The sequence below is a fragment of the Vulpes lagopus genome, chromosome 12, assembly GCF_018345385.1.
Source record: "Vulpes lagopus strain Blue_001 chromosome 12, ASM1834538v1, whole genome shotgun sequence".
Classification (NCBI taxonomy): domain Eukaryota; kingdom Metazoa; phylum Chordata; class Mammalia; order Carnivora; family Canidae; genus Vulpes; species Vulpes lagopus.
This window is the reverse complement of record NC_054835.1, coordinates 4,765,208-4,824,374: the sequence shown is the minus strand read 5'-3', so window position 1 is coordinate 4,824,374 and position 59,167 is coordinate 4,765,208. Positions and strand designations below refer to the sequence as shown.

Genomic DNA, 59,167 nt, shown 5'->3' with positions numbered 1-59,167 from the left:
AGCATTCTTGAGAGCTATGTCTCTCAAGATGTAGCCCTGTTATAACTCACAGGCACATGTCTTACTAAAGTCAGTAAAGTGGAGACATCTGCAAAGATCTAGCCTGTTTTAAAAGGTGACTTTGTGCTCTCAGTGTTATAAACCAGGCATAAACCCGCTGGGCATGCCTTGGATTTCAATGAACGAAGCAAACCGCACGTGAAGAGCCTTCATGCCGCCACATTAGTGTTTAATGTAAAGCCAACATCCTGTCCATCAAACTCGAGACTAGAAACATTGCTCACCGTCGCTCAGAAGTCAGAGGGCTTTGCAGGATGACTTTGATGAGCAAGACTCTTTAAAAAGATACCCGAGGAGGCAGAACCTTTCCTCCCTAAGTAAATTTCCCTAGAGCAAATAGTTCCCTTGACCTTAGACAGGGCTTCAGGGCTTTCCTGAGTTGAGAGCTATTTAAAAATAAAAGTCATGGCATCTGATTGTTTGAAGGCCTCACTAACAATTTCAAATATGAGGATCTGGAGAGGGGGGTGTTTCTTTCATCTCTCTATTTTTTCCTTCTGCTAGTCCTTTAGTCCTTTCCTCCTTATAACAGAATCAGAATGAAGGGGAGCCCTTTGGGCACAGAATCCCCAGACTGAGGTCTGCGGGATGGTCCCAGGCATTGTGGAGGGAGGACAGCCCATCTTTCTTTTTCTTTTAATCAACTTTAATGAGGTATGATGATTATTGGCCAATGTAGACATCCATTAACTGCCACCCTTACCTTTGCTTTTTTTGGGTTTTTGCTGAGCATGAGCAAGGTGCTAAGCACCTGGGTTTTGATACTGCCTTCTAGAAACCCCATGCATCCTGCTTTGCTTGTGCAAGCTGCAGAAACCAGTAGCTGAGGGAGTCCCAACAGGAGAGGTGAGATCATCATGCTCGAAGCAGATCTGCTGGGCATTGGAGGCACACAATGCCTGAAAGACCCTGGCATGATATCACTGTTGCTTATTTACTCACTCAACAAATATTTATTGAGTGCTGAGTACCAAACATTGCCCTCGTTGGGCCATCCCACAAACCTTAGTCTGGGGATTCTGTGCCCAAAGGGCTCCCCTTCATTCTGATTCTATTGTAAGGAGGAAAGGACTAAAGGACTAAGGGGGATATCGCAGTGGACAGAGGTAAGGAATCCCCACCTTTTGGGAATCCCCAGGGAAAGAGGGCATAAACTAACAAAGTGTGTTAGACAGGGAGAAAGATTATGGAAAAAACGAATAGGGGAGGGAAAGGGGGAGAAGACCATACATCACCCAGAGAGAGTATTTGGTACTAGTTTGAAATTCTCACCCTCTATGTCAAACAAGAGGAGGCTCCCAACTGCAGGGTGAACAGGGGCCGATGGCACCTTCACCTGCCTTCCTGAACTTAATCTTCTTCCTCCCTGCTGACATTAAGCCAGGGTTTGCCTGAACCCTGTGCACCTGCCATGTTCTGCTCTGTCCTCTTCTGCTGCACTACTCTAGGATCTGGTCCTCACTAGCTCCTTTGTTCCTTCTGTCCCCTGCTCTCAGCTCTGTCCATCCCTGTCCACCCCCCAAACTGGGCTTTGTTTTCAGACTCAGGGCTTCTTTCACCACATTTCCAAGATCTGTCCCATGGACCTGAGCAAGGATAATCAGACTCCCTGAACCTTGGTTTTCTCAAGGTGATAGTACCTGCTCCAGACAGCTATGAGAACCTCATGAGAAAAGAAGGAAAGTGGTTCTGATAGCCTCCTACTTGGTGGGTGCTGAATCAGTATGAACTGTTAACATATGAGGGACTGAACGAATGGCAGCAATACAAGGGGCAACACAGTATGGAGGTGCACCCTGGCTTTGTCTCCCCCACCCCTTCTCCATATCTCCCCTCTCTTCCCCTCGTTGGACACTGTCATTTTCGGCTCCCCTTTCATCATGGAGCTTAGCTCCTGGAATCTTTGCCTCTGGCCATTAAAGAGAAAAACTCTTCAACTCATCTGTCTCCTCCGCTCCTCCCACTCTCATCCTCTGAAGAACAGTCTCTGTTCAGAGGGGATGATGCCTTTCTTGTCAGTCAAGACTCAAGAAAATGGTGGTATCTTGGCCCTTTCTTTATTCCTAATGACCTGGTTTGTAAGACGTCTTTCTCCTTTCTAAAAAGAAGTAGTCTTTCAGAACACCCAGCAACCTTGGTATTCATTGCCGAACTCATCAGTGGGTTCAATTTGTCCAGGGTATTCCTTCACCAGGGAGATTCTCACTATCTGTGCTTTGATCCCTTCTCCTGGCTCAGCCAAGGCACCTGGGCTATTTTCCAATGTGGAAGGTGGGCTTAGCTGACAATTTATACTACAACACTTGTTTTGTTTTTGTTTTTTTTTTTTAACCTACCCTCGGTACTCACATGACATTCAAATAAATGAGTAACCTCTGCTCATTCTCTTCTTCCTTTAAGCTTCTCCTCATTTTTTCCTTGGGCTCCCAGAGTTTCAACAAAGTTGGACATGCTCATATGCTTTGGATTCTTAGGCAGGCCTTGTAGAGGTGGCTCAATTTCTGGTCAAGCAATAAATTAGGGACACAGTGTCTGTGGTTAAGACTCATTGAACGAAGGGAAGATGTGCAACCTCTCTGAACCTGCCTCCTCATCTGTAAAAGGGAGAGAACAAGTGCTCTGACCCCAAAGGCTTCTTGGCAGTAGAACAATGAGATCATGATTGTAGAGCCCTTACAAAGTGCTTTGTGTATGATAAACACGCAAAACCCAGTGGCTAATGTCCATATTGGGGTTTGTTAGGATGAACCTTATTTTCTGCTGAGGCTTCTCTCTACGTCCAAGTACCTGGGAGCTATCATACTGAGCCCTGAGCGTCTGCTGCCTCCTGTGTGGGGCATAAGCAGCTTCATGGCGGAGACCTTTCTTGCTCTCTTGCAATTCTTAGAAGTTACCAGCATTTCCTGTTATCAGGGGCTTCCTGTGACTTGAGAGCAGGGACCGTGTCTTGCTTCTCACTGTAGTCCCTGAGCCCAGCACCAAGCTGGGGACAAGGCAAGTGCTCAATAAATGTTTTAAAACAAGGAGTAAAGGAAGGACCAAAAGAGGTTGGGCTCCAGCTGGCTCCCACTAGGGTGAGATGGCTCTGAACCAGGAAGCACAGATTTGCAGAGCCCTCCTGAGTGGGCAGTGGTCCAGCGCCCTGCCTCGAGGCAGACCACTCCCTGCTGTGCCAACCCTCCTGAGTCCTTACTCCAACCACCTCGAACCACCGTGCCTTTCCACAGTAAGTTGAAAAACAGGCAGCTTACCTCTGAGAAGTGAGCAACAGCAATGTTCAAGGTGCTAAGAGTGGTGTATAACGAACTCTCAGTGGGAGAGTGTCTGGTCCCCTAAAACAACCAATGATGTATTCTAGTAACCCACCCATAGGACGGCCATTCATTTCAATACATTGTGTGGAGCTTTTAAGTTTTGCTGCTGCTTCAGCCTCTAGGTCCCTCTCCCAGTTAAACTTTCTCAGCAGAAAGACCCTCTTGAATTCTCGGCCACACTCCAAAGACAGCTTGACCGTGGCCCTCTATATCAGGAGACCCAGAAACTCAGGAGGAAGAGTTGGAGGTAAAAGAGCAAGCAAATCTTCTTCACTTGAAGAAGAGTGAAGAGTTCAAGCCATATTGTTGACTCAGGAATCTCTCCAAATACCCATCATCTCCCTCATCTGCGTCACATTCCTGTAATTGGGAATGCTGTTTCTAGCAGATGAGGGTTATGTATGACAGTCTCACTCATAGCTGAAACGGTCTGCTGCTCTGATGGGAATCTGAGCTGCAATTTTAAGAGCAAATGAATTGAAAATGAATATGGAGAATTATAATCACACACAAGCACATGGATAAAGCTCAGAAACAAAACATAAGCCACTAGAATATGGAGTGTACGATCCCATTTATATCAAGCTCAAAAATAGGCAAAACTAATGGTGCTATTGCTAGTCAGGATAGGTTACTCCTGGAAAGAGGAATGAAGAGAATTTTGAGCCTCAGGTGTTTTGATCAGGTTACTGGCAACACGGGTACATTGATTTTGTGAAAATTCATTGAGCTGTGAATTATGATTTGTGCTTTATGCTTGATCATACTTAGTTACACAAAAAAAGCACATGTGGCCGGCAGGAAATCCTGAGGTCCAGGGCTGAATCACACAATGATAATGCAAATATGTGTGTAAATTTTTGTTAAGTTTAAACTAATTCACAGAACCATGAAAAGACTAGCGTGCCCAACCCAGCTTGTCAATCTTCTGATGCTCCTTTCCTAGCCCAGGAGAGGAACTCATCCAGAGTCTCTTCCTTGATCACTGTCTGCATAAGTTCTATATCATGACCTGGGAGGGGGGGCAGGGGTCAGTAGCTGCTAGAAAAGCACAGCTATTGACTGGAGAAAACATGTCACAGTTTTGCCTGGAGCTGATGCAGCCATATCTGGGGAGGGGCTCTCAAGCAGAGAATGAGACTGCCCAGGCACGGTGCAGAATCCCCCTAAGTGCCACTCTGATCACAGGACAAGCTGCCTCCCAGGCAAGTCAATAGCAAGAATAGCAAGTCAACTTTCATCCTGCTCAAGGTAGGGGGTGGAGTTGTGGGGGGGGGGGTTCTTTGGGGTTGACTTCTGAAAGCACCAGTTTGTGACTCCGATAAGATTACTCAAAGAACAAGGAAGAAACTATGTTCTTAAAGTTAGCCAAGCTAGTCATTTTTCTAAGTTCAAAAAGCAAATATAGCTGAATTATTGTCAGCCTCCATTTGCAGGGGGCAGAGATGGGGAGGCACAGAAGGAGCTCGGCTGTGGGTGTGACTTTTGTACTTGACCTGGTTTGAGACCGGCACTTGGTTTCTGATTCCACGCACCAGGCTGTGACAGCTGCTCAGGGGCTGGTGGAGGTGCAGTAGGGTCCTCTCAGCGAGTCAGTACATTTTAGTCCTGATGATGGGAGCGACATGAAAGTGACAAAGCCGACCTTCAACACCCAGTCACTTCTTGGCCTGGGGTAGCTGGTTATAAAAAAAATCTGCATTTGCTGGGTGATTGGGTTTACAAGAGCGAATACAACCAGTAATGGTACAGTGAGCGTCACACATTTTCAACTCTCACCAGAACAAGAATATGTCTTTTCTTTTTTTTTTTTTTTTTATTTTAAATTTTTTTTTTTTAATTTTATTCATCCATGATAGGCACACAGTGAGAGAGAGAGAGAAGCAGAGACACAGGCAGAGGGAGAAGCGGGCTCCACGCACCGGGAGCCCGACGTGGGATTCGATCCCGGGTCTCCAGGATCGCGCCCCGGGCCAAAGGCAGGCGCCAAACCGCTGCGCCACCCAGGGATCCCAAGAATATGTCTTTTCATCTCAGTGAGTATTTGGTCTCCCATCTCTTACCTTGCTACGGTCCTACTTGAACCTTCCCAAAGATATAGGAGACAGTTCTGGCTCCACCTACACAAACTTTTGGGTGCCAGGGCCTATGCTGTAAGGAACACAGAAATGGAATGGACACAGACACGAGGTGTTTATACCCGCTGGTCCTTGCAGAGCTTAGTATCAGGTGTACGAATGACACCTGTGTGAGTGACACAACTGGGCCCAGACCAAACCAGACAGGATAGTGAAAACTTCTCAGAGGAGGCAGTATTAGCAATGGGTCTTATTCTGGGCAGGAGGAGAGGGAGCATAGTAATGCTCGTGGTTACAGGGAAATTGAAGGCAAGTTCAAGGAAAATGGGATTTGGCTGGAAAGTAGAATAGGTAGGGCAGAGAAATAGTGGAAACAAACCAAAGGGAGTCTAAGCCTACAGTTTGGAGAGTTGGGGCCAACACTGGTGGGAGTTGGGGGTTTTGGAACAGGTTGGGGACAAGATGGAAGAGTAAGGTTGACAGGTATGTGTAGGATGAAGTGAAATGGGGAGACCAGGCTGGTGCAACAACCTAGGTGAGGGACAATGATGACAAAGATGGTGATGGCTATCTTCCAGTCATTAAAGAGTTGGATGTAATTGAATGTGTGCGGGGATAGGGTTCTTGAGATTCCCCTCATAACCTTCGTGGAGAGAAGAGGCTGAGTGCTGCCCATTCTTGAGGACACTTCTCAATTACATTAAAGGAATTTGGCTGGTATGTGTGACTGGAGGGTACATGACCAGCAACGGAAGCAAAAAACCTGTGGAACAAAACCAAGTTCAGAAGGAAGCTCCATAGTAGTTGTTCTGATGGCCCTATCTAGGTTAACAAGAGCCCCCACTAGGCCACAGGTACAGCTTGCCCTATTCCATTACTGACACCGAACTTGGCCTACCTGAGCTTTTGGTGGCACCTCCCTCCAGGCATCTGTTCCACACCCAGAAGACCATATTGGCAAACCTATTATCGCTCAGCCTATGTAGGGAATGCAGCACAAACATGTCCTAGGTCATTTCTCATTCCATTGGGTTGATATTCCTGACATCTCTCATCATTGCCTATGAAATCAAATCCACACTCCTCAGCCTGGGATCTGGGCTGAGACACCAACATGGTGTAATTGCCCCGATCTTGGGCTCCAGAGTCAGAAGACCTACTTCAAAATTCTGGCTCTGCTGCTTGCTGAAGCACTGTGAGCTTCAGGGGATCCCTGGGTGGCGCAGTGGTTTGGCGCCTGCCTTTGGCCCAGGGCGCGATCCTGGAGACCTGGGATCGAGTCCCACGTCGGGCTCCCAGTGCATGGAGCCTGCTTCTCCCTCTGCCTGTGTCTCTGCCCCTCTCTCTCTCTCTCTCTCTGACTATCATAAATAAAAAAAAAAAAAAAAAAAAAAAAGCACTGTGAGCTTCAGACCTTGAAAGCTAGGTTATAGGGCAGCCCAGGTGGCTCAGCAGTTTAGCGCCGCCTTCAGCCCAGGGTATGATCCTGGAGACCTGGGATGGAGTCCTATGTCAGGCTACCTGCATGGAGCCTGCTTCTCCCTCTGCCTCTCTCTCTTTCTGTGTCTCTCGTGAATAAATAAATAAAATCTTAAAAATAAAAAGCTAGGTTATAATAAAGATCTAAGGAGATATTACATGTAAAAAATGTAGCACAGAGCCTGGCATACAGTCCATGCCATGTGCAGTAGTTACCACAGCAACAACTTGGCTGCCCAAGCCACACTTTCTCACCTCTGTGTCCTTCTTCATACTTTTCCCTCTGGGGTGGTTGGCATCTTCCTCACTCCAATCCACAGTTCAGTGGATCAGAGTTCTACCCACCTCTGCTCAGGGGCTGATAGCACTAGGGAGGCTTCCTGCATGCCCCTAGCTACTCTGTCCACATGTGAGTCTGTTAGCAAGGTACCAGTCATATCTGCCTCCAGAATGGGAACTCCAAGAGAACAGGGATTCTTGTTTTATTTATTGCTATATCCCCAGCACCTAGAACAGCACATAGAAGTAGTCTTACTTTTTTTTTTTTTTTTTTTTTGGAAAGCATGACACTGTCTGCTAGATAGTGTACTCTTGTAGGATCTGTTACTGGTTTATGCTATAGCTTCTATGTTGTCCTTGTGAATTCAGTGTGATGAACTACGGTAAACAAATTATGAGAAAAGGATTCTGCTTTAAAAAGACAGAATGGGAAAATCCTGGGAGGCAGAAATAGGAGTCAATGGGGAAGTTTTACTCCCTTTCTCCCTTGAGATGACAGTGAGGAGTTAACTAGAAACCCAGAAAAGCAGGTGAGATTGAGGGTAGCTATATAGCTATTACAGGAAATGGTTTTAACTTGGGTTTTGGCCTGCAGATAAATTAAGTTCAGTGGCTCACACCATATCCAAAGCTAAGAGTGACCCAGTTACCATCCACAGTTAGGTTTCTTTGATAAGTGTTCTCCTGAATTGATAGTTAAATCTTATTTACAGGTCTGGATTCAAAGTTTAGTCAATTATGTGACATAAGACAGCAAAGGACCTATCCTGAAATGTCCATTTCTTTGTCTCCTGTAGTGCTTTTCACAACCTCTGAAGACAAGAAAATCAGCTTCTAAAGGCTCAGGCCAGGGCCAAAGGTGGTGGTCCATAAATATTTGGTAAATAAATGAGTGAATGAACCAAAGAATAGCCCTTGGAAGGATATAAAGCTCCTTTTGAGATCTCCCACATTTTTGCACTGATACCTTTCAACTATGCTTTTTAAAGAATAAATATGGGGCACCTGGGTGACTCAGTTAGTTAGGCATCTGACTCTTGATTTCGGCTCAGGTCAAGATCCCAGGGTCCTGAGATGGAACCCCATATCGGGTTCCACCCTCAGTGGGGTCTTCTTGTCCCTCTCCCTCTGCACCGCACTGCCACCCTCCCGACCCCCCCGCTCTATCTCTAAAAAAAATAAAATCTTAAAAAAAAATTCTCTCTCCCTCCCTCTGCCACTCCCCACCTCCCTTTCTAAATATAAATAAATAAAGAATAAATGTAAATGCATTTAAGTAATACTGAAGTCATATTAGTGTTCTGAGATTTTGCATTTTTCTTGACCAACTATTATTGTGTGTTGGGGGGAAGGGGTTCTGCAAAATTTTCTAATATTCAGATATGAACCTTCTACTTGAAAAGATTAGAGAGAGACATTTGGCCTATGATGTTTCTGAAACCACTTCCAGCAGAACTCTTTGACACCTTCTTGGCAGAGCTCCTTGTGAGAGTCACAAGCTCACTGCTGCCCTTTCTATTTTCTGATGGCAGAAAAGTCTCACGCCATGCTCCCTTGGAATCGATTCACACGAAACAAACTGTCTTTATTGCATATAATCCCCCAGTTGTCTAGCCCAGATTCTGTGTTTCCTGACTGTAACATTGTACTATTACTTACAGCTCCAATCAACACAATCACAATTTGAATGTTGTCCAAAAGCAACTTTTGCTCCATAATCAATTGCCACAAATTTTAGTATTAGATGAAGCAGTAAATAACATGTAACCATCTGTTTTCGATTGTGCCAAAATCTCACTGAAAATATACCCTCTTCTAGAACAAGCTTCTCAGCAGAAATTAACAACAAAAAAAATTAGTCACTTTTTCTTCACTATAGGGCTGGTATATTTAACAAGGAGTGTGATGATTCAGTTTATTCTGCTTCCAAAGCAAGTTGTCAACTGTAAGCTACTCTACTGACATTTTGGTTTGAGCCAGACACTGACTTCTCTCTACCAGAAATCATTCTTTGATAAAGCCCCAATGTCCTCTTCTGCCTGACTTTACTGAAATAAACCGGTGTCCAGTATTATATTTTATATCGGAGTGCCTGCTCAGATATAAAATCTTTCCTTTGGGTTAGAAAAGAGGACTTGCACTTATCTCAGAATTCTCAGCTACCAGGCAATTTCAGCTAGTTAGGTGGCTGCCATTTGTTGGAAGAGGGCACTACAGGATTGCTGGGTGACTGTACCTCCTAAGAAAGGTCTCTGATGAAACACAAAGTCCATGGCTATAACTGGTGGGTAAAGACTGACCAATGAATCTGCACTGATTATTTTTAAGTTCAGCAGTATCTCTTGACTGTGCCAGGAACAGCCACTCAGAGACCATCAAGACATAGTTCGTTTCTGAGGAGCTCATTGTCTAGCAGGGGACACAAGTGCGTGTAAAAGATGGATAGTACATATGAAACCACAATACAGTGACAAACGCTGCAGCAGAATCAAGTTCAAAATGAAATGGAATCACTGAGTGGTGTGATCAATTTCCAGGGATGCTCAGGGAAGGCGCCACAGAAATTATTTTTGCAGAGCCTGGAGCAATAAAAAGTTTTCCAGGAGGACAAAGGTTAGGGAGTTGTGGATGGAAAAGAGAATTAGGAGTATTCAAGGCAGAGAAAATCACGCATGCAAGGGCAAAGAAAAGCCTAAGGAGAGGGCGTCAGAGCCCAAGTGTTGATCAGAAGACATGAACAGACAAGTAGGCAACTGTCAGACCAGGGCCTTGGGTACCAAGCTGAGTGAAGATCCCATCAGGTGGATCATGGCAGGTGACAGGATTAGGTCTGCTTAGGAAGGAGGAGGGCTTGGGGCCGTCAAGTGACAGGAGAATATGTTAGGAGTGGACACTGTTGTGAAGGAGTAGCTGTCCCAGAGGCTGGTAAGAACAGGGTGGGCCAACTTGGGGCCCACCAACCCAGAGATAAGTAGGTGCTACTGGCGCCGAAACCCAGCATCTCCTGGAGATGAACACCAGAGCAGTGGTCAGGTAGCCCAGATAAGCCCTTGGCCTTTGGAACCTGTCTCTCAACTATTTACGTTCAAATTTAACACCTGGGACACCAGCCAGCAGAGTGGGATTTCCTCTGGGTGATCTAACATAAACCCTTAGGCAGGCAGTCACTGGACAGCAATAAAGCACATATAAGCTTAGTGGAGCCCAGGACTTAAGCTGCCTGGGTTTGCATACTGCTAGACAGAGTTGGCAATAGCACCTACCTTGCAGGGTTGGTGTCAGAATGAAGAGTCAATCCATGGAAAGAGCTTAGAACAGGAGTGTGCAGTTCGTTAACTATACCACATGAAATGAAAGTTGCCCTTGTCAGAGCGGGTGGTGGTGGGGTCATGCTTCTTTTTCCTGCCCATTCCTTGCACTAAACCTTGATAGAACTTTTCTACCAGCTGGAAAGTATTGGACTCTCCCCTGGGTTTAATTTCTACCTGTAATTCCCAAGCCCAAGATGTTCAAGTAGGGTTACCTGCTGATGCCAGAACTGGAACAGTCTCTGCATAGAGTCTCTATTTCTCTAAAGACAGTACCTGCAAAAGCCTGAGGGGTACTGGGTGAGTCATCCACTACCTAAAAGCACTGGAAGGATAAGCCAGCCCAGGTAAGTGTTCCCCAGCAATAGAAGCCATGCTCAGTGTCCTGAAGGTGGAGAGGGACAACTCTCTTGAGATTCTCTGAATCTTACCCTCGGACACAGCTTGCTGTCCCAGGAGTAGGGTGTAGAAAGAGGTTTCCCTGAGGGGAAAAAAACCTACCTGTCCAATAGAATAGGAAGCTGTCATCCTTTCCTGCTACATGAAGTGGCCTGGAATAAAATTCTACCTCAATGGGACTGTTAGGAGGAATAAATGAGCTCATGCAAGTTAAGTACTTAGCACATATTAAGCATGCAATGAACCTTCACTTAGAGCTGTTATTTTTAGGCTGTAATCCCAATTCTTCTTACACTCATTAAAGTAGGTATGATGTTCAGTGGGTTGAATGGATGTTCAGAGCCCAATAAATATACAGACCTGCAATAAAAAAAATTCACCCCAAGAAAATTCTCTGGATCTTCACATTTTGAGTAGACCAATGATATTTTCTACATTATGACACACTACATAAATTACATAAAAATCAATCCTTTCTATTTAGGTTCAAGGTCACTGCTTTCATTTTAAAGCCTACAATTTCCACTTAGCCAGACCCTGCAGAATTCTAGCAGTGTTTGCTGAGTTGGCATCTAGCCATCACTGAGTGGAGTGTCATGAAGGTGGGGATCTTTTCAGAGAACCCTAACAAGTTAGATTTTATCACAGCACTACTGACCCGCAAATTAACAAGATGGGGGCAGTTCTAAAAGCACTCCGTGGCTTCCATTAATACAGGTTAGCTGTTGCATTAGGCAGACCAGTATACTCTGGGGAGTAACTAGTATCTTATTAAGTTATAAATACAACATTTAATGGCTTCAGTACTGGTTTATTTTGGAATACGAGGAAGAAAAAAATAGAACTCATAATCATTAGAGTCTAAATATAATGCCACTTTTTTTTAATAACATGTATTTACCTACAATACTGCTTATGAATTACCTTGTTTTTCTAGAGCCCACATACTCCCTTCAAAGGACACTGTGACTCTCCCGTAATTGTAACAGGCCACAAGAAAGTGGTAGGTTATAAAACCACATTACTTCGTTTTGATTCAAACTAGTCACACCAGTTCAAAGTAAGACTGAGACTTCCTGGGATCCCTGGGTGGCGCAGCGGTTTGGCGTCTGCCTTTGGCCCAGGGCGCGATCCTGGAGACCCGGGATCGAATCCCACGTCGGGCTCCCGGTGCATGGAGCCTGCTTCTCCCTCTGCCTGTGTCTCTGCCTCTCTCTCTCTCTCTGTGACTATCATAAATAAATAAAGATTAAAAAAAATGTTTAAAAAAAAAAAAAAAAGACTGAGACTTCCTTCCCCACTCAGTCCCCTTCTAGTTTCTCATTAGGGGGGAAAAATGCTGTGTTCCATTCACTGAACTCTGAACAGAGTCCTGACCAAGTTTTCTTCTAAAGACAAGACAGAGTTGGAAGGGCACAGAGTTCTCATCTTTCACTTTCTGCACGGAGATAAAGATCATATTTAAAATCATTTACCAAATAATAAATGACTATTACATCAAGCTCAAGCTTACCTCATTTCCTGCTGACCTGCTAGCTGGTCCATTGACTGTGGGCAAATTCTAGAGCTGTGTACCCTCCAAGATGCCTGGGCATGGAGACTGTCTCAAGAAATACTCTGGTGGTTTGGTGGGAAGCAGTTCCTGAATTGACTATGAGGAAATCTAAATAAACTGCACAGGTGTTATATGCTCCATCTGGGTTACACCCCTCACATCCCACCCCCCTTCTGTTCCCAAATACAAACGAGCCACTTCCATCTTTTGCTTTCTCCTGATAAGGAACACAGTGCTTCTCATATTCACACCCCAGAGGTCTCCGCCCCTCCGGGAGCTGTGTGGGGAAGCCTGCTCCTCAGGTGGGCTGGACTGCTGGTAACCAGGGGTCTCAGTGGGGGTCAGGGGGGTCACCATGCTGCAGGGCCTGAGCAGTTTGTCTTGGTCAACGAGGACAGGCCCCATCTCAAAGAGGGCTAGAAATGGTTCTTCTGGACTTCTTCCCACACAGAGAATGGCTAAGCTAGCTGAGGCAATCTGTAGTTGGCTTTAAAATCAGCAATGGGGAGGGGAAAAGAAACCTCACAACAAACAGTGGTAACAGAAGGTTTGTGTGGGAAGACGGTTAAGTTTGGTCTAAAACAAGCAGTGTCTCTGGTAATGAGCTGTTGTTAGGAAATACGTGGGCCCCCTCAGTGCCTGCAGCACTTTTAAAGAGCACGGTTGCTGTTTCTTGAGGGTTTTTTCAGGGGGCAATGAGTGGGGGAAGGCACAGTGCAGTGAGGGAGAGACCCAATAAAGAGCATGGGGACATTACAGAGCAGTGGAAAGAAGCATCTCCGAGTGTTGCAGCCATGAATCCCAGCTCCACTCTGCAGCTACTGTTCAACATTGGGTAACAGGTCTACCTTATCTCAGGCACAGCAGGCTCATGCGTGAAAGGAGTGTACCTAAGGCATCAGCCAGGGTCTCAGTGTGAAACAGAGGGCACGCTTAGCTGCGATGCCTGAGTTTTATAAAAGGACTATTTATCAAGGGTGTGGGCAGGGCTAGGGAACTTCTGTGAAGACAGTGAAGCTCTTGAGGGCTGGCAAAATGGAGAGTCAGGACCAATCCTCAGCTGGCAAGGACAAGGAGAGGGTGTGGTCACCAAACCCTGAAGCTGTCTGACAGGAGCTGTGGCCTTAGGCAGAGGAGCCCAGCCACTGTCAACCCATACTGGGCAGGAAGGAGCCAGCGCAGTGAATTCTCTCTCCTCTAACCTGCCAAGCTCCATCCAAAGTTATCTCTGGCGTACCCTGACCAGAAGACAGCATAGGTCTGCAAAGGCAGGCCTCCAGAGAGAAGCACAGAGTAAGGAGGGGTCTGAAGAAGCTAACAGAATGTCTAGCACACCTAAATACCTGATGGAGCTGGTGGGCAGTTAAAATGAGATAAATTATCATAAATACTTGGCACAGCAAATGCTCACTCACTACCCATTTGGTCAGACTACACATTTGGCATTTACTTATGAAAAGGCCACAATATAACTTTTATTCTCAAGGGGCAAAAGCCAAGATGAAAACAAAGACATGTGGTCATATAACCAGAGTGAAAAACAAAACTTTTACAAAGTTGACGGATAACATTTATTAAAACATGTCATACAAAAGGGCATGGTCTCTTCTATAAGAAGAAAATCTTAAACAGTAACATTCAATAAAGTAAAACCATGCTGTACACTGAAGACAGCAATATATAAAGACAAAACTATTCAACTTTTGCAACACAGGCATAACATTTCACAAAATATCAATAAGATATGCACCTAATGATAATCTGTTTATCATCAAATGGTTTTGTGGTCTAAGAGTCACTTGACTTGCATAAGTAAAGTAATCTTCTGGAAGAAACATTAGGAACCTCATAAAAGGAAAGAAGGCAGCAGCAACTGACATTATGACACAGGCTTCAAGCAACACTAAAAAAAAAAAAAAAAAAAAAGTCACATTTGCAAAATGTGTTCCAGCATCTTCCCATTGGGCACTATCAGTAGAGATCTGAAATAAGAAACATGTACCTTAAAAAAAAAAATGTACCTTTAAATGTGTAAGTAGCAAAGAAAAAAACCAACCAAACAAACCCTGGTTTTACTAAACAAAGTTAGTCACCCATGAAAGCAATTAGAACACAAAATTAGTGTGGCACAGGTGGGGGTTGGGGAAGGGGATAAATATGTTGCTTAGTTTCCAACATTACTAAATTATCAGAGATCTTTACAAGGACAAAAACGTGGATCTGGTGTGATGGAGTCCTCTCCACCCTCACCCAAGTGGGGGGCTGCAGCAAATCCCCCTCCCCAGGACAAACACAACTGAGCTGCTTCTGCTCTGCCCCCATGTCACTTCAACAGCAGCTTGGGAGAGCGCATGCCTCCACAGGAAGGGGTCACTGAGACCAAGCAGCTCTTCCCAACAGCTGGAAGCCAGTGCTGGGTCAGTTTAGTTCAGCAAATGGCCACCAGAATCAAGACCCTCTGGGCAGACTCTTTGAAAGTCGTGGCCTACAGAAGGGATTAGAGGAAGGTGAGATCTACAAATGAGAATTAACAGGCTGGGGCCCAGAAGCGCCTGAGGATAGACCTCAATACTCAAGGAAAGGCTACTGTATTCCTTCCTTAGATGATCCCTACTTGACCAAGTAGATTGTTGTGATGTATAGATAAAAAATAAAAGGCATGGTATAAATACTAATATTAAATACCACTGGTGGTGCCTTGAAGCCCTTTCCCACTGGGACTGGAGAAGAACCACAGTTAAGACTCAAAGTAGGGGACAAATACCTAGGTTGTAGGCCATTAACGCGATCCCTGAAAGACTGTTTGGAAAATGTTACCCACAACTATCCAAACTCATTTGGAAGGATAAAGATTTTCTAAAGCTGTACTGAGGCTAAGGAAAGAGACTATCCAACCCGAAGTGGGCAGGAGAAAAAAGGTAGTAATCCAGTATGATTTCCTAATCCTAAAAAGCAAAGTGTAAAAAAATTCACTTTCACTATCCAAACTAAGGCAATCTCTTTCCCCCACCTCTCTGAACATGGCCAGCATTTCAGATGCCCAACCATCTCACAGGGTCTGGCTGACCCGATTAGCAACCCAAATTTTAAAGGAAACCCCAACTACCATAAACAACTTAAAACAGCAGATGTGAGGAACTTACATTTTAAATTCTATACTTAGCTGATGTACATCTAAGGATTTCAATAAAAGACACCTTTCTTCACAACACATGAAATAAGTCCCAGCACAAGTGACTACTTCCCAAACTGCCACCCAAGGGCTGCCCACCACTCCTGGTTAAACAAGAGTTCTTCATCATTACTCATAACAAAGGTGCTGTGCTAATTGCAGCATAACTGAAGAACCATTTTTTTCCCTAGAATTTTTTATTTATTCTAGAATACTTTCTAGAATATTTTTATTTTACCTCCCAGACTCTTCTCCCATAATGTCCCAATGCTCAACTGAATAACAATCTTAGTGGGAAACAGCACATCAAACCTTCCAAACAGGCAGAAAATGATTTGCTAATACCATGGGAGAAGGTGATCAGTTTTGGCAGAAAATGGCTTCACTGCCTTAGTACTGAAATTAGTAGGAATAAAAAAACAATTTCTCCTCACACATAATGGCTAGGATCATTCCTAAAATCCATTGGCTTCTAACATGGAAAAAAAAAAAAAAAGAGAGAGGAGCAATTGAACTTTGCTTGCACAGTCACCTCTATACACATCTGTCAGGTATGCAGAGAAAGGACTGTTAACTGGTGAAATTTCGACACAAAGAGAATATTAATGTGGCAAACAACCAAGAGGTAATATCTAGTTTCTAGGTTAAAAAAATCAATATATATATATCTATAATAAAGTTTTAAATACAAAGTGCTTTTTATATATCGAGAATGATACAGTGTTAATGAATAGATAGATCCCTGTTCTGTAATGTTGATTACAAGAGTTAACTGGTAAATAAGTACTTTCTTTCTCCCTTCCAGACAAGGTTCAACCAGTAAATGCCTTTGTGGTTGGAGCTTGAGGACTCAAGGCAATTGCCAGCAATGTCTATCACATTAGAGCAAAGCCAAACTTTTAAAACAAAATTTCGACGGGATGAGCACTGGGTGTTTTTCTGTATGTTGGCAAATTGAACACCAATAAAAATTAATTTATAAAAAAAAAATTTACCTCAAATCCAGGAAAAGTTTTTATTTTCAGGAAAAAAGTTTCCACTTGGAAGTAAAAGACCAGTAATTTGTGGAAAAGTTGACATAATAGTAGCACCCTGTCCTACCCTAGTGAGAACTTCAGGTATATGACACAGCTTGAAAGCATCCTGAATATATGCTTCCTTTTTAACCTAAAACATCTGACAGAGCTGCAGAAAAGGTCGCAAGAACAGCTGCTTTTCTTGCTGGTTTCTGGTAAGTACAGCTATGTGGACTTGTAAATTTATGCAGCTTTACCTAGAATTTGGGAGCATGAATCTGTAGACTACTTTCTAAAGTTAGGATTCCTTTTTCCCCCCTTGAAAACACATCCCAGCACTCCTAAAGAACTGGCAGCATTAGCTCAGTGTGCCCCTCTAAAACTACATCCTTTACCAGTGTATTTTCAAGATTCCTCTTGCTTGGGCAGTTGTTTTTCTCCTGCCGCTCAAAACTCTGCTACTTAGCAACTCTCACTGACAGTTGGAGTGTCACTATAGCCCCCTATAAACTCCTTATGCTTGCAGGTAACTCTCAACCATGACTTCTGGCTCATTCCCACTAACTGTGGTCACTGAATGACCTCTTCAGGAAGCATCATAATCTGAGAGAGAAATGGCTGCAGCAGTCAATGGTACCATGGTAGAGTCAAAGCAGGCTAGACGCCTACTAGCCACAGTGCAGATCCCACTGTGTGGATGCTATAATTAAACAGGATTTGGGACAGCAAACCAATTAGAAATACCTATCTCTGGCACCCTAGAGAATTACAATTAGATACAATTGTCCAAACTAAATGTTAGTACTAAAATACAAAATTTTGCCTTATCAAGAATCTGAAACACATCGTGACAGTGGCATCTCACAGAAATTGAAGCTTGTACCGTTAAGTTATTTGTTTCATACTTAGAACGTTGCCCTCTTAGCATCGCCATAGTTTTTAGTTAAAATACCCTTTAGAGAAAATAAAACCAGAGAAAAGAGCTCTGTTAATCAATTTAGCATCCTAGGAATCACATTATTTGTAGCTTTTACATTAAGTAGCATTTCATTCAGTGAGGCAGCTACCAAAACAAATCCACATTACCTAAGTATCTATGGGGAAAGCTAAATAAAATTCCAACATGACCTTTATGTCATGAGTGATGAGTGATCAAAATTTGCTGCCACCTGAAACAGAACTGGTAGGTTGGAGTCCAGTTCCAAGCGCAGGTGTCTCTATCACCAAGTCCACCTGCCTCAATCTCAACAATGGGCCTGAAGGTTTACCTTGCCAGTTGGGAGGTGGGTTAACTTCTCCCCATTACCCACTCCAGGCCTGGACAGGAACATACAAATTTGAGGAATTAGATTTTTAAATTGGCCTACTTAGAGCTGGTCTTTCAGAAATATCTTCCATTTTTTTTAAGCTTCTCTCATAATAGCAAGTAGCACGCATCATCTGTGCCCAGATTTGCATAATTACCATAGTTTATTTTTGTGCCTGCCACTCAAGGGCCAGATCCTATTTTTAGTTAGCCTCAGTCGTATTCTGCTCAGCCTTTGCAGCTTCGTAGGACTTGGTACAAGAAGTCACATGCCTGTGGAAACTGTCCCTCCACATAAATCTCTTTGCACAGATATTACACTCATACGGCTTTATGCCTGTATGAATTTTCATGTGGCCCACGAGATGATGCTTCATTTTGAATTTCTTACCACAGACACCACAGCCATAAGGCCGAAGACCGAGGTGCATGCTCATGTGTCGATCTCTCTGACTCTTGTGAGTGAAACTTTTCCCACACTGACAAGGATACAGCTTGTCGGTGGCGGAGAATCCTAAATGGGAAGCTTCTTCTTTAATCCCTGTAACCATTTCAATATTCTCACTGTAGCCTGATGCTAGGGCAGCCTCCTGTCTATGCCCAATTAGATTCCCATCTGACCTCTCTCCAGAAAACTCCTCCATAGAAGAGCCATAGAAATCCACCTGCTCATCATAATTGCTTTCATCAGCCTGTTCATCAAACTCTGCTTCCACTTTTTTTTCCCCGATATGAAAGTCTTCCTCTACTCCTGAAGGTTGGATGGAGTGCTCTGTCTGAATGGTATTGATGGATTCAGTGACCTGGTGCTCATCATAGGGTGCGTGCACATCCATGCCCTCACATGCCTGTTCAAAGCGCTCAGGCTTCACGTGGATCCAGCGTTTGTGAGCCATTATGCTGGGTTTGCTGTACATGGGCCGGGTGTAGTGGAATTCGGCACTGTCACTAGCCCCCTCCTCTCCATCCTGGCTCGCCATTTCTGTGCTCAGCCGGTCATGCTCTGTGGACGAGTTGCTGGGAAGGTATTCATGCTCAGTGAGCTGAGATGACAGCTCGTCTTTGGTGCTCTCCTCTTCATTCTCTCCATCCCTTAGTTCTTGGGCTTTGGGGAAATCAGCATGGCCCCCTGAGCCTAGCTCAAAGCTCTCTACTAGGCCATTATAACTACTGCTGCTTGGAGACTGGTGGTCACTGCCATGATTTAACTTCTGACAAAGGACTGTAGGATTTCCCTCTAAAACCTCAGTGCATTTGTCTACCACATGCCACATCTGGAGGAAGCTTGCTGCTGTTAAGTAACTAACAATTTCTAGAGCAGGCATTACTAGACGTCCCGTATAACTAGACAGGAGAATGTTCTCAAACACCCTTGGGTTCATCACATCAGGTAAAACAATCCTCCTGCTGTTTTTCAGGAGTACCTGGTCACAAAAGTAGGGTGAGCTGGCAGCAAGAACGGCTTTGTGTGCCCGGAAAATGTGGCCTTGGACAACAATGGAGACATCACATAATTGTCCTTGCTGGCGCTGCTGGTTCAGTTTCTGCAGAATGGTACTGGAAAAATCAGGAAATTCTACTCGAAAAGAGTTTGTTCCAGGCTCCATTTCATCACAAATCTTGTTCAGTGCTACAAGAGAAAAAAAAATTAGTACTAATTCTGGCCCATACAGAAACTTGTTCACTAAGAAAACAAAGACAAGTTCGACAGTTCCATAAAGTCCCCTTGCCTGTGCGTACTGGTAGGTGGAACATTCATCCCCCAGAGCAAGTCTTGCAGGTGTGAGTATGCCCCAAACAGGAACCACCCACCACTCTTCAGTATTAACTCCTGATTTTGCCTATGTCTGTGAATGAAAGAATAGAAACCACAAAGATGTGATCTGTAAGCTATACAAATCTCCTAAATCAAGCCAAGTAAATATTTCTAGTCAAAACAAACATCCTATCCAAAAGGCCAAAAATTTTAAGAGACCTCAGATTCGATCCATATTTGCCAAGTTGGGGTGAGGAAGTGAGGATGGAATTGTGGGAAGAAGGAAAAACTATGTAAAGGTTCTGAGACAAGAATGAACTCAGCAACTGTAAGGAACTACAAGGAAACCATTAGGCTAGATGCCAGTGCAGGAGTGAGGGAAAAAAGGGTTGAAGTGTCCAGAACAATCTTGCCTTCGGTCCCTCAGCACCACAGGGGCAATCTCACTGAAGCCCAAATTATGTGAGTTTCTCTGGTGGCCATCAGAATTCTAGCTCTTTATGAGCTTCTGATGTGAAGCAGAATGAAGCAGGATGGCAAGGTATTCCTTCTATCTGGTGGTCTCCAAGTTGTTTATAGACCAAAGAGCATAGTAAATATTGTCCCTGTTACTGAGTGAACTCAATCTGAAGATAAAGTTGTAACAAAGAATAAAGGACTGTGTTGTAGTGACGACATTTACAGTAGTAAATATATTTTGTGGGGCAGTCAAGCATTAGAGAAAATTTCTAATCCAGCAACAAGCAACAAGATAAACACTGTTTGAAATCCTGCTCATGCCCCATAATTCCATAGTAAATGAAAATAAACTAGTAAACCCAAGAGATTTATTGGTGCTATCCATCACCTAGCTCTAATACTATATCCAATGTTAAATACCAGATTTTATAAGTATGAGATTAAACACAAAACAAAACAAACTCCCAAAGACTGAAAGTCATCTTTCAGAGACAGGGAGAAAGATCAAGAAAATAAACTAATGTTTCTTAAGTAATTACTATATAGCAGAGACTGTACACCTTTTTATCACTTAATCTTTATAATGACTCTGCAAATGTGGAGACTGATATTCTCAAGTTCAGCTATTTCAAGTAACTTTCCCAAAGTTAAAATAAGAACTAATTTGTATTAAATTGGGATAGGATTCTAGGTCTGACTTCAAAGTCTATGCTATTTTTCCTATAACATCGCCAGCCTCTTCTGGGAAGATGCCAAAATACCAGGTTAGTCATTAATAATTAACAAGTAAAGACAGTATTTTTATTTTGTTTATTTTTATTTATGTAAATTCAATCAGCGAATGTATAATACATTATTAGTTTCAGATGGAGAGATCAGTACTTTATCAGTTGCAAATAACACCCAGTGCTTATCACATCACGTGTCCTCCTTAATGCCTGTCTACAAAGAAGTATTAATTTATGGCTATACCTCTTAAAACATTTTGTGATAACTTAAAACAAACAAAAGTACACCAGGAAACAAACTATTCAGGTATTTGCAATTTCAAAAGAAGAAGTTAATTAGTACATAAGCATAAGACTTAGAAGCATGGAAATTCTGAGAACGATATCTAGGTAAACATTCTCTGCTGGGCCACAAAGATCACCTTAGACTTTTGAAAAAATGGTGGGGTGGGGGGAATACACACACGTAAAAGCATTTACAGAAAATTGCTTAAAAAAACAAAACTCGGGGGGATCCCTGGGTGGCTCAGCGGTTTAGCGCCTGCCTTTGGCCCAGGGCGTGATCCTGGAGTCCTGGGATCGTGTCCTGCGTCAGGCTCCCAGCATGGAGACTGCTTCTCCCTCTGCCTGTGTCTCTGCCTCTCTCTCTGTGTCTCTCATGAATAAATAAATAAAACCTTAAAAAAAAAAAAAAGTAAAAAAAAACCCCACAAAATTCGGGATGCCTGGGTGGTTCAGCGGTTGAGTGTCTGCCTTCGGTTCAGAACATGATCCCAGGGTCCTGGGATCAAGTCCCACTTCGGGCTCCCCCGGAGAAGCCTGTTTCTCCCTCTGCCTAGGTCTCTGCCTCTTTGTGTCTCTTATGAATAAATAAATAAAATCTAAAACAAACAAACAAAACAAAAAACTCTTCACTATTTATTCCTACTATTTCCCAAAGAAAATCACCATTAAAAATTCATATATTTGGGATCCCTGGGTGGCTCAGCAGTTTAGAGCCTGCCTTTGGCCCAGGGCATGATCCTGGAGTCCCGGGATCAAGTCCCATGTCGGGCTCCCTGCATGGAGCCTGCTTCTCCCTCTGCCTGTGTCTCTGCCTCTCTCTGTGTCCTTGTGAATAAATAAATAAAATCTTAAAAAAAATATATATATATTTCTAGAAACTTCTTTGTGCATATGTCAGAATAAATCATTTATATCCTTTAAAAATCCCTACCCAAATGGGTTCATTATGTACATTTTACATTTTTTTCTCACTTAATAGAGCTTGCAGATCTTCTGACATGGTATAGACTGATTGTGTCCCCCAAAATTAATGTTGAAACCTATTCCCCTAAGGTGATAGCATTTGGAGGAGGGCCTTTAGGTGATGAGACCACGAGGGCAGAGCCTTCATGAATAAAATTAGTGCCCTTATAAGAGAGATACCAGGGGTGCCTGGCTGGCTCAGTCAGTAGAGTATGTGATTCAATCGTGAGGTTGTGAGTTTGAGCCCCACACTGAGTGTAGAGTTTACTTAATAAAAAAATTTAAAAATTAAGAGACACAGAGACTACTTTGCCCCTTTGGCCATGTGAAGACACATGGAAAAGGCAAACCATCTATGAACCAGGGAGTGGATCCTCCCTAGAATCTGTAAGTGCTTTGACTTTAGACTTTGGAGCCTCCAGAACTCTGAGAAATAAATTTCTGTTGTTTATAAGCTACCCAGTCTTTGGCATTTTGTTATAGTAGCCCAAATGGACTAATGTATCACATTAGTACAGAAAGAGCTAATGCAGTTCTGTTTAATGACTATATAACTCCTACTATATGGACATATCCTAATTTAAGCAGCTCTCTTCTTATAGAATTTCAGTTGTCTGGGCTTTAGAAATTATGAGCAATGCTATTATAATATACACAATATAATTATATATCTCTGCATAACTATCTCAGCATATCTTTGGAAACATTTAAAGGTAATCTCTACCAGTGGGACTGCTTTGACATTTTTTTAAAGATTTTATTTATTCATGAGAGACACACAGAGAAAGAGAGAGAGAGATCGAGAGAGAGAGAGGCAGAGACACAGGTAGAGGAAGAAGCAGGCTCCATGCAGGAAGCCTGACATGGGACTTGATCCCGGGTCTCCAGGATCAGGCCCTGGGCTGAAGGCAGCGCTAAACCGCTGAGCCACCTGGGCTGCCCTGCTTTGACATTTTTTTTTTTTTTTGACATTTTGATGTATATTACCAAGCTACTGTCCAGAAGGGTTGCACCAAGTCATACTCTTACCAACAGTAAACAACAGTGTCTACTCCTCCACAGTCTTAACACTAGACATCATCAAACCAGAAAAAAAAAGTTTGCAAATCTAAGTGAATATCCATGATTCATTGTCATTTTGATCAACATTTCTTTAATTATGAATGAGAAAGATATTCTTTATTCATGTTTACTGGTCATTTGTTTTTACTATAAATTATCATATTCTTTGCTCAAATAAATTGGGTAATTCATCTCATTGATTTGTAGTTTTTTATAAACGAAGGAAATTAACTTTGAAATGTATATAAATTACCCAACCTTCGCTTTTATGGCTCCAGGGTTTTGTATTAGACATAGAAAGGCATTCCCACTCCAAGGTTATTTTTAAAAAGTAAAAAGAGGGATCCCTGGGTGGCGCAGCGGTTTGGCGCCTGCCTTTGGCCCAGGGCGCAATCCTGGAGACCCGGGATCGAATCCCACATCGGGCTTCCGGTGCATGGAGCCTGCTTCTCCCTCTGCCTATGTCTCTGCCTCTCTCTCTCTCTCTCTGTGTGTGACTATCCTAAATAAAGAAAAATTAAAAAAAAATTAAAAATAAAAAAATAAAAAGTAAAAAGAATTACTTAGTTTTCCCCCAGTACCATTTTTTTTAAAAAAGTATTTAAATGTTTACTACACAAAGAGTTTGTTTTGGCATAAGGAATAAGGTTGGGATCCAGCCCTTTTCCCTCCAAAGTATCTAGCCTATTTTCCCAACACTATTACTAACTACTAATCTTTTCATCTCTCTCTTTTTTTAAAAAAAGATTTTATTTATTTATTCACAAGAGACACACAGAGAGAGAGAGGCAGAGACACAGGCAGAGGGAGAAGCAGGCTCCATACGGGGAACCCAATGTGGGACTTGATCCCAGGACTCCAGGATCACGCCCTGGGCCGAAGGCAGGCGCTAAACTGCTGAGCCACCCAGGAATCCCCTCTTTTCATCTCGATGAAAGTGTCTTTTGTGGTATCTTAAAAGACTGAGAACAATACTTTTAAAAACAATTCTTCAAAAATCAATGTCATAAGTGATTAATAGAGAAAATGGTGGAGTAGGAAGTTCTAGGGATTAGTCCCTCTACCAAAACAACCAGTAAACTGCTGAATGATCAGAATCAACTATTTCAGAATTCTGGAATCTGATCAGACACTTGTAGCAACCAAGACAATGCTCACTGAAGGGAGAGGCTGCTGAACCTCACTAAAAGACCTGTATGTTGTGCATGCACAAACCAACTATAATCCCCTGCCCCAGCCTGTGGGACAGCGGCCCACATTCCTAGAGTGGCTGGCTCACACCAGGGAGGACAACAAGGATTAAGTCCTTCAAAAGCTGTAGGGTTTGCATTCTGGCCAGTATGGTGGATCCATACAGTTTTGTTTTGGCCCCCTTAGGCTGCAGTGGCTTCCCCAGCAGCATTGATTATAATTTTGTTTCTCCCAATCATAAGATTTTAAAATAACAAACCCCCCCCCCCCCACCCCCCAATTCCTCAGGACCTGGGTCAATGTATTTAAAGAAGTCTGTCAGGTCACAGGCCAGCCACATAGATACAGCAACAGAAACTTCAGTGACTACGTGCAACAAGGGGTACAGACTGCAAAATCATTTGGAAAAACTGTCATGCAAACAGACAATTACAGCCCTCAACAAGTAACAAAAGAAATCCCATAGGATGTGAAGAATCTGATTTCAAGAGTTACCATACTAGAATACTTAAATGTTTAGCTCTCACCAAAAACTACAAAGTATACCAAGAAAAAGGAAAATAGGTTCATTCACAAGAAAAAGAATATTAGAAACTATCCCTGATGATTCCAGACATTGGAATTACTAGTCAAAGTTGTTAATTATTTGCCTGGCATATGCTCAAATTGCTTAAAACAAAAACCTCACTATGGACAAAGAACTAAAGGAAATCAGGAGAAAAATGCCAGTAAGGAGCTATAAATTATAAAAAGGAACCAAATAGAAATTCTGCAGCCACGAAGAATAATAGCCATATCGTGGGCTGTACTATATCCCCCCCAAATTCATATGTTGAAACCCTGACTCCCCAAGTACCCTGGAAGGTGACTATTTGGGGAGGTAACTTTTATTTTTTATTATTTTTTAAAAAGATTTTATTTATTTATTAGAGAGAGAGAGAGAGAGAGAGAGGCAGAAACAGAGGCAGGGAGAGAAGAAGCAAGCTCCCTGCAGGGAGCCTGATGTGGGACTTGATCCCAAGACCCTGGGATCATGCCCTGAGCCAAAGGCAGATGCTCAACCACTGAACTCAGGTGCCTGGGAGTTAAGTCCTTTATTTTTTATTTTTTTTGAGGTAAGTCCTTTAAAGAGGTAATTAAAATAGGGTTGTTAAGGTGGGCCCTAATCCAAACTGACTAGTATTCTTGTAAGAAATAAAATTTGGGACACACAGAGAAGCATGTGGAGTGTGCACAATGTGAAGAAACAGTGAATAGGTGGCCATCTGCAAGCCGAAAAGAAAGTTCTCAGGAAAAATCAAATATACCAACACCATGGTCTTGGTCTTCTAGCCTCCAGGATTGTGAAAAAACAAATTCCTGTTGTTTAAGCTACCTAGTCTGTGGTGTTTTGTTTGAAAGACATAAGAAACAAATACAAGTTGAAATTTAAAAAAATCCATGAGTTTAATGGCAAATTTAAGTAGGCAGAAGAAAAAAAAACACAAAGGACAAAGCAATTGCAATTATCCAGTCAGAGGACAGAAAGAAAAGTGAAGAGAAATGAGCACAGTCTCATTTCATGGTATCTGTGGGATACCATCAAATGTACCAACATGCATACCATGGTGGTCTCCAAAGAAAGAACAGAAACAGTTTTAAAAGAAATATTGGTAGAAAACTTCCCAAATTTGATAAAAGACAAACCCATACATCGAAGAAGCTCAAAAACTCCAAGCAGGGTAAAATTAAAGAGATCCACATTAGACACACTATAAGTTAAATAGCAGAAAGTCAAAGACAAGGGAAATGAAAGCAGCAAGAAAGAAGTGCCTCATCACATAAAAAGGGAGCTTTAATAAGATTCACAGCTAATTTCTCATCAAAAAACGTGGAGGCCAGAAGGCAGTGGTATGATATACTTAAAGTGCTAGAAGAGGGCAACCCTGGTGGCTTAGTGGTTTAGCGCCACCTGTAGCCCGGGGTGTGATCCTGGAGACCCGGGATTGACTCCCATGTGGGCTCCTTGCGTGGAGCCTGTTTCTCCCTCTGCCTGTGTCTCTGCCTCTCTCTCTCTCTGTGTCTCTATGAATAAATAAAATCTTAAAAAAAAAAAAGTGCTAGAAGAAAAAACTGTCAACTAATAATTCTCTATCTGGCAAAACTATCCTTTGAGAAACTAAGACATTCCCAGATAAAAGTTAAGGGTATTCATTACCATTCCTCTACAAGAAATGATTAAAATGGTGTCCTTCACGGCAGCCCTGATGGCTCAGTGGTTTGGCACCTGCCTTTGGCCCAAAGTGTGATCCTGGAGACCTGGGATCGAGTCCCACGTTGGGCTCCCTGCCTGGAGCCTGCTTCTCTCTCTCTCTGCCTCTCTCTGCCTGTGTCTCTGCCTCTCTATATATATATCTCTCATGAATAAATAAAATCGTAAAAAAAAAAAAAAGTGTCCTTTAGGCTGAGATAAAAGAATACTACGTAATAATTCCAAGGCCTATGAAGATGTTATCCATGACAATAACATGAAGGGGGTGGGATAGAGATGTGAGGAGCACAGTGTTTGTATACTATTGAAATTAAGTTTGGGGGCATCTTGGTGGCTCGTTGGTTAAGTGTCCATCTTTGATTTAGGCTCAGGTCATGATCTCAGAGTAATGAGATGGAGCCCCAGGTGGGGTATGCTTTAAATTCTCTCTCCCGGGATCCCTGGGTGGCGCAGTGGTTTGGCGCCTGCCTTTGGCCCAGGGCGCGATCCTGGAGACCCGGGATCGAATCCCACGTCAGGCTCCCGGTGCATGGAGCCTGCTTCTCCCTCTGCCTGTGTCTCTGCCTCTCTCTCTCTCTCACTGTGTGCCTATCATAAATAAATAAAAATTAAAAAAAAAAATTTAAAAAAAAAAAATAAATAAATTCTCTCTCCCCACCTCTCCCTCTGCCATTCCTCCCCCCCCCGTCCCCCCCCCACTGCTCACACACATGTGTGCACTCTCACTTTCTTTCAAAAAAAGAAACTAGGTTTGAATTAGTCAAACTTGGTTGCTAAATTTAAGATATTGATTGTAAACCTCAATATAACTAAGAAAATAATATACAAGAAAAGGAGAGAAGAGAATCAAAATGGCATACCAAAAAAAGAGTTAATAAATGTTTTTATCCTATTTTTGTAAGTAACTGTTTTTAAAAAGTAGTAATGGAAGAACTATGGAAAAAAAACATACAAGATATACAGAAAACAGCTAAATGGTAGAAGTAAACCCTTCCTTATCAGTATTTAAATGTAAATGGATTAAACTCCAATTAATAGGTGGAGATGGGCAGACCAGATTAAAAAACATAGGATTTATTTATATCTTGTCCATAAAAGACAAATAAAATGATAGAAAAGATATTCCATGCAAGAGTAACAAAAAAGAGCTGGAGTGGCTGTATTATTATCAGACAAAATAGACTTTAAGTCAAAAAGGTTATAAGAACAAAGGACATTATATATTGATAAAAGGTTCAATCTATCAAGATAATGTAACAACCATAAATATGTATGCACCTAACAAGAGAAACATATATGGAACAAGATATTATGAGGCAAAAATGGACAAAATTGAAGATCCGATTCTGATTCCTTACTTTCAGTAATAGAAAAAAACAGACTTAGAATCTATAAGGAAATAGAGAATTTGAACAACATTACAACAAATCAATGACACCTAAGACATAACACAGATCACAAAAGTAAAGAAGCTCTGATACATGCTATAATATAAACATGCTAAGCATGCTAAATCATGCTAAACATTAAAGAAACCAGACACAAAAGGACACATGATGTACAATTCCACTTATGTGAAATATCTAGAATAGGCAAATTCAGAGACAAAAAATAGATTAGAGGTTATCATGGGAATTACGAATGGGAGTTATTAATGGGTAGAGTTCTCCTTGGTGTGATGAAAAAAATTAGGGGGTAGGAAAGTGGTCCTGTTTGTATAACATTATGAGTATAATTAATGCCACTTGAAAATGGTTAAAACAGCAAATTGAGTGATATATATTTTTAACACACATTTTTAAAAAACCTGGGAGAAAAAAAGCAACATAACTTTATTTTCAACTATGTCAAGGTGTTAATGGTCCTTATAATTTAAAAGTATCTGACCCTCTGGGGGGGCCTGGCTGGCTAAGTTGAAGTATGTGAATGTGACTCCTGATCTTAGGATTGTGAGTTTGATGGGATCCCTGGGTGGCGCAGCGGTTTGGCGCCTGTCTTTGGCCGAGGGCGCGATCCTGGAGACCCGGGACTGAATCCCACGTCGGGCTCCCGGTGCATGGAGCCTGCTTCTCCCTCTGCCTGTGTCTCTGCCTCTCTCTCTCTCTCTCTGTAACTATCATAAAAAAAAAAAAAAAAAAAAAAAAAAAGGATTGTGAGTTTGAGCCCCATGCTGGGTATAAAGGTTACTTAAAAATAAAATACTTTAGAAAAATAAAAATAAAATGCAAGTATCTGACCTCTGCCCTTATCTTTGAGTGAGTGTGGTATTTCTATACATTCCCTGTTCTTACTAACATGCAAAGCCTGAACCTCTCCTTCAGGTTTTCCTGTTACATAAGCCATATTTGCAAACCCATACGCAGTTGTGATCTATATTAATAGGATAGCTGCTGTTTCAATTTTTAAAAAGACTTTCACAGAAGTAATTAACTCACTAAAATAATACATAAACAAGTAAACCAACATAAAGTACTATATGCAAAGTACTCTGGGGGAATTTCTATGATGGTCAAGAAATCTCACTGTCCAGAGTTTATAATATGGCAAAGGAGATTAAAACAAACAAACAAACAAACATGCATACAACCCTATTATTCAAGGCAAAGCATGATAAAAGCACCACAAGAGAACTATAAACCCAAAAGAAATTCAGGGGAGGGGACCTGGTATATCCTACAGTCATATATCCTTTCACAATAAATTTTAGGATCACCAGAGTAGAGGAAAGATTTGAAAGCAGTATATAATCCTCCTCATCTACCATATCCTAACCAAAATAATCAAGGAAAAATGAAAAAATTGGATTTAGTCTTGCAAACCAGGGACCAGAGTAATCTGGTTAAACTTTAATTAAGCATAGAGTGGATATGGGGCCAGACTGAGAGACATTACCCCTGCAACTCCACCTACGACCCCTCAAAATCCTGATAAGAGTAGCAGCGATCCTGAGATAAGAACACTAACGCCTGTTCATTTGGAAGGTACATCCATGGCTAAAACCCCAGGATGGATGGACTATGGGATAGGTCCTGCAGATTGGCAATGTTCAGAGCTTGCTGCATTGGAATACCAAAGGTTTCATAAGCCTCAGCAGAAATTTTTAGAAACTTGACATGAGAGTGTGGGGCTGAGTAGTAGCCCCAGGAAGGAAACAAAGGCACAGCCCATCATTTGTCAGCTGGGCCAAAGAGACTAAAGTAGATGGGTCTCTGGTACTAGAATTTCACCAACACAGAAGAAAGTACACAGAGCTCAAGCTCTCCTAGGAGTATCTAAGACCTAGCATCTGGTCCCAGACATTCAATTCAGGCTAACCCCTGGTGTCAGGATAATTCAGCTCGTCCTCCAGCTAAAGAGCTGAGAGTTGATTCTAACAACGTTTGGGTATACGGTAAAAGACCTCAAAGAGGGAAAATTTTCAGACCCAGCAGGATGTTTTCCTCTAAAGAATAAAAAACCTGGTTGGTTTTATTCTAAGTACACACAGTCTGTATATACATTCTACAGTAACAAAAAAGAAGAAAATAGTAAGGGATAAACAAAGAGCACAGTTGTTTTGTTTAAAGTAAGCTCTATGCCCAATGTGGGGCTTGAACTTAAGACCCTGAGATCAAGAGCCACATGCCTTGCTTGACTGAGCCAGCCAGGTGTCCCTAAAGAGCACAGCTTAGACAGCATTTTAATTTTTATTTATTTTAATTTTTAGTAGGCTCCATGCCTAGGGTGGAGCATGAACTCACAATCCCAAGATCAATACCTGAGCTGAGACCAAGAGTCAAACACTTAACCAAATGAGCCACCCAGATGCCCCTCTAATATAGTATTTTTAAAATGACGTTTCCAGGGGCACCTGGGTGGCTCAGGCAGTTAAGCATCTTCCTTCAGCCTAGGTCATGATCTTGGGGTTCTGGGATTGAGACCTGCATCAGGCTCTCTGCTCAGTGGAGAGTTTGCTTCTTCCTCTCCCTCTGCCCTCCACTGTGTTGTCTCCATCTCTCTCAAATAAATAAGTAAAATATTAAAAAAAGTTTCTACAAACTTATGAAAACATGGTCTTTATGAAAAAAAGAGCTGATAACTTAAAGATACAGAGAAACTAATAACAGAGTAGAACTGCAACAGTAGAAAATGGAATCAGTGATGTGGAAAGCACTCTGGGGGAACTTCTATCAGACTACAGAAGGATGCAATTAGCAATTATGAAAACAGCAAGATAAGAGAATAGAATATGAAGACAGAGAATAGAGATTCAATGTATGGCTAATTAGTGTCCTTGAGACAAAGAACTGAATAAAGTAGAAGAACTAATCAAATATTTGATAGAAGTTGGGATGCCTGGGTGGCTCAGTGGTTGAGGATTTGCTTTGGGTCCTGGGACTGAACACCGCATAGGGTTCCCTGCATGGAAACTGCTTCTCCCTCTGCCTGTGTCTCCACCTCTCTCTCTCTCTCTCTCATGAATAAAATCTTCTTAAAAAAACCAAAAAACACAAATATTTCATTGAAGAAAATTTCTGAATGAAAAATCTTGAGTATTTAGAAGTCTTACATCAGTAGTGGGGACAAATTAGCCCCAAACAAAATGCAGGCGGCCTGGGCCCTGCCCCCCAGCGCTCGGGTCGCGGCCTCCCCCGCCGCACCCCCACCGCCACTGCCCAGCCAGCCGGTGCATTAAAGATTTAAACCGAAAAAAAAAAAAAAAAAAAAAACAGATCTGTTAAACAGATCTTAAGAACAAGCCTCAAAAGGATCAAACTATTTAGAATATTTACATAGTACAAAGATATCAAGAGCCCAACAAAGTAAAACTCATGTCTGGCATCCAGTGAAAAATCACCAGGCATGCAAAGAAGCAGGAAAATATAACCTATTAATAAAGAAAAAAAAAACGTAATCAATACAACAGACACAGAAATGACAAATTTATAAAACTGACAGAAAATTCTGTATTCCATATGTTTAAGAAAATTAAGCACAGTAGCTAAATAGGGAAGCTATAAAAAAAAAAAAAAGACTCAAATTGAATTTCTACAGATTAAACACAAATAAGCAAACACTGAGAATAACAGAACACTACAGAAGAAAAGATCAGTGAATCTAAAAACAAAGCAATATAAACAACCTAAAATAAACCAGAGAGGGGGAAAAAAGGGCAGGGGAAGGGGAAACAAAGTATCAGTGAACCATGAGACAACTTCAAGGCACCTAACTGGAGTCCCTGAAGGAAAGCAGGTGGAATGTATAAAAACTGTAATTTTTTTGAAGAGACTATAGCCAAAATCTTCCCAAATTTCATGGAAACAAAATCCACACATCCAAGAACCTCCACAAACTCCAAGCACAAGAAGCATAAAAAGAACTTCACTAAGCCATACCATAATCCAATCACTTCAAACCAGTGATGAAGAAAAACTCTTAAAAGCAGCCAGAGGAAAAAAGACCCATTGTGTACAGTGAACCAAGGATAAGAAAGGCTGCAAACTTCCTGTCAGAAACAATGGCAGTCAGGATAGACAATTCAAGGTAGGAGGCATCCTCAAAGTATTAAAGGAAAAAACCTGTTAACTTATATTCTATACCAAATCAAAATAGCTTCCAATAAAGGCAAAATATTTGTTCAGATACAGAAAAGACAATAGAATTCATCACCAAAAAAGATCCAAAGTCAAAAGAATGGGAATACGAAAGCAACAGTAAACTAGGCAATGTTATCAATGTCAAAGTAAGATTCCATGTAAAAGGCATCAAATGGGACAAAATCTTACTGTTCTTATTTTGCAAGTTTATTCTTAGTTGATGAATTTCATAATTCAGTGAGGTTTATCTTGCAAACTGTGTAAATATAACATATTCTTCAAGAAACAAGTGACAGAAACATAACTATAGTAAAAAATATAAATTTCTTCTTTTTAATCTTTTTTTTTTTTAAGATTTTATTTATTTATTCATGACAGACACAGAGAGAGAGAGAGGCAGAGACACAGGCAGAGGGAGAAGCAGGCTCCATGCAGGGAGCCTGACGTGGGACTCGATCCAGGGTCTCCAGGATCATACCCCAGGCTGAAGGTAGCGCCAAACCACTGGGCCATCAGGGCTGCCCTCCTCTTTTTAATCTTTAAATCAAGTAGGCAAAGGATAATTAGGGCCTAGAAACTTAGATTGGTATCATTGGTAATGCTAATTTAACTGAAACATACAACCTCTACAGGCTACAAATAATACATCTTTTTAAAGTTTTTATAGGACATTTACACACACACACACAAAATGGGTAAAGAGCGTGTCAGTTATTCTCAAAGCAAAAATGCATACATACAGCACGTCTGATTATGTGATTACACAATGTAATAAATCCAGGAATATTAAAGAATAAATTTTTAAAACCCCATCTAATAATTAAACAAAATCCTTAATTCTAAAACAATGAAGAAATTATTTTTTTTACAATGAAGAAATTAAAACTGCCATGTCCAATTTACAAAATTAGGAATAAGAAATGTAATATAATAACATTATAGAAACTATAAAATAGAAGACAATTCCACACTTAAATTTTAAAATCTCACTGATAAAAAGTTTTACAGAAAAATATAAATTTTCAGAATTGACCCGAGAAGAAGAAAAATCCAAACAGATAATTGTGGAGAATTTACACCAAATAATTCACATGATTTCCAAAAGCATACCAGGTCTAGAATAATTTATAGGAAAATTCTACAAAGCAAATTAATTCCTATGCTATAGCAACTGTTTCAAAGGAGAAAAAAAGGAGCAAGGGAATAACAATGGAAGAAAAACCTACTACTTTTATTTAAGCCTTGGTATTGGGGCACCTGGGTGGCTCAGTTGGTTAAGCTTCTGCCTTTGGCTCAGATCATGATCCTAGGGTCTGAGATCCAGTCCCACATCTGGCTCCTTGCTCAGTGGGGAGTCTGTTTCTCCCTTTCCCTCTGCCCCTCCCAACCCCACTTACTCATACTCTCTCTCAAATAAATAAAATCTTAAAAAAAAACAAAAACCCTAGTATCAAAGTTAGATACGAAAGAAAAAAACTCTAAACCCACCTCACTTATTAACATAGAAAAATTATAAATCACATGGCATTCTGGTCTGTTTTCTTTAATCTCATAGGGGTCAAGTGCACCGTGAGTGTGGCACTGAAGAAATGGAGTTCTTGCTCCCATCCCACTTAGGGCAAGCTCCCTGACTGTTGTAAAACTACCACCAGAAAGCCAGCTCACAAGCTCTCTCTGAGCTCTCTTCAAGACCACTCTTGGTAAACAAAGTTCATTACCTGTGCTTCCTTCTACAAGTGACAGGGAGTGCTGGGAGATGACCCTGGGAAGGTCTACTCTGCTAAAGGTGCAATCTGAACTCTAAATGTGGGAGCTGAGGGCAGCACTGGAAACTCAGTGAGATGCTGTGAACTATGTTCAGGAAAAACAATCTGCTGATGCACTTAAAAGCAAGTCTGAAGTACTTCAGTAAGTCTGAAGTACAGGCTTAATTTCAAGATTTCAGCAAATCGAGGTTTGAGGTGATGAAAGTTTAACAGTGAGTATGGAAAAGAGAGATGGAATCGGTAGGGCTGACAGAATTGGCAGGTAGGAAGATGCAAGGGTAGGGCAAGGCACAAATAATACCATCAAGGGAATGAAAAGATAACCTCCAACACAGGATGCAAATCACATTAACTGTTAAACGACCTATATCCAGAATATATAAAGAACTCTTAAAATGTAATAACAGACAACTGAAAATGGGCAAAGGATTTGAATACGCATTTCTCCAAAGAAGATAAACAAATGAGCAAACACCAAAGATGTTCAGTATCATTATTCACGAGGGAAATGCAAATTCAAACCACAGTGAGATATTACCCATTCAGATGGTTATGATAAATAAGACAGACAAAAACAAGTGTTGACATAGATGTGGAAGGATCAGAACCATTACACACTGCTAGTGGGAATATAAAATGGGGCAGCCATTTTGGAAAACAGTTTGGCAGCTCCTCAAAGAATTAAACATAGAGCTACCATGTAACTCAACAATTCTACTCATAGGTATATATCCAAGAGCATTGAAAACATGATATCCACAAAAACTTACACATAAATGTCCACAACAGCATTATGTATCATGGCCAAAAAGTGGAAATAACTCAAATGTCCTCATCTGATGACTGAAAAAATAGGTTTTATATATATACAATTAAATATCATTCCATTTTATTATGTATGTAATTATTAATTATTTATGTATTGTTATTATACTATGTCATTCTCTTGGCAATAAAAAAGAATGAAGTGCTGATAGATGTGATAACACGGTCGAACCTTGAAAACATTATGCCAAGTCAAAGAAGTTAGACACAAAAGGCCACATCGTATAGAATTCCATTTATAAGAAATGGCCAGAATAGAAAGGTTTATAGACAAAAAATAAATCAGTGGCTGCCAGAAACTAAGGGGAAAGGAAAAGGAAGTGAAATTGGTTTGTGTGTGTGTGTGTGTGTGGGGGGGGACTGTTGAATGAAAATTCTAAAATTAGACTGCAGTGATGGGTAAACAACCCACTGAATATACTAAAAAGTTTAAAAAAAAGATTTTATTTATTCATGAGAAACACATAGAGAGGCAGAGATACAGGCAGAGGGAAAAGCAGGTTCCCTGTGGGGAGCCCAATACAGAACTTGATCCCAGGACCCCAGGATCACAACCTGAGCCAAAGGCAAATGCTGAACTACTAAGCCACCCAGGTGCCCCTCTAAAAAACTTTTAATTGCACATGACTTATACCTCAATAAAGCTGTTTAAAAAATAAAGTTACCTATACTGACCACAAAGTTTCCAAACTGGGTAACTAGGAAAATAATTTTAATTAGTAGGAATAATAACAGCATCTACTATTTACTAAATGCATGGATTGTACCAGAATCTGTATAAAACCACTGTATTTTATGTCATTAATCCTTAAAATAATCCACTGGATATGTATTTTTTATTCCTACTGTATAGAAGAGGAAACAGAGGTTAAGCTACTTGCTTAAGGTCATATAACCAGTGGGTGGTAAAGTTGAAATTTAAATTCAGAACACTTGCTCAGGCCCAATACAGCTAGAAGACAATATGGAAGATAAAAGTGAATACTATTTTCACAAATACACAAGTGAAATAATCTATAATATACAATGTATTCCTAAACTCCAGAGTAAATTATTCACCATCCTCAGACTTACTGAAGTACTAGCAATTTTATTTATCCTGCCCATTGTTTCAGAAAAACGAAACACCAACAGTAACTATTCTAAAACATGCATACCTATCCCCGCTCATTCCCTACATGGCTCACGGAGGCTCTCTGGCTTTTTTAAAAGCAGAGGACAACAAGGAGACTGAAGAATCACTGAGTTCTACATGACCTCCAAGATCTCTTCCAACTTTGATGAGTTTAACAGTTGCCTGTATTCATTATACAGCTAAAGGACAGTATGCCAAATGTTATGCATCATTTAAACACAATTTCATGTCTTAAAAACACAGACAGCATTATAATAGGGAAACAGACCCATCAGTCTTGAAGCCCTCCAGAGATTTCTTAATCAGAACAGAGGGTAATTTGCATACTTACTGTAGGGAGCACATTTAAACACAGTAAATACCACTTTAGTAAATCTAAAGGCTGGTACAAATGTACAAAAATACCAATACCTATGCCTACCAAAATTCTTTACATTAGTCAAATGCTTTACAAGTTCACAAAGCAGACTATGGAAACTTGGATCCTGCAATACCCCTGAATCCTCATATTCATTTTAAAGATGAGCAAACTAAAGCTTAGGAAGGTTAAAAGACCTGCCCAAGGTCATATACCTGAGAAGTGATAGGTCAGGATTCAAATCAGTTTAATTGAAATCTAATATTTTCCAAAGTTAAAAAAAAAAGTCACTCGGCAGAGAAGTTTCTTTGAAATTAAATGCCGTAAGGGTAAGATGTAGAACAGCGACTGACCTTAAAATATGCAATAGCTCCTCCACAGAAGAGACGTAAGAGAAATTCTGGTCTAGAGCAATTAAATATAACTACATCATTATTTTTGCTGAAAAAGAAACCATTTTAGTAAATAATTTTTAAAAAACCTGTCTTTTTAGTAATTTCATAGCTTACCTAATGCAAAGCTGGATTCCTGGAAAAAAAACCCCTTATGCCATGACCATCACAAAGCAGTATGGATGAAAGAGGAAGAGGAACCCATTTCTCAGTTTTGCTTCAAATTAAAATTGCACTGACTTCTGAAAGAAAAAAAATCATGTTGAAAATGTAAAAAAAAAAAAAAAATACTGGTGACATTTACTATGTCCATGTGCCTTGCTAATAAATACTACAGGTGTGTGAGCAGCAGAAACTAAACTAATCAAGATCGGTATTTTTGGTTATATTAACTTCTATTCTGTACTTTCTTTGCTTCTGTGTTGTATTTAAGAGACTTTTAATTTTGAAATAATTTTAGATTTACGGAAACCGCTGAGCCACCAGGGTTGCCCCAGTTTTATTTTAATTTTTTAAAGATTTTATTTACCTATTCATGAGAGACACACAGAGAGAAGCAGGCTCCCTGTGGGGAGCCTTATATGGGACTCAATCCCAGGACCCCAGGATCAAGACCTGAGCCAAAGGCAGACGCTCAACCACCGAGCCACCCGTGCCCCTCTTGCCCAGTCTTAATAACATCTTATGTTACCATGGCACATTAGTTAAAAGTAGAAAACCAGTATTGATCAATGTCTATGTAATTTTACAGAATTGAGATATCCTCTGGAAAAGTGTTTTCGGTCTCCAGATCATTGCCAATCAGCACCTCTACAGGCTCTCCTAATTGGAAGACTTTAGCCAAAAAACTTAGTAAAACCTATTTTAGGATTTTAAAAAAATTACGCTACCTACTTAATGAGGTTTGGTTCTGGTCTCCTTTTAATTTTAAGCCACTGCTGAATGTTTTACTTAAAACTTCAGGGCAAACATTCCATTGTAGGAAACTCTGAGATTCAAAAGATTCAAAAGAGAAGGTTTTGTTCTAATCACTAACTCCCCATTTATCGGTCATCCTGCCATTACATTACAATATAGCCAAGGAAATGGTTTTATTTTATTTTTTTAATGTATTTATTCATGAGAGACACAAAGAGAGAGGCAGAGACACAGGTGGAGGGAGAAGCAGGCTCCCTGTGGAAGCCCAATGAGGGACTCCATCCCAAGACCCCAGAATCACAATCCGCCAAAGGCAGGCACTGAGCCATCCAGGTGTCCCAAAGAAATGGTTTTAAATGTACTCTCAAATTCCTTAGCACTTGGAGTAAGAAGCTCAAATCAAGAAAAGCAGAAGGCCGAAATAGCACTCAGTTTCAGGAAAATGATTAGCTACAAACCAACAAAATAAAGGAAAGTTGTTTTCCTCAACATGTTACAAATAAGACAAAAATCTTTCTTTTCCAACTGTAAATATAAAGAAGGGAAAAACGGGATCCCTGGGTGGCGCAGCGGTTTAGCGCCTGCCTTTGGCCCAGGGCGCAATCTTGGAGATCCGGGATCGAATCCCACGTCGGGCCCCCGGCGCATGGAGCCTGCTTCTCCCTCTGCCTGTGTCTCTGCCTCTCTCTCTCTCTCTCTCTCTGTGTGACTACCATAAATTTAAAAAAAAAAAAAAAAAAAAAAAGAAGGAAGGGAAAAAATAAAAGTTCATAAAAACGTAGAGTACATTCAACTGATTTTAAGAGGCATATTTCAAAATTTCTGCAATCAGGATATGATGGCCAAGTGGAAATTTTAATGCTTGTCACTGCCTGAGACAATGATAGAGCATTCCTGAGAGCCACATCAGTGTTTCTGAAGGCACAAAAGAGGACACTGTGGAAACATATGGACTCAACTCTGAACTGAGAAGTACTCAAAAAGAGTAGGAATGTTAAAAATTTAACAAACACTTTAGCCAATTTTTTCACTTATTTTTCTTTTTATTTAGCATTAGAATGATGTCTTTTAAAAATGTCTAAATAAGTCTAAAAATATTTTCTAAGAATTTTTATAAGCCTAAATGATTAAAAAAGCACATGTCATAGCTAAATGGACGGTGTTTTTTTCTCCTTTGGTGGTACAGAAAACAATCAATGGTATTAGGATTCAATACAGTATTAATTCAGCTGCAATATCTCACAAGAAAGCTTGAAAAACTACCATACTGGCAACCTGATAGCTTAAATAAGAGAACATAACATAAAGGCCTCCCCCATCAGAAAACACACAGGAAATGACATATAATTTTGCATTATCATAATAACAGGGCTATTTTTCCAACCCTAAAGTTTTCTTTATGTAAAAAGTAAAATCTTTCCTCAAATTTCCCATGGGTCTGCAGCAGATGCCTACACTGAATCCAAGAACATGGAGGGAGAAGAGCCAGGGCAGGAATTTGCCACAAGTAGAAAGCTTAAGGGAAGATTTTAAGCAAATTCTTTTAACTGAACTCCTTTTCTGAGGACATTAGCTATGACAAAAGCAGGTATCAACAAACGTAGGTTCAACTAAATATTCCTAAGACACACAAAATAAATTTTTAAAATCACATATTCAAAGAGCTGCTTAGTTCCAAGCTTCTCCAAAGAGCAGTTTGGGTTGTTTGGTTGGTTGGTTTTATTCTGTACTGTGGTAAAATACATTTAACATAAAATTTGCCATTTTAAAGTGTACAATTAGTGGCATTAAGCACATTCACAGCATTGTGCAACCATCACCACTATCCATTTCCAGAACTTTTTTCATCATCCCAAACTAAAACTCTGTATTCGTTAAACAATAATGCTCCATCTCTTCCTGTCAGGCCCTGATAAGCTATATTCTACGTATGTCCCTATGAATTTGCCTATTTTAGATACCTCACATGAGTGGCCTCATAAGATATTTGTTCTTTTGTGTCTGGTTTACTTCTCCGGTGAGTACTTTAGTAAAGAAAAGAATGAATCCCGGGGATCCCTGGGTGGCGCAGCGGTTTGGCGCCTGCCTTTGGCCCAGGGCACGATCCTGGAGACCAGGATCGAATCCCACATCGGGCTCCCGGTGCATGGAGCCTGCTTCTCCCTCTGCCTGTGTCTCTGCCTCTCCCTCTCCCTCTCTCTCTGTGACTATCATAAATAAATAAAATAAAATAAAAAAAGAAAAGAATGAATCCCAAATTATTAGGTTTCTTATCATTTAACTGTAGATACTGACACGATCTCTGAACTATGCATACAGCTTTCTCAGAAATCCTGCTATTCCATGAGCCCCATGAGGCAGAGAATCTTAGACTGACTCTTCCTTAGCCTGTAGACAGGTCTAGTTCAGCCGCTGTAACGCAAAGAGCAGGCTCTTGAGAGCCCCGGAGGCCATCCTGGGGTAAGGGGCTGGAGCAAAGGGAAGTGGAGGGCTGTGCAGGCCAGAAAGCCATGCATAAAAAAAGACAAGTATGTATCAAGATACTTTGGCCCTGAGATGGTCTCTGGTTTGTCTCCCAGGAGGAGTTCCTGCACCAGCACACTTGGGCTGGGCGGCACCTGTCAGAGTTGAGGCCAGACTGCAGTGTAGTCACTGAGACTGTCACCAGTTGCAGGAAGCTTCACGGGGTCATGAGTCATTCTGCATGGCTCAGAGGTCCGGGCAAGCCTGCCCTGCTCCGCCCAGACAAACCTAGTTAGGAGACGCACAAACAAGAGAGAAAAGACACAAAACTGGCAGAAACACAGACGGCCAAAGAGCAAGGCTGACAGGCAGGCCATGAATGAGAGTGAGGACTGAGAGGGAAACACAGGGTCAAGAGTCACATAAGCAAAGTAGAGACAGAAAAAAAGGGTGCAGATAGAGATGTGCTCAGCAAGAGAAACTGGGGAGAAATACAAAGTTGATAGTGGCAGAGTTCAGAGGCAGAAAGGGCAGGTGACAACAGGTGACAGAGACGTCAACAGAGGTGAAACACTACTTAGAAGCAAACGGAGGCAGACACCAGCCAAGTCCGGGTGCTGCCTGTCTCCCGGCTTCGGCTCAAACCCGAGGCCGCCACGCCGCACCCACTCGGTGCCCCCGAAAGGCCGGCGGACGTACCCAGGCGGGATCTCTAAGCGCTCTGGCCCGCCGAGGTCCGCCGCCGCGGGGTGACCTTGGACGAGACGCTGCTTCGGGGGCCTTGGGTGTCGCGGTCCGCGCACCGGGCTGGCTGGAGACCGTAGGAGTCGGCCTCGGGCGCGGGGACTCCAACCGCCCGAGCGCGGCTTCTTAAGCATTTGGGTCTGCGGAACGGGCCTGCCGGGCCGGGGGCGCGCGCGCGCCGGGACCTGCAGAGGAAGCCCTTAAACCTCTCCGGCTGCCCTCCGTGTCCCCTGGCTACCTGTTGTCCGACTTCGCCGTACCTGCTAAGGGCTCCGCGTTCACATAACCCGCTCGCGGGACACTTTCCGCCGCCAGCGTCAGGCCCGTTCAAGCCGTAGCCACCGCGACCGCCTCAGCCTGCACCTCCCGCCCCCGGAAACGCTTCCCGGTTCCGCCCCCGAAACTGCCAGTGCTTCCAGGGGTGCGTCAGAGAGAAAACGGTGTGCGCATGCGGGACTCTCCTTCGGGGCGGGGCGTGAGGGGAGCGCGCTGTTGCCGCCCTACTCCTGCGCAGTGCAACCTGGCGCAGGTCAGTAGTCTTCAGGGAGTCGGAGTGAGGCCAGTGCTGGGGATTAGGGAGCTGACACCAAGTCCTAACCCCTTTTCTTTTCTTTTCTTTTCTTTATTTATTTATTTATTTATTTATTTATTTATTTATTTATTTATTTATTTAATAAATTAATTTTTATTGGTGTTCAATTTACCAACATACAGAATAACACCCAGTGCTCATCCCGTCAAGTGCCCCCCTCAGTGCCCGTCACCCAGTCACCCCCACCCCCCGCCCTCCTCCCCTTCCATCACCCCTAGTTCGTTTCCCAGAGTTAGGGGTCTTCATGTTCTGTCTCCCTTCCTGATATTTCCCACATTTCTTCTCCCTTCCCTTATATTCCCTTTCACTATTATTTATATTCCCCAAATGAATGAGAACATACACTGTTTGTCCTTCTCCGATTGACTTACTTCACTCAGCATAATACCCTCCAGTTCCATCCACGTCCAAGCAAATAGTGGGTATTTGTCGTTTCTAATGGCTGAGTAATACTCCATTGTATACATAGACCACATCTTCTTTATCCATTCATCTTTCGATGGACACCGAGGCTCCTTCCACAGTTTGGCTATTGTGGCCATTGCTGCTATAAACATCGGGGTGCAGGTGTCCCGGCGCTTCATTGCATCTGAATCTTTGGGGTAAATCCCCAACAGTGCAATTGCTGGGTCTTGGGCAGGTCTATTTTTAACTCTTTGAGGAACCTCCACACAGTTTTCCAGAGTGGCTGCACCAGTTCACATTCCCACCAACAGTGTCAGAGGGCTCCCTTTTCTCCGCATCCTCTGCAACATTTGTTGTTTCCTGCCTTGTTAATTTTCCCCATTCTCACTGGTGTGATGTGGTATCTCATTGTGGTTTTGATTCCTAACCCCTTTTCAAACTTGATCTCTCTCATGCTGCCTAGCAGAGACCGTGTCAAATCCATTTTTGTCTCCAAGTGCCTTTGGCACGTAGTGGATGCTCAGTGAATGTACAACGACAGGAACAGTTCCATCTGTGCCAGGCGCTGTGCTGGGTCCCTCTAAGAAAAACCTCATTTTGTTCAGGTACCAGAAGAGACCCTTTGATCTCAGGGGAGGTAGATCTTCACTGCTACTAGGAGGAATGACTCATAATTAGTCCAAACTATTCACAGTAATCTCATTAGCCAAGTGGTTAGACAAAGCATAGTCATGTGACCAACTTCTAGCCCATAATACTTAAAAAAAAAAAAAAAGTCCAGTAGGACTTCTAGTTGAGTATGCTCAAGTGCTTTGCCACTTTTATTTTCTTCCTTCCTCTAAGCAGACTTGAAGGTTGGAAGTTCAGTCCCAATCATGTGCCTATGATGTGACAAGCAAATGCTAAGGTTAGCAAAATGGAAAGATTGAAAGAGCCTAGGTCTCATATGACATTAAACTACAGTTCTAGGTTACCTCTGGATATTTTATTACATGTGCCTAACATTTCTTACTCAGACTTTTTTATTCATGAGAGGCCGAGACAGGCAGAGGAAGAAGCAGACCCCCTGCAAGGAGCCCAATGTGGGACTGGATCCTGGATCCTGGGATCACGCCCTGAGCCGAAGGCAGACGCTCAACCGTTGAGTCACCCAAAACTGAGGACTCTTCAAATATGACAGCAACAAAATATATAAAATAAGAGGAGAAATATTGAAAGCACCCTTTTCAATACGTAGATAAACTTGTGAGGAAATCAGGAAAAATCATCTGAGGCCAGGAAGAAAGCAGAAACACAAGCCTAGGAAGTTAGAGTTGAAGTTGAGAAGTTATCCAGGGATATAGTCTGCCTCTATTCTGATTTCTTAGGGTGTGTGTTATGCTGATAAGTATTTTGAAAATCATCTTTGGAGATAGGTAAACAATGATGTTACTACTAGCTATAGTGACACCTACCTAGGTCCAGGCAGGATGAGAGCCGAATTGGAACATCAGGTTGGGACCCAAAAGGGAATATATCTTTAGAGGAAGGATAAACTGGGGCGGGGGGAGGGAGAAATCTGCTCCACAGAGATAGGCAGCGAGGAAAGCTGTCTCTCTCTGCCTTGGCTCTAAGTGGAGAAGTAATGAATTTTACCCCTAATGGATACCTAGCTAGAGTCTGGCCATCACATGGCCACAATGTTTGCATGGTCCAAAAGCCCTCATGCTGAACATTTCAATTTAAAATGGACCTGAGTTGGGACGCCTGGGTGGCTCAGCGGTTGAGCATCTGCCTTCGGCTCAGGGCATGATCCTGGGATCCAGGATTGAGTCCTACGTCAGGTTCCCTGTGGGGAGTAGCTTCTCCCTCTGCCTATGTCTCTGCCTCTCTCTCTCTCTCTCTCTCTCTCTCTCTCTCTCTCTCTGTGTGTGTGTGTGTGTGTGTGTGTGTGTGTGTCTCATGAGCAAATAAATAAATCTTAAAATTAAATTAAATTAAATGGACCTGAGTTGATAGTCTCTGCGGTACTTGGCTGAAACAAACTCATATCCTCTCTGGAAGAATTCACTGTCAACCTGGGTCTCAAAGAATTCCCACAGATAGGCTTCCAAATGGATATGAACTCACAATCAATGACCACAAAACACATAAGGAAATGAGCAGAAAAGTCAAGCACCAGAGGGAGATCTGGTTTTCTTTTTTTTTCTTTAAAAAAAATATTTTATTTATTTATTTGAGAGAGAGAGCACAGGCATGAGCACAGGAGGGAGGAGCAGAGGGAGAGGGAGAAGCAGGCTCCCCACCAAGCAGGAACTTGATGTGGGCTCAATCCCAGAACTCCGAGATCATGACCTGAGCTAAAGGCAGATGCTTAACCAACTGAGCTACTCAGGTGCCCCATTTTCTTTATTTTCTTTCTTTCTTTCTTTCTTTCTTTCTTTCTTTCTTTCTTTCTTTCTTTCTTTCTTTCTTCTTTCTTTCTTGATTTTGTTTATTTATTTTAGAGAGAGCACGAACATGGAGAGGAGCAGAGGGAGAAGGAGAGGGAAATAATCCTCAGCAGACTCTGCTCTGAGTGCAGAGCCCAATACAGAACTTGATCCCACAGCCCTGAGATCATGACCTGGGCCAAAACCAAGAGTTAGATACTTAACTGACTTAGCTACCCAGGCTCCACAAGATCTGTTTTAAACAAATAGCTCATTGGAAGGTTTAAGCATCAAATTAGATAAAGCTGAAGAGAAATTAGTGAACTAAAAGATAGCTTTGAAGAAAATAACTCAAAACGTATCCTAGAGAGACAAAGAAATGGAAAAAATTTAGGAGGTTCATCATAAGCTTATTAATTATGTTAGGAGATTATATAGTCAATGTGAGCAAGATAATTGTCAAGTAATGATTGGTAATTTTACAGAATTGATGGAAGATAAGAATCCTCAAGAAATGCACTGAATTCCCAGATAGGATAAGGAAATAAAAAACCTAGATCCATTCTGGTGAAACTCTGAGCTGAGTGAGGAGCCCAACACAGGGCTTGATTTCATAACCTTGAGATCATGACCTGAGCCAAAACCAATAGTTGGATGCTCAACCAACTGAGCCACCCAGCTGCCCCAAGAGATGATTTTCAAAGCAGAGAGGAAAGTCAGATAATCTATAATGAAATGATGTGATACCAACTCCTGATTGATCAATGGCACTAATGGAAGTAATGTTAATAAGAGTAGCATGAAATAATATCATTAATGAAATAATCACCTTAATATGATGAGATAAAATTGTCTACCTAGAATTGTACACTTAGTCTTTCAAGAATGAAAACACTGTACTATTCAGATCAACAAAAACCAAGAGTTTATACCAACAGAACTTAACTGAAGGAACTTCTGGAAGATATATTTCAGGAAGAAATAAAATGATCCCAGAAGGAAGATCTGAGGAACAATAAAGACTGGTGGGCAAATAAATGGCAAACATGAGTAAATATGAACAAATATCAGGGCAAGAAACAAGAACAATTTATAATTTGTGGGATTCAGAAAGGTGAAGCAGAAATACTGGATTGATTGTATATAAAGAATGAAAGGATAACTGAAGGTAAAGTGTTATGAAGTATGCATGAGTTATCTGTTGCATAACAAACAGCCATGAAACCTCAGAGGGATACAGCTATATTTGTTTATTGCTCACACATCTGGTGAGTGGATGGGAGTGGATTAGGAAACTCTGTTGAGCTTGGCTGGACTTGCTTACATGTCTGGGCTCAGCTAATCTAGAATGGTCTTGGCTAGGGGTGTTTAGTCTGCTCCATGTGTCTCACTCACCAGCCAGGCTGTCAGGATAAGTTCTCATGGCAATGGCAGGGACACAAAAGAGAGCAATGGAAATGTACAAGCACATTTTTGAGACTCTTTTTACATCTAATTAGCCAAAGCAAGTCCAGTGTTAGCAGTAGGGAGCTATGAAGAATCATGGCAAAGGGCTTGTATACAGGGAAAGTGAAGAGTTGGAGCCATTGGTTCAATTAATCTAAGGTCTTTGCACTGTCGATAAAAATATTGATTAGCACTAGACTTCTAATTAAATATGAGCATTAGAATTGGGGGCTTACCATTGAAAGAAAAAAAATAGAGCTACAGGGGATCCCTGGGTGGCTCAGTGGTTTAGCGCCTGCCTTTGGCCCAGGGCGCTATCCTGGAGTCCCAGGATCGAGTCCCGTGTCGGGCTCCTGGCATGGAGGCTTCTTCTCCCTCCTCCTGTGTCTCTGCGTCTCTCTCTCCATGTCTACCATAAATAATAAATAAATATATATTTTTAAAAAATAGAGCTACAGACTACACCAAAAGAAGAGAATTTTTTTAAAAAATTTTATTTATGTATTTATTTGAGTGTGTGTGCCTGTATGAGTGGGGGAGGGGCAGAGGGAAAAGCAGACTCCCCACTTAGCAGGGAGCCCAACTCTTGGCTCGACCCCAGGACCATGAGATCATGACCTGAGCCAAAGGCAGATGCTTAACTAACTGAGCCACCCAGGCACCCTGAAAAATAACATTTTAAAAAAGAAGGCAAAGAAGAAAGGGAGGAAAAGGCAGAAACAAAAACAAAACATAGAAAAAAAAAAAGCACAAAATAAAGTGGAAAAAGAAATTCAAATGTATCAGTAATCACTATAAAAACATTTTCAAAACCCCTAAACCTTCTAGTTAAAAAAGATTCTAACACCAAGTTTTTTTAAAAAAAATATCAAGCTACCTGAGCCATAACAACTTCTTACTAGACATGTCTCTGGAGGCAAGGGAAACAAAAGCAAAAGTGAGCTATTGGGACTTCATCAAGATAAAAAGCTTCTGCACAGCGAAGGAAACAATCAATATAACTAAAGACAACCTACAGAGTGGGAGAAAATATTTGCAAATGATATATCTGATAAATGGTTAGTATCCAAAGTTTGTAAAGAACTTATCAAGCTCAACACCCTAAAAATAAATAATCCAGTTAAGAAATGGGCAGAAGGTATGAACAGACATTTTTTCCAAAGAAAATGTCAAGAAGGCTAACAGACACATGAAAAGATTCTCAACATCACTAATCAGGGAAATACAAATCAAAACCAGGATGAGTTTCTCATACCTGTCAGAATAGCTAAAATTAACAACACAGGAAACAACGGATGTTGGTGAGGATGTGGAAAAAAGGCAATTCTTTTAATACTGTTGCTGGGAATTCAAACTGGGGCAGCCATTCTGGAAAACAGTGTGGAGTTTCCTCAAAAAGTGAAAAATAGAACTACCCTACAACCCAGCAATTGCACTACTGGTTTTTACCCAAAGGATACAAAAACACTGATTCAAAGGGGCACATGCACCCGAATGTTTATAGCAGCATTATCAACAACTGCCAAATTATGGAGAAAGCCCGAATGTCCATTAACTGATGAGTGGATAAAGAAGATGTGGTATGTGTGTGTGTGTGTGTATATATATATATATATATATATATATATATATATATATATATATAATGAAATATTACCCAGCCATCAAAAAGAATGAAATCTAGCCATTTGCAACAACATGGATGGAGCTAGATAGAGGGTATTACACTAAGCAAAATAAGTCAGTCCTAGGATCAAGCCCCGTATCAGGCTCCCTGCTTGGCGGGAAGCCTCCTTCTCCTTCTCCCTCTGCCTGCTGCTCCCCCTGCTGTTCTCTCTCTCTCTCCTCTCTCTCTCTCTCTCTCTGTCTGTCAAATAAATAAATAAACAAATAAACTCTTTTAAAAGATAGTAAAAGAGATTTCATACTGGGTCTGTTGGCTATATTATTAACTTTGGACAAAATAACTTTAAGGCAGAGGCATTGCCAAAAAGAGTATAATGGATTGCGTATTGTTTTCAATAATTTACAGCCTCCCTGTAAGAGGCCTGTATTTCCCATCCCATGGATTTCAGGCTTGGCCATTGAAACATGAATGGAAGTTATATGTGCACTCTTGAGCAGAGCTTTAAGAACCATTGTTCCTTCCCTCTGCCACAAGATTATGTCCCAGATGGAGATACTGTGGCCTGGGTCCTTGAATGAAGACACAGAATGAAGAATGGGTAGTGCTACACATGACCCACAAAGGACATATAATCTGCGTGAGAAAGTAACCCTTATTGTTGTAAGGCACTGACATTTTGAAGTTAGGTGTGGTCGTGTGACTTTCTTTGACTCAAATAATATGAAAAGTGTCACTTCCAAGTGGATGCTTTAAGAGCGAGTGCGTGATTCATGCCATCACACTATATTGCAGCCTAACTTAGCAAAAGATGACTAATAAAATGAAGCTATTTTATAATGAGAAGACTTCAACTTACCAGAAGTACATAATAATTCTAAATTGTATCCACATAATATTATAGCTTCAAATGATAGAATAAAGATTGGTAATAGTATAAAAAAGAATTGACAAATTCACCATCATAGTGGAGATTGTAGAATTCATTAGTGCTATCAGGTATTTGCAGTCTTTCTCATGGGTATATGGTAACCTTGCCCTTGAACGCAGATATGGCCATGCAACTTTTTTTGATTAGCAAGAAAGGAATTGAAGTGAGCACGTGTCACTTCCAGGTGGCGATTTAAGAGCCAGGGAATGCTTTTCCTCTTTTTTCTTTTCCTTGCCATGGAGAACAGCAATGCTCCAGAAGGTGACTGCCTCATCAAAATTAGTTCTAGAGTCCTTCAATATAATGTGAAGCAGAGCCTCAGACTGACCAGAGATAAAAACACAGAATAATAAAAAGATATGCTTTTTTAAAAAAAGATTTTTTTATTCATGAGAGACAGAGAAAGAGAGAGGCAGAGACACAGGCAGAGGGCGAAGCAGGCTCCATGCAGGGAGCCCGATGAGGGACCCAAACCCGTGACTCCAGGATCACACCCTGGGCTGAAGGCAGACACCCAACTGCTGAGCCGTCCAGGCATCCCGACAAAGAGATATGTTTGAAAGCCATAAGCTTCTGAGACTTTGGAGTTCGGTGTTTATCATTTTAGCAGAACTATGTTACCATGACTAGTGCAGATATATCTTTCCATTTTTATTATATTGTTTTTTAAAGATTTTATTTATTTATTCATGAGAGAGAGAGAGAGGCAGAGACATAGGCAGAGGGAGAAGCAGGCTCCACACAGGGAACCTGATGTGGGACTCCATCCTGGGACTCCAGGATCACGCCTTGGGCCGAAGGCAGGCACCCAACCACTGAGCCACCCAGGCATCCCTATCTTTCCATTTTTACTTTAATTTTTTTATTTTTTAAAAGATTTTATTATTTATTCATGAGAGACACACAGAGAGAAAGGCAGAGACACAGATAGAGGGAGAAGCAGGCTCCATGCAGGTAGCCAGACATGGGATTCTATCCCAGGTCTCCAGGATCACACCCTGGGCTGAAGGCGGTGCTATACTGCTGAGCCACCCAGGCTGCCCATATCTTTCCATTTTTTTTTCTTTCCATTTTTTAATGAAAGTACATTTTACAGTTAAACTTACCCTTTTTGGAGGATGGTTTGATGATATAAAAAAATTTTTTTTAATTTTAAGTAGGCTCTGTGCTCAATGTAGGGCTCAAACTCATGACCTTGTGATCAAGAGTTGCATGCTCCACCAACTGAGCCAGGCAGGTGCCCCTTCCTTTATGATTTTTGACAAACACATACAGTAATGTAACTACCACCATGATCAAGATGCAGAACAGTTCCAGCAGCTGGAGTAATTCCCTAGTGCCCCTTCGTAGCCGACCCCTCATCCCTGGCAACCACCCATCTCTTTTCTGTCCCTATAGTGTTTTGCCTTTTCCAGAATGGAACCATATATAATACAGTATGCAGCCTTTTGGATCTGGCTTACTTCAGTTAGCACAATGCATTTGAGATTAATCTATGATATTGTGCCTTCAGTAGTTTATTCCCTTTTTTTGGCTGAGTTGTATTCCACTCTATGGATGTACCATGGTTTGCTGAGCATACCTCTTTCCTGTAGTAATACCTTTTCACATTTATCTAGTAGCAAGAAAGTCATATTTTCAACATTTTGTCCCTAGAATATCTTCCCCCAACTCTAAACGTTTGTTAGACAAATTGCTGCTATTCGAGTCATCATGTACAACTGCTTCATGAACTGTTTCTCTGTACTTAACACATTGCCTACAAGTTTTCCTCACCACTTTCTAGCCCCTTGTAAATGTTGCCTTGCTGCTTATTCCTGGTCCTAAACCCAATGACTCAGAGTTAAGGTTTTTGCCATGGCAACCACCTGCCCCCAACTCCCAGCACTAATGACTGTGTGGTCTGCTAGTATTGCAAAACAATTAACTCCAGGGGCACCTGGTGGCCCAGTGGTTGAGAATCTGCTTTTGGCTCAGGTCTTGATCCTGGGATTATGGGATGGAGTCCCACAACATGGAATGGAGTCCCATGTCTGGCTCCCCATAGGGAGCCTGCTTCTTCCTCTGCCTATGTCTCTGCCTCTCTGTGTCTCTCATGAATAAATAAATAAAAATCTTAAAAACAACAACAAAAAACAAACAAGTCACCCCAAAACTCAGTGCTCAAAACAATGATTTATTCTCTCTCATGTGTCTGCAGGTCAGTGCTGGAGTAATAATTTAAGCAGGGCTCAACCAGGCAACTCTGCTTCAAACTGTGGGTGCATCTGGACCTGGCTCCTCACTGCAGGTTGGGCTCAGGTCTATCCACGAATTTTCATTCTCTGCCTGGAGGAAGGGACAGCAGCTCCCCAGGGGAAACTCTTCTCAGGAAATACAGAGATGTAAGAGATCAAGTCACACTGTGCAAGCACATTTCTCGCTCTTGCTTCTATCATCTGCTTTCACATCCCATGGGCCACAGCAGGTCGTGTGGCTGAGCCCACAGTCAAGGGGACGGAAATTGCACGCCACTTCCAGTGAGGGGAACTGCAGAGTCATCTGGTAAAAGGATAAGGAAGGGATGAGGAATTAAGGCCAAGAACTCAACATACCGCCATTACTCTGTATCTTAGGATGGAACTCAACATATCCCCATTACTCTGTATTCTAGACAGAACTCTATATATCACTAGTACTCTGTATCCTAGAGTGAGAAACATTCAGAGGCCCCATGCAGGAGAGGGGATGAAGGACAGGAATGAAAGGATAGAGAAGCCAGCAAGATGGTGAGAGCCCAGGGGGATCTGTGGTGTGGCCAGTGAGAGATCTCTGATGAGGGAAGCATGAAAGTTTGCTTAAGATAAAGGATATTTAATGTGTGAATTTTGGGGGCACCTGCGTGGCTCAGTTAAGTGTCTACCTTTGGCTTGGGTCATGATACTGGGATCCTGGGATCGAGCCCTATGTCAGGTTCCCTGCTCAGCAGGGGAGTCTGCCTCTCCCTTTCTCTCTGCCCCTGCTCATGTGTGCCCTCTCTTTCTGTCTCTCAAATAAATAAATAAAATCTTAAAAAATATATTTGAATTTTTAAAAATATTTTATTTATTTATTCATGAGAGACACACACACTCAGAGAGAGAGAGGTAGAGACATAGGCAGAGGGGAGAAGCAGGCTCCACATAGGCAGCCTGATGCGGGACTCGACCCAAGGACCCCAGGACCCCAGGATCACAACCTGAGCCATAGGCAGACCCTCAACCACTTAGCCACCCAGGTGCCTTTTAATATGTGAATTTAAGGAGTTTTTGGCTTTGGTGCTTGTGATGTCTCCCCTGCCCCTCTGCCCTCTGTCATCCTTTCAATAAAGGCTGTTAGACCCACAGAGGCCCTGCAGAAGGAGTAGAGTGTATGTGTGCATCTATGTGTGTATGCATACATCAAAGGAAGAGTCAAGTCCCTCTGGAGACAATGAGGTACAGGAAGAGAAATAGAATAAATTCAGCATAAGCTGGCACTTAAATCCAGGGTTACTAGTAAGAGGCATACCCTGGCTACTTGCAAGCATCATAGAAGCCCACTGTGCTCCCCACAGGAGAAGAGGTGGTGCTTTTTCAGCTGATCATATTTGTATTTTAAAGGGTTAGGAGTCTAGCTGAAATCTGTTTTATAACTGGGAAGATCAGTTTCCAGTCCAAGAGAATTTAAACCCACTCCATTACCCTCCTGCCTGGGATTTTAATTCTTCCTGACCCAGCATCTTCACTGGCCCCAAAGGGTTCTACTCTAATCCTTACCTTGATGGAAAAAAAACTCCTCCTTTCCAGCTGCCTTCTGCATCCTGTTGGTCCTCACCCTCCCTGTGAACCACCAACTCAGCTTCTCCACCTTCCTGGCAGCAGGCAGCAGACACTGTTCCAGGTATACCTCTAGCTGTAGGTGGCCTGCCCTCATCCATGCTTGTTTCTCCATTCTGCTGATTTTTCAATAACTTTCATTGGCATAGTAAGCAGAATAATAGCTCCCTAAAGATGTCTATGTCCTAATCCTCAGAACCCATGAATATGTTACCTTACTCAGAAAAAGGGACTTTGCAGGTCTGATGAAGGCTGAAGACTCAGAGGTGGGAAGGTTATCCTGAATTATCTGGGTGGAACCAATTTAATCACATGAGTCCTTAAAAGTGAAAAAACCTTTCTTGCCTGGGTCTTAGATGAGATGGAAGAAGAAAAGGAGAGATTTGCAGCATTTAGAGGGGCTCAACCTACTTTTGCAAGGTTTGAAGATGGGGGGAAGGCAGCCACAAGCCAAGGAATGTGGGTGGCCTCCAAAAGCTGGAAATGGTCCTTGGCCAACAGCCAGCAAGGAAACTGTCAGCCCCTTAACCTGCAAGAAACTGAATCCTGCCAATACCCTGAGTGAGCAAGGAAATGGATCCTCCCTTTGAGCATCTCTAGGAAGGGTGAGAGCCATGTCACACTTTTGACCTATAGCCTCTCTCTCCAGAATTACAAAATAATAAATCTGTGTTAAGTGGCTAAATTTGTATAATTTGTTGTGGCAGTAATAGGAAACAAATACAATTAGCAAATGTTTTTGGAGGGCCTGTAACATTCCAGGCTTCAAGCCAGCCTACAGGATCTAGGATGAGTGAAACAGTCACAATACCCTGTCCTCACTGAGATTGCAGTGCAGCAGGAAAGGAGAGATAAAAAGGCCATTTCGATCCATCAAGGGAGCTAAGAACTGTGGGAGCACAGAGGAGGCCCCTTCCTTGGGCTTGGAGGCCGGAGAGATGGTAGGGAATGGCAGGACTTGTGACAAACTGGAAAGCATGTAACCTCTCAAATGCCAGCCTTTTGTTGCCATGACAACCACAGTCCAGTTTTGCTGGTTCTTCCCATTTTTCAAAAGCAGCAAAACATCCAGATTTTTAGGTGAGATCTCCTGATTTGTAAGTGTTGGCTTATCTTGTTTTGTTTTTTAAATCCTGTTAGAAAAAAATAAATAAATCCTGTTAGAAGCCAGCTTAACCATCAGTTGGCTGAACTCGGTCTTCAGAGCACCAATTTTCAGCCTCTGCTCTCAGCACACGGTGTTGTGCCACACCCCAAGTCCTCCTTGAGGAAGACCACTGGGAGTGTGCAGCCACTGGGAGACCCTCAGGGCCCTGGGGTTGGCGAGGAGGCCCGGTTATGCCACCTCCTCCAAATATGCTCAGTGGTGGGGTCCACAGGCTCACACCCCTGTGCTGCTGCTCGCGAGCCTGCAGCCTTACGGAGCCTGCCTGGTCCATTACGTCTAATATGGGTGTCAGTAGAAAGTAAATTAAATCCGCTAGGCTATAATTTGCGAACGAAACATTTTGTGGCAGTAACTAAACAGAGCATTATGTTTTAATCAGCTTTTTAAAATGTTGTTTTAAAAATCATTTTATTGTGCAGAAGCTGGTATCCTAAGAGCTATAATTTCTTAACTAACAGTATGCTAATGCACTACCCTCTAGTCTAGATGTTCTTACCAGTGTGGGCATTTGTCTTGGTACTCTTAAGCCTATATATTTTTAGAGTAGAGGTGCCAAACTGCTTTCCAGCTGCTTGAGTGGGGAACCCCAGTAGCGGCTTCTCTAGAGGGATTGCCTTTCACCCTGGCTTTGTAAGAGAAACAGAACGATTGGTCCTTCTTTCATTTTATCTACCCATCTGTCTGTCTATCCATCAACAAGCAAGTGTATAATGCTAAGCATTTTGCAAATATTAGCCCAGTGAATTCTTCTACTAACCACTTGAAGAAGGTGCTATTCTTACCTCTTTTTTTGTTTATTTTTATTTTTTAAAGATTTTATTTATTCATGAGATACATAGAGAGAGGCAGAGACATAGACTAAGAGAGAAGCAGGCTCCTGCAGGGAGCCTGAGGTGGGATTTGATCCCAGAACCGTGGGATCACACCCTGAATCAAAGGTAGATGCTCAGCCACTGAGCCACCCAGGCATCCCTTATCTCTTTTTTAAAGATGAACAAATCGAGGCACAGAAATGTGAAGTCACTTGTTGGAGATCACACAGCTGATAAGTGATGGAGATGGAAGCCTGGCTCTGAACTCCTGTTGTGCTGCCTCATCTATCTTTCTGGCACTCCTGTCTTGTCTTCTAGGTATTTATTTATTCCTTTGTGTTATGAGCATTAAGCATCTGTTGTGTGCTAGGCCCTATTTTAAATGCTGAGGACCCCACATTGAGTTGTTCCACTGTGGTCCCTGCCAAGTGGGGCCACTGTCCAGAAAGGAACACAGACTAGCAGCCAAGTACCACCCTTCCTTGAGAAAAAGGAAGTGCAGCCAGCTCTGTGACAGGCTACAAACACCTTTGTTAGAATAGAAAAAGATGCTCATTGCTCCGGCCATTTTACATCTGTGGGAAGATAGTCACATAAAGATTCAAATTCATGCCAGAATAGAGGTCAGAGGAGGGGCCTGCCCAAGTCTGGAGGAAGGGCCAGAGACACCACACACTAGCAGTTGAGACGGTGGAGACGTGAAGGTTGAGTGGGTGAGAAGGGTGTTGGGTGGCTCTGTAGCTGTTGGCTTAGCTAAGCTGGAACTGCATTTCTCAGGATGCCCTTCCCTGTGTGCTCCTTGAGAACTTTCTGTGAAGTTAGGAGGGCGGAGATGAAGCAGCAGCCAGATTACTAAGGCACTTTTGTGGCTCCCATGAGGTTGCTGGCCACAGACTCAGAACAACTGCTCACCCACACCTACAGTCTAAAGTTAAATCCCAGAGTTAAATCCATTCTTGAAAAAAATCACTTCAGGGGCATCTGGGTGGCTCAGTGGTTAAGCATCTGCCTTCTGCTTAGGATGTGATCCTGGGGTCTTGGAATCAAGTCCCGCATCAAGCTCCCTGGCAGGGAACCTGCTTCTGCTTCTGCCTGTGTCTCTGCCTCTCTCTGCATCTCTCATGAATAAATAAATAAAATCTTATAAAAAAGAAAAAGAAAAAAATCACATCTAGGAGCGCCTAGGTGGCTCAGTTGGTTAAGCATATGCCTTGGACTCAGGCTGCGCTTCTTCCTCTCCCTCTGTCCCTCCCTCCACCCTACTCCACTCATGCTCTCTTTCTCTCTCCTCTCTCTCAAATAAATAAATAAAATGTTTAAAAGAAAATCACTCCTAGAGTCTGCTTATCTGAGCGAAGGGATCAGTGGAAGGACTAGCAAGCTATAGGGCTGGAAAAATAAGCAAAGGTTAAATGGTGAAAAGTCATGGGGGCTATTGGAGTTTTTTTTTTTTTAAGTTAAGATATAATTTGCATACTATAAACTTCATCACCTTTTTTTTAAAGCTTCATCCTTTTAAAGTGTACAATTTGGTTGTTTTCAGCACATTTATAAAATTGTGTAACTATCACCACTATCTCATTCCAGAACATTTTCAGCACCCCCAAAAGAAGCCCCGTATCATTAGCAATCACTCCCCATCCTTTCATTCCTGAGCCTCTGGAAACTATTAATCTACTTCCTGTCTCTTTGAATTTGCATTCTAGACATTTTATATAAATGGATTCATACAATACATGGCCTTTTGTGTCTGACTTCTTTCACTTAGCATAAGGCTTTCAAGGTTCATCCAAGTTGTCACATACATTGGTACTTTTTAAAATTTTAATGCTTCATGGATTTGCATGTCATCCACGTGCAGAGGCCATGCTAATCTTCTCTGTATTGTTCCAATTTTAGTATACATGCTGCTGAAGCAAGCACTATTGGTACTTTAAAAAAAATCGCTCATAATATTTCATTGTATAGACATACCACATTTTGTTTATCCATTCATCCATTAATGGACATTTGGCTAACTTTTGGCTATTATGAATAGTGCTGCTAAGAACACTGCAAATTTTGTGTAGACACGATATGTTTTCAAATCTCTTGGCTATACATCTAAAAGTGAAATTGCTGGGTCATATGGTAACTCTAAATGTTTAATTTTTTGAAGAATTGCCAAATGTGTCTGCAGTGGCTACAGCATTTCACTTTCCCGCCAGCAAGACAGAAGAGTTCCAATCCCTCCACATCCTTGCTAACATTTGTTTTGTCTTTTTTATTGTAGCCAGCCTAGTGGGTGTAATCTGTGGCTTTGATTTACATTTCCTTAGTGACTAATAATATTGAACATCTTTTCACAGGCTTATTGTACATTGGTTTACTTCTCTGGAGAAATGTCTATTCAGATCCTTTGGCCATTTTAAAATAGATTTATTTGCATTTTATTGTTGATTTGTAATAATTCCAATAGTCTAGATACTATATCATTTACATGACTTACAAATATTTTCACTTTCTTGGTGTGTCCTTTGGATCACAGAAGCTTTAGTTTTTTAAAAATATTTTATTTATTTATTCATGGGAAATAGAGAGGCAGAGACATAGATAGAGGGAGAAGCAGGTTCCCTGTGGGAAGCATTATGTGGGACTTGATCCCAGTACCCCAGGATCGTGACCTGAGCCAAAGGCAGACGCTCAACCACTGGGCTACCCAGTGCCCCCAGAAGCTTTAATTTTGATGAAGTCTAATTTATGTTTTTCCTTTGGTTGCTTGTGCTTTGGTGTGATATCTAAAGAACCATCGTATAATCCAAGATCATGAAAATTTGTACCTATATTTTCTTCTAAAAGTTTTATAGTTTTTGCTCTTTTGAGGTCTTAGATCAATTTTCAGTTAGTTTTTGTATATAGTGTGAGGTTGGGGTACAAATTTATGCTTTTGCATGTGAAATATCCAGTTGTCCCATCACCATTTGTTGAAAAGACTAAACTTTTTGTTTTGTCTTCACACCATTGTTGGAAATTAGTTGACCATAAATATGTAAGTTTAGGTCTGGACTCTCAATTCTATTCCATTCCATTCCATTCCATTCCATTCCATTCCATTGAACTGTATTTCTATCTGTATGCCAGTAACTGAAAGGCTTTAGACAGAGGAGGGGTGTAGAAAGAAGAGGAGACAGTCATTTCCTAGTGTATCTCTAGTTCCTGTTTCCAGGTCCTCCAGGCTCTGGTGGCATTTTAAAAAAGATTTTAAAATTAATTAATTTAAAGAGTGCAAATGGGGAAAGGGGCAGAGGGAGAAAGAATCTCAAGCAGACCCTGCACTGAGCATGGAGCCTGATGTGGGGCTCAATCTCCAAACCCTGAGATCATGACCTGAGCCGAGATCAAATCAGATGCTTAACCAATTGAGCCACCCAGATACTCTGAGCCATCAAAGCTTCTGAGCAAGGGACAGATGTGATCATATTCATGTCTTAAGATCATATTGGCTATTGTGAAGAATAGATTGTAAAAGGCAAAGTGCGAGGCACCAAAATCCTAGGGGAAAGATCCTGGTAGGAAGCTTTTGCAGTGGTTCAGGGAAAGCTGAGAGGTGCATGAGGTAACAACGACTATAGGAAAAGAGTTCTTGATATGTTTAGAGGTGAAAAGGAGGGGACCTTGAAGAAACGACCCTGGGGGTGAGGGCAGGGCAGTAATCTGGCTTTAGGTCCTCTGTCAGCCTGGGTGTTTGCATCTGTAACATGGGCATGCAGCAGCGAGATAACCAATATGAATGATGTAGGCGAGTGCTCAGCACAGTGAACACGCAAAGGACGGATGCCTCAATTACCGCGTATATCCTGTTATGCTTGGATTGGGTCCCCAGAGGTCCAAGTCTGAGTCTTGTTCATCCCTTGGCTCCGGCGAAAGATGGCGTGAACAATTCACACATCTAAATTTTGTTTTAAAAGTGTTCCTGAAGCACCACGTCTGATTTTCCTTGATCCCTTTCCTCCCTCCTCTTGTGCAAAGCGCTAACTTGGTCTCCCGCTGGCCTCTGGGAGAGCTGCCGTTCAGCGTGTGGCCAGCAGATGGCGCTGGAAGCTAAGGGAAGACTGCCCTCCCTCTGGCCCTGCTTCCAGCACGCCCTCGGAGCTCCTCTCTCTCTATTTCCAGAGCCCTCTCCAACTCCCAGGCTGCCCTTGCAGCGGGGGTGAGGGCCTGAGGCCAAGGCCTCTGCGGGCTCCTGGGCACACAGACCCTTTTTGGAGAAGTGGAAAGACCCCGCTGAGAGCCCCCAATGGTGTCTATATCCTGGAGACCTTCCCACCTCCACCCGCCCAGCCTCTCAGGAAATCACTTTATAAATAGGGCAGGGTGGGTTCCGAGTGAGAGGGAGGTTTCCTCAGAAGAGCCACTTCATCTGTAAACAAGGGAGCTATGAAACCTCTTATAACAGCCCTGTGACCTCCCCGTCCATCCTGTGTAAAATATGAAATAAGAGTTTTAATTACCAAGCTTGGAAGCCAGCCGACATGTTTAATATTTAATGTCTCCAAAGCTTGTGCCCCAGGCGTACAGGCACTGACAGAATTGGGGTTTCCCTTGGGCTGGCTCCGAATGTGTTTGGAGAACAGCCAGGCGGCGTCCTTTCCCCACACCTGGGAACCTGCAGCCCAGCCTGGGCCCAGGCCTGCCCTGGGTCTCCCACTCCCTAAGGGACGCGTGCCAAGATGGCCCTGGGGGGAGGCATTCCCCACCCTGAGGAGGACTCCCAGAGGTATCTAGTGCTGGATCCAGCCCAAGGTCTTGGCAGAGAACCAGAATCTGAATTCAGGCAGCTGAAAGGATGGTAACAAGTAGAGACAGACAGACCTGAGTTTGAATTGCACTTTCCTGCAAGTGGCTCAGCCTCTCTGTGGGAGTCATTTGTATTACTATTAAAGTGGATAATGTCTTTCCTATGTTATTAATTGTTACTAAAAATAGATGGCCATTGTTGGGGCTTCACATGTGGCTGGAACCCTGCTAAGCACCTTACCTGTACCCTGTCGTTGTCACCCACAACAGTCCTGTGAAATGGCCAATTTAGGACTTGAACCCAGGACATTCTGACTCCTGAGCCCAT

General features: G+C 42.1%; 1 protein-coding gene and 1 non-coding gene across 6 annotated transcripts; both read right to left on the bottom strand.

Moving 5' to 3' along the window:
- Positions 1 to 13,939: 13,939 nt before the first annotated feature.
- ZBTB43 (zinc finger and BTB domain containing 43) lies at positions 13,940 to 41,218 on the bottom strand. 5 transcript variants are annotated; one of them, XM_041725949.1, is made up of 3 exons: positions 41,099 to 41,218; positions 18,358 to 19,596; positions 13,940 to 14,375 (listed from the first exon to the last, which is right to left on the bottom strand). In XM_041725949.1, exons 2-3 carry the CDS (start codon positions 19,571 to 19,573, stop codon positions 14,197 to 14,199), a joined length of 1,395 nt encoding a protein of 464 aa, XP_041581883.1. In that variant the 5' UTR covers positions 19,574 to 19,596; positions 41,099 to 41,218; the 3' UTR covers positions 13,940 to 14,196. The 5 variants fall into 5 exon arrangements, 4 of the variants coding, with proteins under 4 accessions (XP_041581883.1, XP_041581881.1, XP_041581882.1 ...); XM_041725947.1 differs by adding an exon at positions 36,831 to 36,955 and having other exon boundaries at positions 14,233 to 19,596; XM_041725948.1 differs by adding an exon at positions 36,831 to 36,952 and having other exon boundaries at positions 14,233 to 19,596.
- Positions 41,219 to 55,879: 14,661 nt separating this feature from the next.
- Positions 55,880 to 55,986, bottom strand: LOC121474291. The gene has a single exon (XR_005983312.1). It is a non-coding gene; the product is annotated as a U6 spliceosomal RNA (small nuclear RNA).
- Positions 55,987 to 59,167: the final 3,181 nt, after the last annotated feature.

Bases quoted from the DNA above. Each gene is read 5' to 3' on its own strand.
- ZBTB43 (XM_041725947.1), bottom strand. From the start codon at position 19,573: ATGGAGCCTGGAACAAACTCTTTTCGAGTAGAATTTCCTGATTTTTCC.